The sequence below is a fragment of the Diplotaxodon limnothrissa genome, linkage group LG4, assembly GCF_057381915.1.
Source record: "Diplotaxodon limnothrissa isolate DT_005_m linkage group LG4, D_limnothrissa_male_GT1.1, whole genome shotgun sequence".
NCBI classification, from domain to species: domain Eukaryota; kingdom Metazoa; phylum Chordata; class Actinopteri; order Cichliformes; family Cichlidae; genus Diplotaxodon; species Diplotaxodon limnothrissa.
The window spans coordinates 17,430,576-17,502,664 of NC_140599.1; the positions used below are offsets into that span (position 1 = coordinate 17,430,576).

General features: G+C 42.5%; 1 protein-coding gene across 2 annotated transcripts; it reads left to right on the forward strand.

Moving 5' to 3' along the window:
* The first annotated feature begins 10,933 nt into the window (after positions 1-10,933).
* On the forward strand, positions 10,934-54,744 carry LOC146633556 (Na(+)/H(+) exchange regulatory cofactor NHE-RF2). 2 transcript variants are annotated; one of them, XM_085351534.1, is made up of 6 exons: positions 10,934-11,636; positions 12,665-12,961; positions 44,767-44,988; positions 50,985-51,138; positions 52,617-52,741; positions 52,842-54,744. In XM_085351534.1, exons 1-6 carry the CDS (start codon positions 11,190-11,192, stop codon positions 53,004-53,006), a joined length of 1,410 nt encoding a protein of 469 aa, XP_085207660.1. In that variant the 5' UTR covers positions 10,934-11,189; the 3' UTR covers positions 53,007-54,744. The 2 variants fall into 2 exon arrangements, with proteins under 2 accessions (XP_085207660.1, XP_085207661.1); XM_085351535.1 differs by having other exon boundaries at positions 52,617-52,735.
* Positions 54,745-72,089: the final 17,345 nt, after the last annotated feature.

Below are 72,089 nucleotides of genomic sequence, written 5' to 3' on the forward strand. Positions count from 1 at the left end.
TTATGTTCCTTTTGCTCAGCAGCGGTTTTCGTCTTGGAAATCTGTCACACAGGCCATTTTTCCCCAGTGTCTTTCTTTTGTTAGCGTCATGAACTCTGACCTTAACTGAGGGAAGTGAGGCCTGCAGTTCTTTGGATGTTGTTCTGGGCTCTGTTGTGACCTCCTGGATGAGTCATCACTGCACTCTTGGGGTAATTTTGGTCGGCCTGCCACTCCTGGGAAGGTTCACCACTGTTCCATGTTTTTGTCATTTGTGGATAATGGTTCTCACTGTGGTTCACTGGAGTCCCACAGCTTAAGAAATGGCTTTATAACCTTTTCCATACTGAGAGAGCTCATTTAATTTGTTTCTTATTTGTTCCTCAATTTCCTTGAATCACTGCATGACATCTGGCTTTTGACGATCTTTTAGTCTTCTCCACTTTGTCAGGCAGGTCGTAGTTAAGTAATTTGTTATAGAGAACAGGTGTGGCAGTAATTAGACCTGGGTGTGGCTAGAGAAACTGAACTTACCAACAAAGATGTGATACACCACAGTTCATTTATTTATTTATTTTTTTTTATTTTTTATTTTTTTTTTGTGTCCCGTTTGGATCTTTAGCCATCAGAATTGTTGTCTTAAGGCCAAGAAAGATGCCAAGCGGATTTATTTTACCAAGTGGATCATCATGGCCTTGCCATATTGGTCCATTTGATTGACCTTTATTATAATTATGAATTTATTTTATTTTCAGTTGCTACAAACGGGACAGACATGACTGGGGGATAGGACAGGGAGAAAGAATGAAAGAAAGAGAGGGAGAGAAAGAAAACCAAAGGGGAGAAGAGACGGTGAGAAGGGGGAGAAGAAAGAAAGAAAAACAGACAAACAAACAAAACACCTGGGTCACCTGTATGGAGAAAAAAAACAGAAGAGAAAGCAAACAACAAAGAGCAACATAATAAAAAAAACGGCACCATCACAATAAACTAGCTAGCAGTAGCTATCAGTAGATACTAAGTAATAAACGATATTGTGCAGCACGCAAGATAGACAGCGCACAATGTGCTTTGAGGCAGCAGCCAAGAAAGCTGTAGTCCACGTCTGTGAATACCCGTGTGTACACCTGTGTGCATACCTGTGTGGATCAGCATGCTTGCATTCCAAAGGTTTCTCCATGTAACGATCTGCTAGGGAGTGTGGGGAGCCACAGCCCCGTCCTCCAGGGTATGAAGCAGGTATGGAGGAGATCAAAACTCCAGACATCCAGAGGCCCCCAGAACACAAGAGACCAAGGAAGACCAACAGAGGGGCAGCCGCGCCACTGTTCCAGTAAGAGCTGAGGAGAGTCCCAGATGAGGGCTCACTCAGCAGCCGCAGAGCAGAAGCCAGGGGGAGTTGCAGTGACGCGCCGGCAGCCAGCTGTGCCTGAGTGACCGAGCCCCAGGCCGAGAGGCCGGGGGCACCCCACCTCCGAAGTGGCCCGAGCGAGCCCCAGGCTCCAGGCCCCGATAAGCGGCCGCCAAGGAGTGAGCCGGTGTGTACCCGGACGCCCACCCCCACACACAAAGAACCACCAACACACCGACACCTGAGGGAGTCCGCCACTGGCAGGGGAAGTGGTGGTGGGTGGAGATAGGCCTCCAAACCTTGGAGGGCCTGAGATGTCCCCAGAGAGGTGGCGTCTGATACCCAACCTGACATATAGACACAGACATACAGGCACACACAGATACAAACATCCATTCCCACCCTCATGCTCTCATATGCACTTACTCCACACTCAACCAACGTGGAGACAGACATAAAGAGACGCTGTACACACGATCACACTCCCCAAGCGTACTCTACGAACCGGGTCTAGGTACCCTTGCCCCTGGAGGGGGGAACTGCACCCAGACCCAGGTGGTGTTACCCTTTTCCCTGTGGTGGGGAGAGGCAGACCGCCCCGACTCCGCAGCAGCAGGGAGGCCCCACACTCCAGACCGCAGTCGGACGACCAACTCCTCCTAGCCCCCCCGCTCCAGCAGGCCGCAGAGAACGGGGGTGAGAGAAGACTCCAAACCTCCCTCCACTCGCTCATTGTAGTGTTGATGCATGTGTGTTCTAAGGTGCATTTAAAACCCAGGAGGGCATGGAGCTACCTGCCAGAGAGCAGCAGGTAAGCGCATAGTCCCTCCTGCTAGCCCTCAATGTCTACGTGTATTCAAAATTGAATACACCACAGTTCATTTATATTATATATCAGATTTGTTATTGGCATTGATATACACCATTGTATATCAATTTGAAATCCTAGGTGACTTCCTGCTTGAGTTATTGCATTCAAAAGATTTTCAGAAAATTTGACCTCTGACCTTGAGTTAGAGGTCACTGAGATTCAAACACATGTGGGGTTTTAGCAGATATACCTATGATATGGATTTCAAAATCTTACGTCACCTTGTTCTCGGGTTTTCACATTCACAAACTTGGGTGTCCATGCTGCCCGCCCGTCCCCCCACCTGCCCATCCAGCGGATGAGTTGGGTCTTCGTAATGTTATTGCATGGACATGTATGACTGCCTTTGGAACTGGGTCATTAGTGTCATTTGTGTTTATTGATGATGTGACTGCAGACAGAAGTAGTAGGATGAACAGTCGTGTTTACTCGTCTATACTCTGTCACATTCTGCCAAAAGCTGCAAAACTGATCAGACAGGGCTTAACAATGCAAACGGTTAATGGCCCAAAATATACTGCAAAAGAGTTTCTCGGGGCTAATAAATCAGATATTCTTCAGCAGCCAAGTCAGTGACCTGATCTCAACCCAAAAACATTTCAGTAATTATAAATGCAAAAGTGAATGAGGTTGTTATAAAGCCCAACGAGGTACCTCAAGGAGAAAATCAGCATTTTAGTGATGGGCTCTAAATGGACTGGGTAGCTTCAGCCTATCCCAGCTTTCACAGATTGAGAGACGGGGTACACCCGTGGACAGGTTAACAGTTCATCACAGGGATAACATACTCAAATCAGCAGCCAGTCACCAATTAATCTAAAAGCCATGCCTTCAGACTTTTTTCCCCCACACATGCAAAGAGAGATCATGCAAATTTCATGATCTTGCAAACCACTGCACCACAGAACACCTTTGTTATCCATAGTCTGTTTTACATTTAAAATATGAACTCATTATGGCAATGATCTAAGGATTTTAAAGTAACACATCTAATAAAAAAAATTGCTTGACCACTTCATAACCTCCTCTAAGATATACATATGAGTGTCTAACTCTTTTCTGCTCCACAGCCTCCACACTTGACACTTCTTTAAGAAACTTTTTACCTCACTGCTTAGCCCTTATTCTGCTGTGTTTTTACTGACAACTTGCTTTGTGGTAACTTGTGAGGGTGAACACACACAAAAGGTTTTGCAGTCATGCAGCTTTTGTTCTAGCTCCTTCAATGTCATATGCTAAACAGTATTGTTATTAAACAGAAAACAGTGCACAGTACACTAGAAGTGTTTTTTGCTCTCTGCTGATTCTAAGAAAAATCAGCCACGAACGACTAAGCACAAGTAAATGTGATCTTTCATACACACATAACTTCAACTATACTCAGAAACAGACAAATCCCAGAGGTCCTTCCAAACTTTGACAGGAATTACAGGAATGGTTTGTTCCGCTATTATTTTGCACCGCTAAAAGACACTGCAATACAGCAGAAATCACATGGGGTTCTCACTAAGTGAACACACCTGCAGGTCCACTGGTCGGGTTTTTGTGGGGGTATTTCATTTCGCCCAGTCAGAACCGAGTGAGGTGCACCATTAATTTCCATTAACAGCACGATTCTGGGGAAGACTCTGGCCTTGCGAGAAAGCACATCCTTCCGTGTAAAGCAAAAAACCCAGGATAGTTTGTTAACCAGCATGACGCATGTCTACTTTCTTTTCATGACATTTAGTGCCTTTTTTACAATGTTGGGTTTTAACAATGCAAAGTATGTGCATAAAAAGCAGTCATGAAATAAAAGCTAAAGATTAACACCGTAACATCTGAACGCACATAGATTAAAAAGAAAAACTCAAAAAGCAGCTTTGTGGAACTCGCAGCTATTGCGGTCATTTAGCAAATTCTGAGAAGCACATGAGACCAGCAAACTGGAAATCCAGTGATAAAGTTGAGGAAACTGTTGCCCCTGAGGCTTAAGGATGATACCTGAGAGTGAAACAGCTCATGGGAACAACACTGAGATTTTCCCACATTTCAAGTTACAGCAGACATTTTTGTCAGGAAAGCGAGCAGACTGTGATACGAGGTTTGTCACTATAACAGTGTGAACAAACCACGGCACTCAGTATAACTTTTTCAATCTAACTTTTGATTCAAAATATGAATTATTAATATATATTTTTTAAAAAGCTGATAGGTAAGCTCGTCTCCCTGCAGCCCTCTTCACGTCACGCACTCAGCACTGTACCAGTGAACAAGCTGCAAGTTAATTATTGTGAAGGTCGTTAAAATTATTGATGGCTGGAGGGCAAAGCTGTAAAGGTACTGCAGGGGCCCTTCCGAGAACCTGTTTGCAATTAACTGACGCAGGACATATCACAGATCAAAATACATGCGCAATTATTGCTCCTAAATATGAACATTTAGCAAGTGCATAAAGTTTTTAACATGTTTGCAGAAGTTATGAACAGAGGTCCAAGTTGCAAGTGTTTTGTTGTTGAAAAGAACCATGCCTCGTGAGACAATATTAGCAACACCATTTTATTTGAGGCCAAAAACAGCCCAAAATACATAAGTAAATAAAAGATGCTGACTTCAAGCAGGTTTATTACATGTAAATTTTCCATGTTTTGTTGCATAAGTACAATGTAGAACATTAAATTTAATAGAATCTGGTTGAATGAAATGAACTTGATTGGTATAATTTCAGTTTATAGCAAGCATGCTTTCTGTAAGGATTAATAATAATATTAAATAAACATTTGATTTATATGAATATGTTTCATTTTACTCTAAATTATTGCTTCATGATTTTGAGTGTTTTTGGCAAACTACAGAAAATCTGCAGCTATGTTAACTCAGGTTTTACTTGGAAAATTTGAGATAAATGCTAACACGGAGCATATTACAAAGTTTTTCCCTGTGCGCTTTAGCAGTGCAACACATGACATTTATGTTGAGCGATGCTATTTAAATCAAAGCTTACTTCCTTTACTTACCTTAATGCTAACATGTTGATATTTAGCAAGTGTGTTAAATAACAAGTAAAGGTGTTTCAGTTGTGTTTTATCTAACGGTAATTTTTGTGCAATGGAGACAAAAGACAAAACACACAGCTGCTAACCACAAAATTCAACATGCCAATGGCTACCAGCTCGGTCGGCTGTCCAATTACTTTTCACTGTGTATAAAAATGTAATTCCTGAACAGTTAATGCAATAGTTTACTAAACCCTGCACTTTAGTCCCATCTTTGATTTAAGATCCCCTTGTTGGTCTGCAGAGGCAATTTTACAACAACTATGTCATCATGCAAACACTTTTGGATCTGGCTGAAACTTACAATATCTATCATACAAAGATATATAAAGGGAGTGCAAAATCTGAAGTATTTATATATATATATAAATACTGCGCGATCCCCAGTACCCCTAGGGGTCCTAGTAGACACACATATGGTATCCATTTCAAAATCCTACATCGCCTGCCTGGCGGGGTGACGTCATTAACCTGTCAGCCTTTTAACAGCTTAGGGGTAAAAATAATAATAATACAGCATGAAATATGATTTCAGACTTTGATGCATTTAAATGAATGCTTTAACAAAGGCATGCATTTTGGCTGAAAAACACCCAAAATCTCTCACACATCATTTGCAGCACTGTCTGTCAAGTCAGTCTTAACCACACCTAAAAGAAATCAGTGTATTGTTTTTGGAATTTGAATTGAAAGTCAGGAAACTTAACATTCTTTCCATGTGATTTGCACACATAGCGGAGAGAGGAGCACAGAGGGGATCAGCAAGAAGAAGAGGAGGAGGAGGAGTGAGCTGCCCTGTGTGGTTAATTAAAGCTGAGAGCTGTGCCCTTCTCCACCCCACAGTGTTTTCTTTTCCTCCCTCTGCCAGGAGGGGGAAGGTAGGATGTCTCTGTCCATTTCAATAATGTATGACAGATGGATCCGAGAAAATAAACTCAAGATGCATGGATGCAGATTATTGAGTGTGCCATAATACACTGAAACCCAGATGTGATTGCTGTCTATCCGCACCTCTCGCCGCCTCAATTTCAAGTTTAAAGTCATATATAAGAGGCCTCCTGAACAAAAGAGCAGTCGGTGGAGTGTCACAGATGACCCAGAGGACTGGGACCGAGATGATGATGACTTTAAGATTAGAAAATGGCATATGTCATACTTATTAATGCAGCATTTCCTGGAGCAGTGCCATTTTCTTCACACCGATTTATGTCTCAAAAAACCCCATTTGATATTTCAGAGACTCTCTGCAAAACCGACAGCGGAAGGAGCCTCGCAGCAGGAAGGGCTCCAGTGTGTCAGTAGCAATTAAACCAGGTCACACGGGTGTGACGGAGATCCAGGTCGCGCCTGTGTTTTCTAAGTTGTTTATATCAATTAGAAAAAGCATGATTTGAGGAGATGAGGGGGTAAAACTTGGGCACTAAATTAGGCACTTGAGACTACTTCGGTTGTGATTGCGTCATCGGAATAAAATACCTGAAGCTTGTCCTGCTGTGGACACTGTGTGTGTGTATGTGTTGCGTGCTTGTTGACTCATGGAGCCATTTAGGTGAGGCAGTGACAGCTGTGACACAGACTAAAAATGGACATTTTCCCCCAAGAATTCTCCCCCCGATGGCACCAGCTGTCTTCTTTAATATAAACAGGCAGCAGAAGACCTCGCTGGTGCTGGTAAAACACATCTTACAGTGTGTGTGTGGATGCTGACAATCCCCAGCTGTTTTTCTTTCTATGCGCAGACATTCACTAAAACCTTCTTTTCTCCTCCGGGAGGTGTCAGTCACTGAATCCAACCCACCCTCACCATCATCTCTCCACCTCACCTCCACCATCCGCCAGTATAAGAAGAAGAAGCGGTGATGTGATGATGACATGGAAACTGGAACAGAAAGAGAGCTAGAGAACGTGCAAAAGTTCATGTAGGAGGAGGGTGATTGTGTTGAGCGCTACATTACAATTTCATATCTCCCCTCTCGGTCCCTGTCAGCAGAAGAATGCAACATGAAACGCAGCTCTTGCAGCACAATCAGGGCCTGACAGGCAGAATAAATCTTCATCATTATGCAAGCTCATGAGCGCATGTGTTTTTTTGTTCTTTGCGGTGAAAGGTTTGAGTTTTAGCCCTTGGGGGGGGGCTATTTTTATGAAAATCAGCAACACGTTTTGGCCATTAACGCACAACTTTTTAATCACTCCAAATGATTAATCGCTATCAAAATTGTTCCCAGTCATTTTTTTCAGTCCGCTAATCCTTGGAGCTCCACTGCTGATGGTTCATCTAAGGACTATTTTATCCCCCAAAATAAAATTAAAAGTGAGAAATCAGCAGCAGGGTTTGTCACATTTTGAGAGAGATTTATATGTTCCTCGGGAAATGTTAACACCCATCTAAAAATAAAGTGAACCTCGGAGCAGGAACGATAACGACCCACTTTCTGCTGCTGTGTTGTCTCCGCTGAAAATTAAATTCCCTAAAGTGCCCCGCCGTGAAAAGGATGATCCTTCCATGGCTGATTGACAGGAAACTAGTGTATTAAATGGAACAGTCATCAAGATTAGACAGTCCATCAGCGGGTAGGCGTACAGCTAAAATAACAGTGAGCCAGCCTGGACCCCAGGCCTGACAAACAGTGATTTCCTCGAGTTCCCAGAGGAGCTGAGAGAGGAAATGATGCTCCGACTCAGTGGAATCATCGCTGTGAAGTGAAGGATGTGCAGATGAGCAACAGCAGTTGTGCCACGGCAATACAAAGAGTAATAAACTGAGATTGACCATCTGTTTTTCATTACTCAAGGCCGCGGGCTCAGACTGGATCCAGCTGGATGAGTATTAGTCCATTAAAGGTGAAAGTTAATCACCTGCGTACTTTCTGATGAGAAAAAAAGTAAATAAACGGGATAAACTCTTTAGTTCTGGAAATCAGTCTAACCTGCTGGTGTTCATGTCAGCATCAGGTTAGAAATCACACTAAAGAAACATTTCCTGCTGAAATAAATACTTGTTATAGGCTAAAATTATTTTTTTTAAAAGGTTCACAGTGAGTATTTTGTTTGCTCAGTATTTATCACAGACTGCTTTATTTATCCGTGTGATTCGTTTCAGTAACATACCGCCTTTTTTATATTTGTCTGCTTTTGTGTTTTTAAGCCTTTGAAAACATGCATTTATTTTTTAAAGGGTGACCGGAAGTGTAACTATGGTGTTGTTTCTACTTTGACAAGTGCTAAACGATTACTGAAATGTGAGTGTTTAGCGCCCTCGTTTTGTCATAGTATGAACTACAGCACCTGGTTAGTGGGAAGGTCGTTGGTATCAGTAACGGTTATGAGATTTTTATGTCACTGCATTCTGTTTTTATTTACATTTTCCCACCATCCCAACTATTTTGCAACTGGGGTTGTATATATACATTATTTATTAAAATCATTCATCCTAAAAATACAGATCTTCTTCTACTTCAGAATCAGAATACTTTATTGATCCAGGGGAAATTATTTAATACTTCTATCAGCTTTCAGTCTTTTTGTCATGCCACCATCTCTAAGGGGCTAGGCGCTGTCTCTGTGAAAGAGCCAAGAGCTTTAATTTCCACTTCCTCCATGCAAAGGTTGGCTACAATACGTGACACTGGGGAGCCCATGGTACAAGCTTTTGCCTGTAGAAGTGCTTGTTGTATTTAAAATATGTGGTGATAAGGCAGAGGTCTAACCATGTGCAAATCTGATGCTGTAGTTGTTTTCTGACTGCCTCAGTTGCATGTATACAAATGAAGAGTGAGACCACATCAAAGGACACGATGGTTTCATGTAGATCCAGGGTAAGTTTCTGGACCTCGTTCGTGAAGTCAGTGGAGTTTTTGATATGACAGGGTGTGTTCCCCACACACGTCGCCATTCAATTACAGTATTTACATTTACCAATCACTTTATTAGATACACTTTGTTAGTACTATGTTGTGCCAATTTTCCTTTTGTAGCTGCTTTAATTCTTCATTGCGTAGACTGACACAGTGCAGGAAACATTCTTTAGAGATTTTGATCCATATTCACATGATAGCACTGTAACATTGCTGCAGATGTGTCAGCTGCACATCCATGATGTGAACCTCCTGTTTCACCACATCCCGAGCTTGCTCTATTGGACTGAGACCCAACGACTCTGGTGGCCATGTGAGATCACCTGAGCTTCGTGACATAGCGTAATATTCTGCTGGAATCAGCCAACACAAGATGGGCACACTGTGGTAAAGGGATGGACATGGTTAGCGTCAATATTCAGGTTGGCTGTGGCATTTAAATGATGCTCAGTTAGTGCTAAGGGGCCCAATAGGGCCTACAAGGTAGGATGGATGGATGTTTTCATGTTGCTTATTCCAAATTCTGACACTACCCTCCAGAAATTGACACTCATTGGACCTGGCAAAATTTCATTGTCCAGTATTGTTGAGCTCATGCAAACTGTAGCCCAAGTTTTCTGTTCTTAACTGACAGGAGTGACAGTCAGTGTGGTCTTCTGCTTCTGTAGCCCATCTGTATCAAGGTACAAAGTGCTGTCTTCTGCATACCTTTGTTGTAACAAGTGCTATTTTATTTACTTAACTGTTTTACTTGCCTTCTTCAGAGAACTGCTGCTCACTGGATATTTTCTCTGTCTTTTTTTATTTTTTACTTAAATGACCTTTCTTCTTTTCTTGTATCCTTTTTGTTTTGCTTTTGTTCCAGCGTTCACTGGGTTGCTTTATTGTGAAGGTTTCAACAGGAAGTACAGTTGCGCCCTCCAACGCAACATAAATTCAATCAACGGCTGTAATTATGAATGTGTTAAGTTCATTTTTTTAGCAAAGATCTCAAACAGCAATACCATTGGCGTTTTTGATGGTCTGCATCAGGGGTGGCAAACATAAGGCCCGAGGTCAATTGTAGACTTTCAACTGTCTTTTTATAATTTTTATAGCGTTTCCTTCCAATAAAGATCTCCTCCGTGACTATTATACATCTCCACTGTTAAATTAATTAACAAATAAATAAATAGAAATTTATCTGTGTAATAACAAGGGCTGTTTTGTTTTACAGCTACAGGATAGTCTGGCCAATGAGTCACCAGTAATTTGTCTGTAAAGTCCAAAGAGTCGTGCTGACAGATGTATTTGATTTATAACATCAGAATCTCTTTAACATGTAGAAAAACTGAGGCATTCTGTTGAAATTCCACTTTCTTATGTTTTATATTAAGTTAATGAATGTGCAGTTAGAGTCGTTAGACAAGACTCTCAATGTACAATGAGTTTGACATCCCTGGTCTGCATTAATGAGGATACTTAATTAAGGATAGTACAAGGATACTGTATTTGAAACGGCCTACTTACTAAAAGCTTTGGGCTCATCAGTTAGATTTTAGTGGGTATTTTAGTAGCACAGTTATGACATTTATTTGAATAATAATATGTTATGAAACGGCTCCGAAACTTTAGATGAACTGTTGTCTGAACCCATTACAATTAGGCTACCAGTTGGATGTATTGAGAGTGAGAATCCAAATAGCTGGGTGTTTTCATTATTTTTAGGACACCGTTCAAAACCATTTCCTGCCACCCAGGGGCAATGTTGTATCATTTTTAGTCCTCCTTCCCTGCCCAAAACAGTGAGAGCAGGTAAGCGGTCTGGGAAGAGGTGGTGCTATTGCGCACGCGGCTCTAACCCAGAGCAAACTGTACTCAGCGTATGCTCTCCGAACTGTTGTTATGGAGAAATTTCCAGTGAGAGGAGAGGACCCGGCAGTCTATTCGACGTCTGCAGTAACAGTAATGGTGCGCTGTCGGGGGCTCTGAAGTCTGTGCGCGCCCGTCGGGTTTTTGTTGGAGTCTTTGAGCCGTGCGCTTCAGCTTGGATACAAGACACAGGATCTGCTGCTGTTGCTTCGTTACCTGAAGTTTTACACTTTGCTGCTTCTTGCATGCACTATTTTTTTCTTTTTCTTCTTGTTCTGAAGCGCATCTGTGGCTGTTCCACTTTGTGTTTTTGTACTGGGAGAGCGCGCGTGTCAGCCAGATATGTTTTCTCCAAGAAGTTTAGCAGCCCTGCAGTCGCTCTCCTAAACTCCAATATTTCCATTTATTGTTATTATTATTGTTGTTGCTGTTGTTGTTATATTTTACTTGAACACTTCAGAAGCTTTAAACTGACAAAGGGGGAAATGGCCAAAGTGGGGAAACCGCGGCTTTGTGTCATGACAAAAGGGGAGAACGGGTATGGATTTCACTTGCATGGCGAGAAAGGAAAGAGCGGCCAGTTCATCCGCAAAGTGGAGGCTGGCTCCCCCGCAGAAGCGTCAGGGCTGCGTGCCGGTGACAGGCTGGTCGCAGTGAACGGAGTAAACGTGGAGAAGGAGACGCACCATCAGGCAAGTAGATGTGTTTATTATTTAACTTGTGTCTTAGCTGGCTGAGCAGGGGCTACATCAACAGGTGACACTGGCTGATGCAGACATCCTGACACGGTGGCGCATAGCCTCCTCCTCCACTCGGCGTCACAGACCAGAGGTCTGCAGGTTATTGAATTACAAAACATTTTGTTTGGAAACAAGGGGCGCGCTGAGCAAGAACTTTACGCAGGCTGTATTCCTTCCCTTGCAGTTTTTTTTTCCTAGTGAAATTCAACAAATCAGCAAGTCTCTAGTCAGTGGCCTGAGCTTAAATATAAACCGGTCCCTGTAAATAAGATCTTAACAAACTGTGTGCTCCTCTATTTGCAAGGCCTGGCTGGTGGTCAGATAGAGTCAGCAGGCTCAGATAATTATTTTCACAAGCTTGCAGGCACACGGGGGAAGATCAGCACCAGCCTCCTCTCTGTGTGCTGTATATTAGGTTTGTTGCAGCTTGAAAGACGAAAACAAACCCTCTGACTATTGTGTTTGAAGTTCAGGGAACAAATCTGCCACCCAGGTGTTTCTAAGGAGCCTCATATTCCTGCTCATATGACAATGATCTATAACAACGACAATGATAATTGTCAGTTTTGAAAACATCGCTTCCCACTATATTCCCACTACAGATGTATGGGAATAAATGGTTAGAAAAACTGATGGATCAGTTGATACAGTTGCTTTGTCAAACAGTAAGAACCAAATAAATACAAAGTTATGTTAAGAAATTCAGTTAAAGGAACACACATACCCCAAAAACCTAGAGCCATCGCCTTTTTCAAAACGTTGCTTATACAGCATTTTTCCTAAAATAAAGATGCAAATCACAGGCCTGCATGTTAAAAGGTGTATACAGCCTAATATAATGGTCAGTAATTATATATTAAACAAGTCCTTGATGGATGGATTGGGACTAATCCTTCATAGGAGTAGCATTTAATTATCTGCTGCCAAACTGTAGAGAATTTAATGTATTCAAACCAAACGTTCGATGTTCCATTCCTCAGGTGGTACAGAGGATTAAGGCCATAGACAACAAGACCAGGTTGCTGGTGGTTGACTCTGAGACCTATGAAAGCCTACGCAGCCTGCGCCTCACAGCAACAGAGGATATGGCCGTCCTTAGAATTGGAAATCCTTCCTCCTCTTCCTCTCCACCTGTGTCTCCTTCTCCAGCACCATCGTCAACACCATCTTCCCCCTCCAAGAAGCGGGAGAACGGCTCTCTGTCTAAGCAGCCCGTCACAGTGAGCGACCAGGTGCAGAAGCCCACTAGGAGGTCACCGTCTAAGGCTGCAAAGAAGGTAAGGACGTGCTGGATCATCACAATGGTCACACTACACGCTTACTAAAGCACTAATATGTGTGTTTCCAGGCTTGTTAAGGAGATATCTGTCTAACAACAAAAGAATTTAAAACTTACAGAAAGAGTGTGTTTTCTTTTTTTCAGTGTGAACCAGCTCCCCAGTAAACCCACAAATAACTGTCAAGCTTCTCGAGCCAGTCATCATAGAAAATTCTTAGAGATTTGTCTGCTTGAACACACCCGAGAGTTAAAAATACGCACTTTGCATTAGAACAGATGGAAGGTAGTGACTGAGTCATCACTTTGAACAGACTCTCCTCAGCATGCTTTCACCCTAGACTTGTTTTCTTGTCGCTTTGCCAGTTTTTGATCAGATACGTAGATAACATTCAGGTTCCACAGTCTGCGTTGTTACGTGTGAATGCAATGAATGCGGGTGAAGCATTCCAGATGTTGTGTTAGAGGTCAAAGAGGATGTGAAAGGTCAGAGGTTAGGAATCTGGCACCAGGCAACGTAGTAACTCTGCAAAAAGAAAATCCACAGAAATCTTGAAAATAAAAAAGTTGCAATACATGAAAAATAATGACCTGCCTATATTTTGAAAGGTTGTAGATCGAGTGTTTTTACAGGACAGTTACAGGATCGCTGTCACAGTTGGTTGCCTAACCTGTAGTAAGCATTCGATACTTTTTATTTTCTCTTTTTTTTTGGATTCACTGCTTATTATTACTCCCCTTTGTCCTGAAAAACAGGAAGCGTTTCCGCCCGCTCTGTCTCTCCTGGAACGCTCTGAGATCTGATCGGATTTGGTTTCAAATGGTCTTTATTGGGGGGAGGCCGAGGCTCAACTTCTATTCTCTGCATTTACACAACATGTGTTTTCACTTAGGCTTGCCTTGCCAATATGTGAGCAGCACTCAGGCAGTCCTTCTACCAGAGCAGTGACAGGCCCAATCAGTTAAATCTTGGATGCGTGTGTTTGCGTGTGTGTGTCTTTTGTCCAGCTCTGGCTTTGACCTGTGGGGAGAAATCCTAGTACTCGGTTCAGGAATTGCTCAGCGGTCTCTCGTTTCTCTTTTCTGTCTTAATGAGTCTAATGAAAGAATTGAAGAAAAGCTCAGCAAGATGAGCCAAAAAAAGGCATCTGTGGTTCCGAATAAAAAACGAAGGAAACCTGTTGATGTATCAACAGTTCACTGAAACGACTTCATTTGCTCAGGCACCGTGACAGATAATCAGCTTCTTTCTATTTTTACTGGCGCAATGAAGAGTTCCTCTGTGGCCTGACTGATTCCTGTGAGCCTCCAAAGAATCGGACTTCTTCGGACATATGCAGACTATTGGCACAGCCTGCTGATGCAGCACGTCCCCTTGTTTGGTGTTTACAACAATGAAAGTGGAGGGGAAAAACACACAGACCACCGAAGAAACACAGAATAACCGAGACAAGAATAAACTATAAAAATACATAGTAAAATACTCCTCCCAATTCTTTGTTTTTGATTCTTGTAAAAGTTTCTTTTTGCTCATCAAAGCAGGAGAGCCAGACCGCTGAGCTAAGCAAATTTCCTCATAGGTTTCACTTTTTTAAGAGAAGGTAGGAGAGGGAACTAGAGACAGAGCAGATAGAAGGAACCACAGCCAGTGCTAACCTTGAGCTTTGCAAGAAGAAGTTTCAGGAAGTGCTCTCTCCTCTTTGCAGTGCAAAGGAGTCACACAATGAGGGAGAAAGATGGGTTGTGCATGTACCAGTATAGCAGTGAGGGTGGTTGTGCATGTACACAGTGTGTTTCCAGGGTCTAGCCTCCTGCTGGGGATGTTTTTTTTTAATTGGATACCTGACCCCCAAGCTGTTTTATGTTACTGGTGTTTTTAATTTGCACTTTCAGTTCACTTTGTGCAGATTATGTTTGTATATTCAGTGAAAATCACAAATTTCAAGCTATAGCCGGTTTTGCACACGTACATTGTTCATTTTCGAGCTATTACCTGGTGAAGCTGGGTACGTACCAGATTTCAGGAATAATACCATGCTAGCTTCCCAATGAAAATTCAGTGTAATGTCCAAATGAGCACATGTAAGAAAAGAGTGCCCTGGCTCCTGAACCCATGCGCTGCCCCTCACCAACAAACACACCTTCTAGTTTTCAGAACTCTGCCACAGACAGTTTCCTCCTGCTGTACGATGGGAGAAAGGGCAGATGAGGCGACGTCAGAGCTGCATTGTGACCTAAAATAGATAGACTTACCTCTGAATCCACGAAAAAAACACCTTTAAAATAACATATTAACATAAAAGGACTTGAGAAAGATCCTATGTTTTCTTCAATACGAAAATTATCCAAAAAGAACAGGAATTCACTTCATGCCTGTTCAATGGTGCCAGTTTTCCTAAACGTAGACAAGTATGGCTCAAAATGGGTTTCAAAGTTGGAACCTACTGCTAACTAACTCAGTGAGAGCACTGTACTTTTTATTTACAGCAACAAAAATCACAAAATTATTGTTAGGGGATGGGAGGGGAGGTGTAGGAGGTCCCAGTGTGTCAGCTGCAAAGGGAAAATCTGGGCCATGATCAGTTCAGTTTCAAACTATGTCCGTCAAATGCCAAACTTTTATTACAGCTTGTGTTTTTTTTAATATCCCCTTGTCTGCTGAACGAATAGAAGCTTCGACAGCCACAGATCATGCAGGTCTAATAGCCTAAAATCGCTACATGCGTAAGAAACATGACATAAACTTTTTTCTGCAACTGTAATTACTTTCACATTTCCCCAATAAATATCCCCATGAGAGGGATTTGTGTGTTTGTGCATGTGTTCCCCAGGTTACATGACACTGTCTGTATTTTCCCTCTGTTTTATGGCCGCTCATCCCCCAGGTTGCTTTTTTCCTTTGCATTCCTCTCATGTTTACTTCTCTCTTGATTTGTGGTACAGCAGAAGGAGTCGAGAGGGCGACGGCTGAGCGATGGATGGACTGGCTGTGTGTGTGCATGCATTCTAAATCAATATCCTCTATATATATATATATATATATATATATATATATATATATATATATATATATATATATATATATATATATTTATATATATTTTGCAGACACACACATGCGGTGAGGTGTGTTATGTGTGTGTCATTAACACTAAACCTTAAAGATGAAGCATTGGGTTTCACTTTCTCTCCAGAACCTGTTTTGAAACAAGCACACACACAGACATGCATGCTCACGTACACATTTACCTAGAACAGCCAGTGAAGGATATCACTTCCCAGTTCATTAGTTACACCTTGCTAGTACTGGGTTGGACTTTTGCCTTCAGTGCTGCCTTTAATTCTTCATGGCACAGATTCAACAAGGTGCTGGAAACCTTCCTCTGAGATTTTGGTCCATATTCAGATGAGAGCGTCACACAGTTGCTGCAGAGTTGTACATCGGCTGTACATCCATGACAGGAATCTCTAGCTCCATCATATCAAAGGTGCTCTATTGGACTGAGATCTGGTGACAGTGAAATCATTGTCGTGTTCAAGAAACCAGGTTTAGATGGTCTGAGCTTTGTAACATAGTGCATTTTGGAAGCAGCTAACAGAAGATGACTACACTGTGATCATAAAGAGTTGGTCATGTTATTCATCCCTAAATGCACTGAAATGTGGTTGACTGTTTAGATAATTACATTATTAAAAAGCAGCTAGATAAATGTATCTAATAAAGTGGCCAGGGACTGTATGGTTGCAGCAGCACCCTGCTACAAAGAAAAGTGACAGCAGACAAGACTTGAATGAGGAGCTGTGGTTGGAGGTGGGTTGCAAAAGAGCTTGCAGAGAAAGCAGCATGTATACATAGAGTAGAGCTAGCTGGTGTTTGTTGGCACTGAGATTAGGAATTAACCCGTGGTGTACTGGGATTGCATACTAAGTTGTTTGTTTGTTTTTTAAGTGTAATATAGAAAGTTTGGGGGGAGAGGACTGCTTGCATTACCTCATCTGTGGAAACTGCTGCATTTCAGAGTGGATATTGTTTCTGTTGTTCACCTTTCCCTGGCTGGAATTTTCCTCTTTTGTTCATGGTGAAGCCTCCGACACACATAAATATATTGCAGCCTTTTGTTGGTCTTTCCAGTCCCGCTGGACTCCGGGGTGGTTTGACACCAGGCTTGTTAGGAAACACAGAGAAAGTCATTGCTATGGTGACGGTCACAGTGACACCACTTAGCGTGCAGGAAACATACACACGGCTAAATTTGGCACAAAAAGTCTATATGTGGAAAACAAAGAAAAGGAGGAGAGAAGTTTTACAGCTTTCCCGGTACATGATGCAACATCTGAGCTGTAACTTTAATAGTTCTGTTTCCAGGTGATTTGATACTTAACAACATGTCCCATTCAGATACTGATCAGTATGAAACAGTGCAACAGCAGATGACTGATCCTGCTTCTAGCCCACTGAGAAGCTTGTTTTTAAATAAAAATGTAAAAGATTTGCAGACGTCTTGTAGAGATCACCTGTTCCCTGTGGAGATGCATCTGTCAAAACAGTTACAGAGAGGAGGGGCGTGGTATGTGAGGGTATTCTGCATCTGATCGTGAAACATTTGCATGATCAAGTTTGGCATATTAACGATTTGATGATGATGATGATGATGATGGTGCAAGGACAAACATGCACATGTGCATATTTGTTCAACAGGCAGTTGCATCGCCCTAAATTCTGACTTCCATCAAACCATTATGACCATTGTAAAGACTCTATATTATAGTGAGAAAACCACAACAACAACTTAGACTAAAAATCCTCTTAAACGAACTTAAACAGACCCATGTATCCAGGCTTGGGACCGGTCGCTAGAAATACACTAAACCGTTTTAGAAAATGCAGATTGTTGTAGTCGTTTGAGTGAAAACCATTTTGTGAGATAATTATGGACAGACATCACGATGTTTAAAAGTCAGGGCTTGAGGTCAGAGGGGTGAGGAGTGTAAAAGAAATCTGCCATCAGTGTTCTCTGTATGGATAAAACAGACGAAAACAGTAGAGGTGCTTTTAGCAGTAATGTACATCTCTGTGTATTTAACCTTAAACAGATCCGCAAAGGCAAGAAAAACATCTGCTTTTCCTCTGTCTCTCTGCAGATGTTGTAAACCGTCACGACAAGGCAGGCTTGTCTCTTTCCTTGTTTGACATGTTGTATTTTAAATGCCCCTTTTGCTTCTTGGTCTCTGCCTCCTAAAAATGATTATTTCTGGCCATTAGTTTAACAACAGAAAATGAGACCACGGCTCAGCTCTGACTCAGTGGGAGTCACATGTCCTGTTCTCTGGTTCAGCCTCTCATTTTGCCCGGGATAATAGGAAAAAGATGTTTCCTGTCAGCTCCAATGTAACAGCACAGAGCACAGGATTTGTCTGGGGGTCCTGCAGTCGCCACTTCAGCCCGTGTCATAACCTGCAGGATTGCCCTCCTCTAAGGTGTACTGTGAGGGGCAAACAGATGAGAAGTTGTTGCTCTGACAAGGCGAGCCATTTGGGGGTGTCTGTTACTGCAAAGGGCTGCACAGAGGCAGCAGTTTGTGTGAGGTACTCTGCAGAGTTTTCTTTTAGGGCGTTTTTTTTGTTTAATCTCCCTTAAACTGACGTCTTCTAAACAGATGTTTCATGCTTATGAAGAGTTTGAAACTAATTTACTTTTTACTGTAAGTTGGCGAGAGTGAGTGACTCTTACCAACATCTGGAGCTAGTGTACAAGACCCTCCACCCCCTGCTTTGAATACCAATGTTGTTACATCAAGGGTCCTGATTCTGTGTGTGTGAGAGAGAGAGTAAACTTAATTCCTGGAGTGGGATCACGTAGGATGTGGAAGGGTCACTAGTGGGGAACGATGGTATGTGTAGGCTATGTATTTTGGGGAATTGCAACACAGAAATTGAAGGTGGGTAATGCCAGAGAGACATGAACAACTGAGAGTACTGTGTTAAATGTGTGTGGGTGGGTATGTGAGAGTGAGCACAGCTGTGTGCTTCTTGTATTATCTCTCCCTATGCAGAGCTGATAATGTATTCAAATTGTTTCCCAGTTAAACCAGTGGATGTTGACCTGAACACTTCGCCAGATGGACAGTTTAAGCGATGTAGAGTTACCTAAAATGAATTAGATACAAAAATGTCTGGTTATGCATTTTATATAGTAGATGCTCTTTTCTGAATTTGTCACCTAGAAAACCTTAAAAGGTGTTTTGACACTGCTCTTTATTGTTAAGAACGCTTTGAATCAAAAGAAGATCGCAGTTATGTACATTTGGCAGTAAGACTGCTCTGGGCACTCCCTGCTTCTGCATACACAAAAGTAGAAAGCATATGCATGTGGTTCTCTGGTACAGAACAGCGCGGCCATAGCGGACAGCAGACTTGACACTGATTAACTTAAAGCAGGAAAAGCCTGGAAACGGCGACCTGGACTGGAGATGGGTTGCATAGTGGCTTGCAGCAACTGTAGAGAGGCTGAAGTAACTTAAATTTATATGGGGTTTTCCAGTTGGATACATAAATAATGTTCAGCTGAGGCTGACTAGAACTGAGATCAGCTGTATAAACTAATCCAGCAGGACATGCAGGTTGAATTTTACGGACTTTTCTCTTTTTTGGCATTTTATGTCTAAATCTGATGTTATTGGTGCAGTGCTGGTGTAGTGAAGTCCTACTATTTTGAGCACCATATTGCTAAACAAAGAGTAGTATTTCATAACATCTAGATTACTGAAATAGACTTTTTACTTGTCCATTTACTTGTTAGGTCCCCCTGTGACCTTTTAATACCATATGCACATACCAGTACCTTTAGATCCTTGGGCAGGGGGATTTTGTCTGGCTAAAAACTAAAGGGGGCAGAGCTTTTGGTCTCTGGCCTTCATGGCTCATAAAGTTAGTAATATATATCTTATGTGTTTTTTTTTTTCTTTTTTTCATTGGTTTCAGTTTATTTTAGAACAATATTGAAACCACTTCATGGCCTGATTTCAGCACTATATTAAGGTCACTGATGGTGAGCTCTTGATGCGGTATGTGGCTAACTGAACTTCAGATCCTGCAGCAAATCTCTGCTTGTTGTCCCTTTTCTACAAGCTTAAATCTGTCCAACATCTGTTTTTCCTATTCAGCAACTTCCTTGAAGTCTCCACTAAAACAAAATATTGTTTATATAAAGTATCTGCATTAACTGATTCCCATGTGTTTTTTAATATATTGTGCCTTTTCTCTGTGGAGCACTTTGTAGCTCTTTTTAATGACTTAACAAATTACCAAAGCCATACGTGGATGGATTATGAAAGAACTGAACTCTTGCTATCTAAAAATCATATCTGTGGCAATTAAGATGCTTGACCCAAATCCTCAGCTTTATTTATAGATTGTACTACTTTTGTGTAGCCCTTACTGGCCTGAATGTTAAAAACAGACCTGTGATCCGATGCCATCTTTGAATCATCGGGGACTAGCATCCAAAAGCTTTTCCTGAAACCATTAACTCTGATATTTAATTTGCGATTTTGAGTTCTCTCACAGATAAATCTTTTCTGTTTGGGTAATGAACACTCTGTTCTGCTTCTCTGTCTCAGTTTTCTTAATGTCATCTTTTAAATGTCAGTTGTTGGATGTTGGAATGTACAGTAGGTCGGCCGCAGCCAGGGTGAGGATCGAACAGTGCACTGCCCACGCAAAGTGCTGGCAAAAAATATGAGAGAAAGAGACAGAAACATTGTAACATACAGAGAACTCAAAAAGCAAGCAGCAAGAAATTATTCTGTTGAGTGAGAAGTCCTTGAAAGTAGTAAAGAGAGCTTTTTGTTTGATGCAGACTTGCTGTCACATCTCTGCTGCTTCCCTGAAACACTCCTCTTTATATCTGCTACACTCACAGCTGCAGGCCAGCATCTATTCCCATACATCGATCCTCACAGAGGTCACACACACACACTTTGAAAAACACATCTGACGTCCCACTGGCCTTGCTCTGTTTTACTCAGCTTACACATCTCAGACCTGTTTAATTGAAGCCATCTTTTGCTCTGTCTGTGGGAGTCAAGTAATGGGAGAGAGGTTTTGCTTCCTTATGGATCAACTGGGAATTCTAAGGATGCTTGAGTAGTGACAAACAAGAGGAGGAGGCTTGACCTCACCTGCATGTGAGGTGAGGTCAAGCCTATGTTAATATCAGAATATCACAGGAGAAATTGAGATTCATCAGACCAAGCAATGTTTTTTCCAATCGTCTATTGTCCCCTTTTGGTGAGCCCATGTGAACTGTATCCTCTGTTTCCTGTTCTTAGCTGACAGGAGTGGCATCCGGTGTGGTCTTCTGCTACTCTACCCCATCTGCTTCAATTTGTTGTGTGTTCTCTGTAAACCCTAGAGATGGTTGTGGAGAAAAATCCCAGTAGGTCAGCAGTTTCTGAAACACCCAGATTAGCCCGTGCCATACCAACAACCACGCCATGTTCAAAGTCTGTGTTGAGGCATCCAGCACGGATCATGCTTGTATCTCCATGATATGACTGTTGTAATACATGCACATATATAGGTCGGTAACTTGTAGAACTTCTTTCTATTTTTGGATGACTGATAATTATCCAAAACCTGGTCGAATGTCTTGTTTTGTTTAAAAATAAAATACACATAAAATGTTAAATTAAATCACGAATTCAATTTCAAAGAATTTTTGTTACTTTTTTGCTTGAAAATGACTTAAACTGATAAACGTTCTATTTTGTAATCAATAGATAAACTACTTGTTTAAGCTCTGCTCATTCAAACGGTTTCTTGGACACTGTGAAAAACACACGCAAAACCACAACCGTCACCTCTGAGAGTTGAGGGATATCTGCCACGCACTGATAACAGGGGTGTGGACGCACTCATCCAAACGTTACATCACTCACGGCCGTCCCATCACACAGCAAAAACACAAAATGGAGAGAATTTTTTACATGAATTTGAAGGTGGGAAAACAACCAGAGGGTAGAGAAAATAACTGCCCCAACCTTTAAAACATCGCTGCCTCTTTCTAACACATACATCATCACATTACCACCAAATGCGTCAACATTGGCCCATAATTTGAAATGGCATTTAAATGTATGTAGAAGCAAGCTTTTTGTTTTTCTGCCAGTTTCTTCATGCTGGATGTGATACTTGAGCAGAAAGCTGGCATAAGTTATCATGGCATGGAGGGTGAAATGCAAAGCAAACAGGAGATTAAGGAAGAATGAGGTGAAGAAAGATAGTGAGAGATAGCGAAACTCTGTAAGGGGGGCTTAAACCACCTGTTGTGCTTTCTGGCTTTGCATAGTTTCACTAACCTCATGCATGACTGTGAAAATGAAACAACGACAGATCACTGTTAGGATTCAGGACGCTGAAATCACTGAGGCAAAGAGTCTGCTCTCTGGAAAATCCTTTTGGACAGTCAGTGTGTTTGATGTTTTTCCTTCTGTAGTGAAATCGGGCAGTGAGAATCCCATCAGCTACATACAGCGGCTCTCATGGATGATTTGCTCCGAAGGTCACATTTGTTTCCAATGAAATCACAACATCAGGAAACACAGCCGGCCCATCACATACAGTGCTGTGCAAAAGTCTTGAGCCACCACTCAGTTTGTTATCATTTCCTCAGGAAATGGGAAAAAGGTGCAGTGATTTATTGAAACATGTGCAAACGTACTTGGAAATACAACATTTAGGGCAAAAATGGAGTCTGTACAATTCTAACAAGCTTGAAAGTCAATATATGGTGTGAATACCTTTATTCAGCACAGTCTTTGTGCATTTTAGATTTGGATTCATGGCTCCATCAGACCTGTTGCCACTAATTTTCAGTCCAGCTCTTGTGTAATTTGACATACTTCAGCTTTCTCTCCCTGTTTCCCTTCCTTAAAAATGGTTTCTTGAGAGCCAACCTTCCACTGAGACAGTTTCTGATGAGGCTTTAGTGAACAGCAGATGGATCAGCTGACGGCTGAGATTTTTTCCTATTTTTAAAGAACATGACTTCCAGATACTGTTCATCTGCTGTAGGTAGCTCTGTAAACATTCCACTTGTTCTTTTCCCCAGTTTCTTTAAGCACACACTGCATGCCGTGCGGAGATATGCAGCAAATAAAATGCTATTTTATGCCCGTCAAAAGAGAAATTTACATCAATTTGATCTGATTTAGATCAGCATTACAAAAGAATAATATGCAACAGTCTGATATAATATATAATATAATAATGTTATTATTTCAGTAGCTTTCTAAAACTCTGTAAGGTTGTCAGAGAACTGTATTTCTTGTCAAATGTTTTGGTAGTTTGCCTTTTTTCCAGCCTGCAATGACATTTCAGAGGGTTGTTTAATTGCCTCTGCATCAAAGCTATTTCTGTGCTTATTAAGAAGAGTCAAGCTGAGTGCCTTCATATCCATCATGCTCTCGTCTGGGCTTGGTGACAGCAAAGGCCCCCAGCTACAAAATTACTGCACAATATGTTAGCACTCACAGGAGTTTTGCACCTAATTACAGCTTCAGTCTGTGTACTGTTGCACCCAATGTGACCCAGTGTCCTATATTGAGATTCACAGCCAGCTAAACTCTCTCTTGCATCACTTCCTCCAAGGAACAGGCACGTGTTGTATTTGGACAGGATTTAATGCAAAAAAGTGTGAAACTGAAATGATACAGAATACAGAAATGTCACATAAACATTAGCTTGGGTTGAATTTAAGTGGACATATAAAACACATCAAAAGTTTCCAAATCACTTCAATAATGTCATATACCCTCTCTTAAAGGTAAACACAATTAAGAAACTTACTCATATTGCCACTCAAAGGGATTTAACGGAGTGGATGGCTTTGGATCGGAGGAAAACACACCATGTCTTGCTTCACTCATGAGCAAACACTTCCTATCACACTTCTTTTAGTGACTAATTGGCTCAACATAGCAAACTGTGCAAACCTGCGCCCCCTATAGGCCTGGAGAAATAACATACAAACAGTTCCAGTACACTCCCCGCCTGGCATTATTTTAAGATTGCCACTAGACCCTATTTACACATGAGACCAATCTCTCAGAAGAAGGATACAGTCCGAAATGGGTCTACAGAATGTCTTTGCAATCTTGTCGCGTGTCACCTTCACTTCCATCTTTCTGACAACTCCATCTCTGCTTGGAAGTGTCTTCACGATGACACCCAAAGGCCACTCATTTCTTTTTAGTTGCTTGTCCTTCAGAAGAACAACGTCTCCTTCCTTCAAGTTTGGTTTGCTGCGCTGCCATTTCTGACGACCTTGGAGCATGTGGAGGTACTCCCTCTGCCACCTGGCCCAGAATGTGTCGGCAAGGGCTTGAACTCTCTTCCACTGCCGTGTATATATGTCGGCCTTGGTGAATTCCCCAGGTGGAGTTGGAATCGGATCGAACTTCTGGGTGAGCAGAGCTGAGGGGGTCAGGATTAAGGGAGCGTCTGGATCCGAGGAAACGGGTACAAGTGGCCTTGCGTTGATAATAGCCGTGACTTCCGCCATTAACGTTGTCAGGACCTCGTGAGTTAGAGTAGGGTTTCCTGCTTGTAGGAGCATTGAGTCCAGGATGCGTCGTGAGATGCCTATCATACGCTCCCAGGCGCCACCCATGTGAGATGAGTGAGGAGCATTAAACACCCAGGAACACCTCTGCTTGCGTAGGTAGTCATCCACACTTGTATCACCAGGTTTTGGGGAATGCAACTTTAGGTCCTTGGAGGCACCAATGAAATTGGTTCCGCAATCTGACCTCAACTGTTTGGCAGGGCCTCTGATCGCAAAGAACCTGCGAAGAGCATTGATGAAACTGGAAGAGCTGAGAGTTTCAATCACTTCAATATGAACAGCCCGTGTAGACATGCAAGTGAACAAGACTGCCCATCTCTTACTGTTTGCATGACCACCTTTGGTGCGGCGTGTTGAAACCTCCCACGGTCCAAATACATCGAGGCCAACATAAGAGAATGGGGGGTCCGTCTGAAGGCGTTCGGCAGGTAAGTTAGACATGATTTGCTGCTCTGTTCTACCTCGAAGCTTTCTGCAGGTGACACATTTGTGGATTACACTGCTGATAGACCTCTTAGAACCAACTACCCATAAGCCACTTGCTCTCACAGCCCCCTCAGTGAAGTGTCTTCCTTGGTGCTGGGTGGCTTCATGGTGATGTCGAATGAGCAGTGTTGCAATGTGATGCTTCCCTGGTATCAGAAGAGGGTTAGCCTGATGACTCGGCAAGCCAGACTCTGCAAGTCGACCTCCTACTCGCAATAAGTTTTTGCCATCGACGATGGGATGAAGTTTGTGAAGAGCACTGTTGCGAGGTAAGTCTCGTTTCGCCATGATGCATTTTATTTCTTCTGCATAGGCTTCACGCTGGACACACCTGATGATTGTGTGCTCTGCTTCATATAACGCTTCATCTGTGAGACTAGCCTTACAAAGATGCCAGCCGCTACAGGCACCACCATCTTTAGACTTGAAACTGTGGGAGATGTGGCGAAGGTAGGCCACCGCTTGGACAAGGGAAGTCCATTTTGAGAATCTTTCAAATCGTGATGAACCCAAGGCACCTGGAGCAGTTGTGGTCACAAGCACATTGACGTTACGTCGAATTTCAATGTCCGACTCTGGATCGACGAGTTCAAATGGACCCTTTTCTGGGGAGAGAGTCTCGTGATTGAGAAGAAATGCTGGGCCGTACAACCATGAAGTACCAGAGAGTTTGTCTGCTGGTACAGACCGAGAGCCATGATCGGCAGGATTGTGCTCTGATGGGACGTATCTCCATTGATCTGGTAGGGAAGACTGCTTGATTCTCTGTACACGATTGTTCACATATACATGGAATCTTCTGTTTTGATTGTTAATGTATCCTAACACCACTTTACTGTCAGTGTAGAATGTTGTCTTGTCAATCTTTACGTTTAGTTCTACTGTGAGAAGCTCTGACATCTCCACAGCAAACACTGTAGCGCACAGCTCTAATCGAGGAATGGTCGGTTCTGGTACAGGAGCTAGTTTGGCCTTACCCATAACGAATCCGACCTCACTGTGCCTATCTTCATGTGTGACCTTCAGGTAAGCTACCGCAGCGATGGCTTTCACTGAAGCGTCTGAGAAAACACAAAGTTCGATGAATGTGGCTTGTGAGATGGAGAACGTGACGTAGGGGCGGGGAATGTGCAGGTTTGTGAGACTTCGTAGCGAGTCATGCCACCTTCTCCAGCCGTCGTACATGTCTTGGGGTAAGGAACTGTCCCACTCAAGGTTGCCGCTGGAGAGCTCTCTGAGAAGAAGTCTGCCTTTGATGGTTACAGGTGCAAGCAAACCAAGAGGGTCAAACAAGCTGTTCACTGTTGAGAGTACGCCCCGGCGAGTGAAGGGTTTTTGCTCTTGTGGAACGTGGAATGTGAACGTGTCTGTTGTGGGGTTCCAACTTACCCCCAAGCTGCGCTGGACTGGAAGCTCATCTGTTGTTAAATCGAGATCTTTGATATCTTTGGCCCTATCCTCAGGGGGGAATGCACTCACCACTTCCACTTTATTGGAAGCAATCTTGTGGAGACGTAGATTTGAGAGGGCAAGCATTTTCTGAGTTCTCTGTAGGACATCAACAGCCTCAGCTGCAGTTGGGAAAGACTTTAATGCGTCATCGACATAGAAGTTGTGCTCTACGAAGTCTCGGGCATCAGTTCCATACTCGCTTTCTGCTTCCCTTGCTGCCAGTCTCAGCCCGTAAATTGCCACTGCAGGGGAAGGACTGTTACCAAAGACATGCACCCTCATTCTGTAGTCTACTACGTCTTTGCCAAGGTCGTTGTCTTTGTACCAAAGAAAGCGAAGGTAGTCTCTGTGGTCTTCTTGGACCACAAAGCAGTAGAACATTTGTTCAATGTCAGCTGTGACTGCGACTGGTTCTTTCCTGAAGCGAAGCAGCACACCCAAAAGTGTGTTGTTCAGGTCCGGGCCAGAAAGCAGCACCTCATTGAGGCACACTCCATCAAACTGTGCACTCGAATCAAACAAAACGCGTATCTTCCCTGGCTTTTGGGGATGGTACACACCAAAAATGGGGAGATACCAGTTCTCTTTGTCTCTATTGGGAGGTGGTGCGAGCTCTGCATGTTGGTTATCTAGCATTTTCTGCATGAATTCCACAAAATGTGTTTTCATTTCTGGTTTCTTGTCGAGCGTACGTCGTAACGACATCAGCCGTTGGTAGGCGTAGGACCGGTTATCCGGGAGTTTGCGTCTGGGGGTTCGGAACGGGAGTGGTGCAACCCAGCTGTTTGTATTGTCCTTGAAGAAGCCTGCCATCTTTTTCAAAAAGATTACATCTTCAGCTGAATGAGCAAGGTGGTTGTCGTTGCTGGTGTGACAAAACACAGAGTCTCCCAAATTCTCAGCCGTGGGCTTTTAGTATTTAGTATTTAGTATTTATTTATTTATTGTCATTGTCAAGAACAATGAAATTGCGTTTGGGGCTTCCATACAACCCAAAAAAAAGAAGAAAATAATAAATACCCCTTAAAACCCAAGTGTACATATTTAACCCAGTGTGACTCCAATGCAATAAGACAATCCTTAGCAATAATGTTCGTAGAAATTCAGACAAAGACCTGAGAAACATGACAAAATACAACAATGCAACCCATTCAATATTATTGTACTGTGAGATATGATATCAGATATGATAGTTATCTATTTAAGAGAGAGCAGATGGCGGTTGACTGGAGATGGCTTTGGTTTGGCTCAGACTGAAGTCCTCCTTTACACTAAGGTGACTGTCGCAGGGAGTGAGATAGCTTGGGCGCCCATTGTCCAATACATAGGTTTTCAGAACATTCACTTTACTTGGCTTGTGGGCATTACCAAGACACACATCGCCAATGATAACCCAGCCCAGGTCAAGCTTCTGTGCAAATGGGTCATTATCTCTGCCATTGATTTGCTCCCTCACTTTGTGAACTCTCAGAAGGTTGCGTCCTATCAGCAACAGAATGTCTGCACTTGGGTCGAGAGGTGGTATTTGAGCAGCTATTGCTTTCAGGTGCGGGTGGTGTAAAGCAGCTTCTGCATTTGGCACCTCTTCCCTGTTGTTGGGGATGGCATTGCACTCAATGAGCGCGGGGAGAGGGAAACTCATTTTTCCATCTAATGACTCAACCATGTAGCCACATGCTCTTCTACCAGTCGTGTGTGTTACACCACTACAAGTTTTCAGCATGTATGGTTCAGGTGTGGTTTGTATGTTAAATATGTCAAAAAACTCTGTCTTTGCAAGTGACTGGTTACTTTGATCGTCAATTATTGCATACATCCTTCTGGCGTTGTCTCGCTGACCCTTGGGATAGACTTGCACTAAGCAAACCTTAGAACAGGATCTCCCTGTGATTTTATTTCCACATACCTCTGTGCATGTGGCAGTAACATCCGGGTCTTGTGGATTTGCTTGCTCCCCGCCGTGCACTTCAGGAGATGAAGGAGGTCTGAGCATTTGCAGTGTTGGGGCAGGATGAAGAGCTGCCAGGTGTTTCTCACTATTGCACTCTTCACACTTAATCATGACTGTACAGTCTTTGGCTTGGTGGCCGGTGGAAGCAAGGCAGCGGTAACAAATGCTATTGTCTCTGAGGAACCTCTTCCTCTGCTCAAGCAGCATAGCTCTAAAGCCCCTGCATCTTTTGAGTGGGTGGGGTTTGTGATGTATGGGGCACTGTCTTTCAATGTCTTCGTCTGCTTTTTTTACCTTTGATCCCTCTGATGATATGTCCATCTTGTGCACTGTAACCGATGACCTTTGGTTGTGGTTACTTAACGGTTTTTCTTTTCTGTAGCTGGACATGTGGTTGGCATAGGAAAGAGTCGTGTTGAAAGGTGTGGTAAAGCTTGGATCATTCCTTGCTTTTGCTTGACGTTTCACAAATTCGACAAAGAATGAGAATGGTGGGAAGCTAACATTGTGGTCTTCTTTAAACTTTGACCCTACCATTGTCCACTTCTCTTGAAGATGGAAGGGCAGCTTCTCCACAATTGGATGTACTCCCCTAGCTGTGTCGAGGTAACTTAAACCAGGCAAATAACCATCTAGCTTTTCAGCTTAGAGTTCACACAGCAGATCTGATAGGTCGCGAAGCTTGTGTGGTTCTTTACTGGAGAGCTTTGGAAAGTCTCGTATTCGGGCAAACAGGGAGTTTTCTATTGCTTCTGGTGAGCCGTAACATTCCTCTAGTCTCAACCATATCATGTTCAGACCGGCAGGTGGATGCTTTATGTTGACTGCTTTTAATCTCTTGGCGTGTTCAGAAGACTCTGGGCCTAACCACTTAATGAGTAGGTTGATTTCTTCAGTGGCTGTTAGACCAAGGTCCCTAACGGTGCTCTGGAATGTGGCTTTCCAACTAAGGTAATTTTCTGGCTTGTCGTCAAATTTAGACAGCCCTCCAGTTATTAGCTGACTCTTGGCTAAGAATCTGGCGAGGTCGCTTGCTATGGTGTCTGCATTATCATTTGAGCTTAATCCGTGCTGCAGTTGTAATGCATCGTGGAGAGTCTGTGGACTTACATCTCTTTGTAGTCGTCTCTCTGCCCCATCTTGTGGCATGAATGAGTACTGCACTGGCTCTTGTTTGGGACAAAGAGGTGTGTACATTACTGGTTGTTTGGATTGTTCATTCTGATATTTACTGTCATCATGGTGAGATGTAATGTCTGGAACCAGGTCAGTGTGGCTGTGTTTATTTATGTATTCACTCACTTTTTGCTCTGGGGTTACTTGTAGGGGTGACAATGGCCACTCTTCCCCTGATTCAGCTTTGTCAAATTGAGCTGCTGCTGACTCCATTACCTCTGCTTTAGCCAAGGCTGCATCTGCTTCCTTTTGGAGGTTGATTACATCCAGAGTTGCTTCTAGACGGGCCTTTTCTACTTTAATGTTCATCTCCTTCTCAGCGTAAGCTAATCTGGCTTTTGCTGCTTGAGCTTCTGCTTGTGCCCGCGCTGCTGCCATACTGGCTCGGGTTGATGCTGACGACCTGCTTGAACATGCTGCAGATGATCTAACAGTCAGTTTTCCTGAAGACTTTGAGGACCTTCTTGAGCGAGTGGACCTTGCTTCCTCGTCGTTTTGACCTTCAGCCTCTGATTTCTCCATGTTAGAGTAGAACTGTCACTCGACGTCCCTCGCAGAGCGCTATGATTTCACTGTACTGTTGCACCCAATGTGACCCAGTGTCCTATATTGAGATTCACAGCCAGCTAAACTCTCTCTTGCATCACTTCCTCCAAGGAACAGGCACGTGTTGTATTTGGACAGGATTTAATGCAAAAAAGTGTGAAACTGAAATGATACAGAATACAGAAATGTCACATAAACATTAGCTTGGGTTGAATTTAAGTGGACATATAAAACACATCAAAAGTTTCCAAATCACTTCAATAATGTCATATACCCTCTCTTAAAGGTAAACACAATTAAGAAACTTACTCATATTGCCACTCAAAGGGATTTAACGGAGTGGATGGCTTTGGATCGGAGGAAAACACACCATGTCTTGCTTCACTCATGAGCAAACACTTCCTATCACACTTCTTTTAGTGACTAATTGGCTCAACATAGCAAACTGTGCAAACCTGCGCCCCCTATAGGCCTGGAGAAATAACATACAAACAGTTCCAGTACAGTCTGACAGTTGAACTGCAGGCATCTTCAGCAGGTGTTAAATGACAACAGATATCAGCATCCATGCTTGCTTAATCACCTATTTAAGTCAGCATGACAAAAAAAATCACAGGAAGCTCATATGTAAGTGTTTTTTTCTGCATTGCGGTGTAATTCCAGGCTAATAAATGCTTTTCTATTCATCTGTTGTACTCATAGCTTGAATTCTAGGGAGTGAATACATTTTTATGGAAAAAGTAATAAATCACTGCAGTACATATTTAAAGATCGTTAAATGAAAGCACTACTGTAACCTCTCAAGCCCTACAGATACTTAGAAGGAGCTGTTACCAGTGGAAACCAGACACAATCACAGAGTCTCAGTCAGATGGAAGTCATGTGTGGGTGCATGCGAGTTCATGAATTTCAAATGGTCATTTAGAGCCTGAATTCATTTGTGCTAATGACTTACATTTGACATGAAATTCTGACTGTGCAGCCATGTGACAGCAGGCATGTGGAGTCATCAGCTGTGGCTTTTTAAAATTATAACTCGTGATTTTGTTTAGCATGTATGCTGTTGTTGTCCCTGAAATGAAGTTCTGTTTTTTAAATAGTTGTTGCTTTCTTGCTGAGGAGCTCGAGACCACTCTCATGCTAGTAAATGTGGAACCAGCAGCCAGCCAGCATAGCTTAGCATTGTTAGAACAGCAATAGCTTTAGCATCGCTCTGGGTTCTCGGCTAGCTTAGAGTTAGCATGTTATCTAAATTAGCATGCTGTCTGTGCAGGTGAATGCAAAGAGCTGAAGTTGTTTTAGCGGCATAATGCAGTTGTTTATGTTCTGGATGCAGTTTCCACTTTAGCATCACGCTGTCATCCTTTTGTGCAATAAAAATAAAAGTTATGTCCATATCCACTCTGCAGACCGGCCACTATCGTCCTCCTGCAACACGGGAGCTGAAATCAACTGAATATGTAGTGCAAGTGCAAGCAGAACTAATAGGTGAAATCAATAGTAAAACAGACTGACAATTTCAAGGAACTGGACTGCTGGGAACCAGTTCTCTACTGGAACTTCAAGGTTCTTGGGTCCCATCTCTACTTGCCTACCATCACCACTAATTAGCATGTTAACTTTTCTTTGTCTTTCTTGGCCAGCAGACAAACAACGAGGGGAAACTATTAATTTCTCAAAGCCAAGAAATAACGCAGAGCATAACCTCCAGAGAAATAGCAAACAAAGTTTTTTCCTGATTATTGGACACGGTGACAATAAATAATATAAAGTGTGTCCTTTTCCTAGCTTTAATTTGGTGGTATGCAGACTTACTGGCTTTCCTCATATCTGCTGTTCTGATAAGAGAGTGTTATTAATCTTCCCACTGTATTCTCAGGATGGTTTAAACAATTAGTGTTAAAAAATATGAACCTTTAACAGTTAGTATTCATCTCCCCAAAATTCCTCCAAAGAGTCCAAGCAGTCACCGATGATAAAGCCTGTGGAAAACTTCATCTATGACTGATGCAGTTTTTCCAGGTTACAATTTTCCAGTCTAATCACGCTGCTCGGGAGTCAGGAGTTATGTTCTCAGGAAACACTTAAAGAGCAGGTGCTGCACGTATTACTCACCTACACACACACACACACACACACACACACACACACACACATGCAGTGAAGCTGAGCAAAGGATTTTGTAAACAGATCTAAGCAGCTCTGTCCTGGTAAAGCAGCACTGGACACACAAACCAAACACTTCCGCTGCTGTTACACAATAACAACACCAAAATCAGCAGGAAAACCCATCAGCTATTTAAATCTCTGGCCAGTCTTCACTCTTTCTCTTTTCTCTCTGTCTCTAGCGCTGCCTTTCTCCCTGCCCTCGATGTCCTGTGCATCATCTCTTTGACCAGTGCTCTCTTCTGTTGCTTATTTTTCTAACCCACTTTCCTCCAGTTTCATTTTTACAAGCCACAAACCCTGCCTCTGCTTCCCTTCAGTTGGCCTTCAATTCTCTTTTCTCTCATTCCCCTCCTCACTCCTGTCTTTCTCACCCACTGTAAACTGGCCTGAGTTGCTCTTTCCCTCTCTGCTTGAGCAACACTTGAAGCAGCTGCACGTAGGGCACACACACACATATATATACACACACACACAATTTGAAGGCAGAGTCGTTGTGGTCTGCAAGTCGGAGACACAGCAATTTTCTTAATTTGGTAAAGTCCCATTAAACTATCCTCAGATGGGTTTCTGAAGATTTCAAGTCTTTCCTTTACACTCTCAGATGTGAAGCCGTGTTTTCACATTATATATATATATATATATATATATATATATATATATATATATATATATTTATTAGGGGTGCAACGATATTTGTATCGATATTGAACCGTTCGATACAGTGCTTTCGGTTCGGTACGCATATGTATCGAACAATACGACATTTGTAATTTATTTTATCAATTTTCCTTCTGACGATGCTGTCTGTGTTGAGCGCTCAGTGAATCTGTGTTCGACTACTCTGTCTAGGCTGCACTGTCGAGCGCAGATCCACTGAGCGCTCAACACAGACAGCATAGTCAGAAGGAAGAGCGCAGGGCAAGCTAGCGAGACAGAAGTTAAGCTCTCCTTGCAACATGGACCTCCCCCACCCTCATTCAGATCTGGCGTTTGGAATTATTTTGGTTTTCATGTGACGTATGACCCTGAAGGTAAGCGAGTCATGGACTAAAGTAAAACAGTATGTTGGATGTGCCACGCAATGCTCAATTACATGGGTGTGAACTAGTGTGTTAGCGCAGTTAGCTCGTTAACGTGTTGGCCGTCTAGCCCCATGCACGGAGCGATCGGCGGTAGCTCATTAACGGAGATTTGCCGTGTTGTGGCGTTAAGGTCATTTCAACGAGATTAACCTGAAAGCACTAGTGGGAACACAACGAATATGACTGCACATTTACGCCGACATCATCCTAGTGCAAAGACAAGTGGAATCAGAGAAAAAAAAGCAAGCATGCTACTAACTTTAGCCGAGTCATTTAGACAGCTGTTAGCACATGATTCTCCTTATGCTGCTGAGAATATAGCCCAGAAGAAGCGGATAGTATAGCTTTTATTTTGGAAAGAGCCATTTCTCTGTAATAAACTCTCTTTTCCAAAGATGAGTGATTCCTCAATCAGATACAGGGCTTGCAATATCGCTAGCCCGACGTCCCGGAGCTAGCGATTTTTTTCAGTCGGGCTACCAAAATCTATCTCTTCCCTGCCCGTCGGGCTATTGTAGGAAAAATATATGTCAATGCTTTTGCATTCTTTCAGAAATGTAGCTGGGTAATTATGTCATTGGCATCGGTGAGCCACTGTCAATATGTGACATATTGAAGTCGCGTTTGAATTTGCGCTTGTTTTTTTGCTTTCACTTTGCAATCGTGCGAACTGTGTATAGAGAGCGACAGCACTGATCTGTGAGTGATGATAATTTGTGCACCAATTCCTCTGACATCGTCTTATTAATCGTTAGCTTACTATGCAAACATGACAAGTGAAATCTCCCGCAGCAAGCTTAAACATGTGAGAGGTTGATCGCGCAGAGAATCGCTGAGCTTATGTGAGTGAGCGTGTAAAAGCATTTCAGTTCTGCTGAGCCAAATAAGACAGGTCGGGGTGAAGAAGTGACAGCCAAAGAAAAGCTTACCACAAAACGGAGAAGTTATGACAAATGAGACTATAAGGCAAAAAGAAAGTGCAGCTTTATGGTTTCATGGACAAAAGAATTTCTGTGGCTGCAATATGACGAGCTAAATAACCAGGGCTGCACATAAGTGGTCCGCAGGTGCGCATTCGCTGTCAAAATAAAAAACACGCACAAGGGTTAGGGTTAAATTTAAAAACTGTACTTTTGAGTTAAAATATATATTTATAATTTTAATAAATGACAAATTAAAAATGCATGAACATTTTTTTGTATCGAAAAAATATCGAACCGTGACACCAAAGTATCGAACCGAACCGAACCGTGAATTTTGTGTATCGTTGCACCCCTTATATATATATATATATATATATATATATATATATATATATATATATATATATATATATATATATATATATATATATATATATATATATATATATATATATATATATTCAGGCATAGGCCTGAACCCCCTCAGTGAGATCATTAACAAGGGTGGCTACGGATACCGACTACGGAACGGAGCAGTTGTCAGCCACCTCCTGTACATGGATGACATCAAGCTGTATGCCAAGAGTGAACGAGACATCGATTCACTGATCCACACTACCAGGCTATACAGCAATGACATTGGAATGTCGTTCGGACTGGAGAAGTGTAGTCGGATGGTAACAAAGAGAGGGAAGGGCGATCGTGGCTCAAGAGTTGGGAGTTCGCCTTGTAATCGGAAGGTTGCCGGTTCGAGCCCCGGCTTGGACAGTCTCGGTCGTTGTGTCCTTGGGCAAGACACTTCACCCGTTGCCTACTGGTGGTGGTCAGAGGGCCCGGTGGCGCCAGTGTCCGGCAGCCTCGCCTCTGTCAGTGCGCCCCAGGGTGGCTGTGGCTACAATGTAGCTTGCCATCACCAGTGTGTGAATGTGTGGATGACTGGATATGTAAAGCGCTTTGGGGTCCTTAGGGACTAGTAAAGCGCTATATAAATACAGGCCATTTACAGGCCATTTACTATGCCGGCCACTTGGTTATGGCGTTCCATGTATGCCTTGCCTGCTAGCATCTTGCACCCTGCTGTTATGTGCTGGATTGTCTCTGGGGCATCTTTACACAGCCTGCACCTGGGGTCTTGCCTGGTGTGATAGACCCCAGCCTCTATGGATCTTGTGCTCAGAGCTTGTTCTTGTGCTGCCATGATTAGTGCCTCTGTGCTGTCTTTCAGTCCAGCTTTGTCCAGCCACTGGTAGGATTTCTGGATATCAGCCACCTCCTCTATCTGCCGGTGGTACATACCGTGCAGGGGCCTGTCCTTCCATGACAGGCACACACACATATATATATATATATATATATATATATATATATATATATATATATATATATATATATATATATTCGATTCTATACCTGTGTGTCCACAATAGTTAGTCTTGTATCTAGTCCTGTGAGGTTACTTAACATGTTACTGAGGCGCCCTGATTGAAGGAATTGCCTCCACTAGTTCCTCTGCCGTCTCTATGTCCCTGTTTGTCAACCATGGCATCAGTCCCATGTGTTTGCATGTAATGTCGTGGAACATTATTTTAAGTTAGATTTGGGTCAACTCTGGCTTCAGTGTCCACTGGAGGGGATTTCACTCAGCGATGATGTCATTTATTTATTAACCCATGTAACTAAGTGTGTAAATCATGATTCGGTTTAATGAAGAAGACCTCAGCAACACATGTATTGTCAACAAGACTGTAACACGTGGTATAAAACAGGCAGGTTTTGGTGTCGGCCACAAAGGTCAGAGTGAAAGCCAAGCCTGAGCTAAATGGCTGTCCACTAACCTCTTTCCCGCTAACGCAATTCATTAAAGAAAACTTTATCTGCCCCAGCAGGGCCTCTTTTTCTCACCGCAGGCATATTATGCCATGTCACGGTACAACAATGCAATTAATTACTTCTGCAGTTAAACAGAACAGGGTTATCAGGAACTCTGGGGCTTTTCCTACTTGTCAATTAAATATGTCTGCAGGCCTATTAAAACAAGGACAGGATCAAGATGAACAATAAATAGTTAAATGCTCAGTGGCACACAAAGATCATTGTGGCTATTATCGAGTAAAGTGAACAAAGGCAGGCATTTCTTTCCACGGCTCCAACGGGTGTCAAATTCATTGCATGATTGATGTCTCCAAAACACCCCTGATAAAAATCTTTCCATGCTAAAAAAAAAAAAAAAAAGTGAGGATCCTCCCCAGATGACGAAGGACAAGCATGCATGGAAACAAGAGCAGCAGCTCCTTCCTTGTGCTGTGCACATTGCTGCTTATACTAGAGTATTTTTTGATGTAATCTCATAGATACTTATGTATGAAAACATGCAAACTTTTTCTTTTTTTTAAGTGGTCAGCTGCTACATGATTACAGCAGAGGTGCTTTCTTGTGTTTTGAACACTTATGGTATTTTCTGCATTGCATGCCCAGCTGGAAAACAGACTGTCGACTCCAGTGAAAATGTTTCCAAGCTGAGGAGTAACAACAACAAACTGGGATACAGTTTTTTAGGTCATGAAAGAACTCTGGTCGGGTTATGGAAAGTCATAAAATAAATTACACCAAGGCCACGGAAAAGAAAAAATAAGCTGCACATTTAGTTTAGTTCCAGATTGTATTTTTTGTCGGAATGTCAATTTTTTCCATAAACTTGTTCTAAAGTTAAGTTTTATTTGAACCATTACTGACATTTGATAGATGCACAAGTGCAGTCATTAAAAAATTTAACGTTTTCACGGGATTCTGTGCAGTTCTGTAAAACCTTGTAGAACCACTTTCAGCAGCCGTAACTTGAAGTCATTGTTTTGTGTATTACTTTTATCATTCTCTCACATCATTGTGGAGGAATTTTGGCCCACTCTTTAATTCAGTGTTGCTTCAGTTCACTGAGGTTTGCAGGTATTGTTTATTCACAGTTCTCTTTAGATCCTGCAACCGAATATCAGTCAGGTTGAGGTCTGATCTTTGACTAGGCCATGCAACACCTTGATTCTTTTCTTTTTCAGCCATTCTGCTGTAGATCTGCTGCTGTACTTGGGATCATTGTCCTGGTGCATGTCCAAAGATTGGCCCAGTTTTAGTTGGCTGATTTCACTCTACAGTGCTTTGGCACACAGAGGAGTTCATGGTTTAATCAGTGACTCAAAGGTTCCCAGGTTGTCTGGCTGCAAAACAAGCCCAAATCATCACACCTCCACCACCAGGTTGACAGTTGGCATTAGGTGTTTGTGCTGATATGCTGTGTTTGGTTTTCACCAAACATGGCGGTGTGCATTACAGCCAAACATCTCCACTTTGGTATGCTCTGTCTAAACGACATTGTTTCAGAGTTGTGGTTTGTTCAGATGCAGCTTTGCAAAGCTAAGCCATGCTGCCATGTTTTTTTTAAGCAAGAAGAAGCATTTGCCTGCCAGCCTTCCCAAACAAGTTGTACTTGTTCAGTCTTTTTCTATCTTTTTGAACTGTCATAAACTTTAACATGTAGCATACTAGTCGAGGTCAGTAGAGTCTTAGGCTACGTTCACACTGCAGGCGAAAGCGCATCAAATCCGACTTTTTTGACCCTATGTGACCCATATCCGATCATGGTATGACAGTGTGAACGGCACAAATCCGATATTTTCAAATCCGATCTGGGTCACTTTCGTATGTGGTACCGATACATATCTGATGTTGTAGAAAGCGACTGCTGTTTGAATGTTCATGTTGCATTAAATCAGTCTTTTACGTCACTGACACAAGACAGACGCCAGAGAAGACATCGCGAATGCTTCCTGGCCATCCCGTGAAACTGTTGGGAAGACAACGTTGGAGAAATTTGAACATTTTATTTGTACTGTAAAATCTGCAGATTCTGACAGAAATCTGCAACTATCCTTTGAAGCACCGCTCCTCTCTAAAAGAAGCAATAAGGATCATAATTAGGCCATATGTAAATAACTTTATAACTTAAAGCAAAATTGGGAAACGTAAATTCCGGAACAAGCCTTAGATACAGCTTCTTTTTTTGCAGTTTCCTTCAGCATTGCACAGTTTCACCTTGGGGTGAATTTGTTGGGATGTCCACGCCTAAGAAGATTGTGCCATCATATTAACACACCCCTGAATCTTCCAGACCTGCAAACTGCAAAGCCTGTGCTTTAAAAGAGGTGCTCGCATTTGCTGATGATCAGTTAATCAAGTTCATTTGATTAGCAGCATCTGGCAGTGCAGTTAGTTTCTAACAGGTTTGCACAGATTCATGTGGAAATTTTCTTTTCCAAATGCAATTGTAATGTCTTTGGTCAGTAGACACCCTATTTATCAACAATAGTGGGTGTGCTTGTTTTACAAACATGATAAGCTGAATATCGTTATTATTTAATTTCATGACACTTGTCATATTTTAGAGCTTCCCACATCTGTTTTAGAAATACAAATTCAGCATGAAAGACTGCATTCTTTTGTCTCACGGTTCAAAGGGCTGACTGACTCATAAAGAGGCTATTAAGTTTACAATAATCTCTACGGAAGCCACTTGATGCACACACACAGGGGATCTAAAGTTTCTTTGTAGGAAATCTAGGGCAGGTATAGCAGTGCACACACGTAGGCATGACCCAAACACACACCCTGGCTGTGAAAGGGTTAACAACCGGTCATGATCCATCCATCGCAGCAGGCCGCTGCTCAATTATTCAACAAGCTGCGATCTAGTTTCATCACCTGCCAATGCCACTTTCAGTAGTCACTGCAAGGAGGAAAATATGGAGAAGCATCTGTGCACATAAACCAGTTAAACATGTAAACTGGTGTGTCTTCTTTCTTAGTCTGCCAAACTTCAAACTGCTCCCATTAAAGTGCACACTGTTTTGGAGATCAGTGATAACGTTTTGCGATATAACCTGTGTTGTGAAGACCAATATAAGTGATAATGGTTTAACCTTAAAATCGTAGCATTGTTCAGGCTGGCCATAAAGTCAAGCTCATGCACAATCCAGACAGATTAGTTGCTTTCATTGCAAGCGCACATGAGCTGATAGTTCATCTGATATCCTTCCGTGCATCCCTCTGGCAAATCGCATATCTTGCGTGATATTTAAGCTGCTTTAAGCTGCACAGTTACTTGTGAACCTGCAAGCTGTTTTGCAACCCACCTCCACCCCAGCTTCACCTTTCCGGCTGTATCAGTGACAGTGTCTGTTATCACTGATGCATCCTCTGTTCTGTGTTGGGTCTTGCAGCTGTTCTCACCATCTACAGCTTTCCACATATACATATGAAATGGTGAGAAGACCCCAGAACACAGCTTAGTGCTGCCTTTTTTTGGCTAATTTTGTCTTGACTTCAGTCATTTTCTGGGGAGAAAAAAAATATCTACTTTCAGGTAGAGAAATAGAGCTTTATTTGTGAAGACTGCTAACATAGGGGCCTCAATCTAACCCAAGGTTTTAAAAAAACAAATCCTCCTTATGTAAAAATTACAATTAACTGCAAGGAGCTGAGGCCAGGCAGGCAGCAAGAATCCAGGAAGTTACAGTTACTCAGCGTTTCTCTCTGATTTCTCAGACCTTCCACTGATTTAGTGCTCTGACGTTGGACTCGTCTCTGCACTTGTCCTGCTAGACCTCAGTGCTGTGTTCAGTACTGTCGACCGCAATAGTTTATTACAGAGATTCATGTCATAAGAATTAAAGCAACTGCACTGCAATGGTTTGAATCATGTCTATCTAACGAGCTCTAATTTGTTCATGTAAATGAGGAGTCCTTACACACACAGGTTAATTATGGAATTCCACAAGGTTCTGTGCTAGGACCAGTTCACTCTACATTATTATGCTTCCCCCAGGCAGTATCATCAGTATCAGGCAATGCATACATTTTTATTGCTATGCAAATGATACACAACTATGTCTGTCAAGGAAGCCAGAAGACACACACCAAATAGTTAAACTGCAGGCGTCTCAAAGACACAAAGTGGCAGTTTTCTAGCCTGAGGAAACATGGGCTGGAAGTCATGGGAGAGCCATGAATCAAACTCAGCCCTGCCAAGTCATGGACAACCATCGTATGTTACATAACTTGCACATGCATTAAGTATAACCTGCAATAAAATGACCAGATTTTAGGTTAAAGTGTTTTTAATTAGACTTGACAAGTGTTTTTGTATATGCAGTTTATATGTCACTATCCATTTTGAGCTACTAAGACGGCTCCCAAGTGACACAATTTGTCTCGAAGGACAAACTGAGCTACCGATGGCTAATGAATCTGTTCACCAGTAAATAAATCTATTGTACAAAATATGGAACTAACTGGGCAAAAGCTGCTAATGGAAAAAATATGCATAAGAAAATAAAGTGAACCAGCTCTGGCATGTCATCTCATACATTAAACAAAAGAAAGTTCAGCCCTCAAACTTTTAGTGCAATCAAAATAATCCCAATTACAGAGTTAAAGAAATGACTTGGGTATTCACCCACACATGCATCTACTGAGACCAGCAAAATGTCATTGTGGCTGGAAACTAATGCAATCCTTTGGAGGGCACTCGTCCCTTTGACAGCAAATCGTCTCAGGAAGTCACAGTCAGGATGCTCGGGTCAGTATGCGTTTGCATGTCATGTTTAATGTACAGCAGTAAGAGTGGAATATTCCATATTCCTTATAGAAAAGCAGCCTGGTCATTTTCCATGAACTTGTAGTTACATGGTCTCTCTGCTTTTTTCCAGCATTTCCTATCGCTTCTCCTCCTCTGTTTTGAAAAACAAAATGTCCAATGCTGATAACTTTCCTGATGACAAGCTAGTTTGCTGACAAAAATAAGAACATTACATCTCATTTTTCTCTCTCTCATCAAAATATTTTCTCCAAAAACCATCAAGTTTTCAGCACCCACAGTTCAAACAAACACAGTGGCTACATTTCATTTGTTTGCCTGCGATTTTGGCAAGGTTGTGTGGTAACTTAAAGCCCTCCGAGCCTTTTGGCTGTCACCCTTCGAATCTTTCAAATCAGCGCCTCCGTCCTTTACAATTTCCTCTTGCCCAAATTAATCTTCCTCGATGTGGAGCGGAGTACACACACATACACGTGAGTGAGGCGTGCAGCTAACCTGTGCTCTTAGTTTTATGCAGAAGAAACCCACAGAGCCAAAATAAAGTGTCCTGAATGCACACTATGCTTTCAGTGGGGTGCAGACAGGCACTGGGAGGCGGTTGGAGGTTAGATTGGCAGGCGCTTACGTCTCCCCCGACCTAATAACTCCCAGCTGTGCTCCTCTCAGTGTTTATGTTAGAGGAGTTCCACTGCAGACCTCGCCATCGTGTCTTACTGGAAACTTCTGTCATCATGATTTCTCTTAGCACTCTGTGTTTATGTGTTAGCTCTGCATATTCTTAAGTTGCCTGTCTCTCTTTTTTCTTGAACTTTATTTCCCAGCCCTCTCACTGCATCTAATGTTCTATCCCTCCCACACATGCACGCTCACTCATTCACTTCTCTCTCAGCCTTCCTCCTCTCCTCCGTTCTGTCATTTTCTTGTTAATTCCCTTTGCCTACATCCCAGGATAGTAATGCATTCGATATTGCAAATATTTTTTCTCTCCCTTGGACAGTCCGCCCCAGCTGCCCAACCCAGGCACTTCCTCTCCAGCCAGGAAACAGAGGACTGTGAATTATTCCATTGTTTGTCAGTTCTTACTCCCTTCTCTTCTTTCTCTCCCTCCATCTAATGGCAAGCTGCCCAGATCACTGCTGCCCTAAAGAATTCTGCGCCTGAACTGAAATTATATGTTGCCATCTTTGTTATTTTTGAGGTCTTTCTTGGTGAGAACTGCTGTGGAGATTCATGTTCTCGGGAGCCGTTTGCGTTAATGTCCAGGAAGTTGAATGGAAATGAGTGACGAGTTAGAAAATAGGGAAAAAAAAGAAAAGAAGAAGCTGTCATCAACCATCATCTCCTGTTAACACACCATACTACCTTTGTCTCTTTTCTCTCTCACCCTGCCCACATGCTCCATATGTATTTATAGCCGGCGCAAGCTGGACCGTGATCTTAGTTTTTGCATATGCAGCGAAAGCAAAAGGCTTCTCAAGTTGCGTAATGTGGCTGGAGCTACATCATGTGAACACAGCGTGTGTACATTATGTGGACTCCAGCTCAGCCTGTCTGTTATCTCAACGCTAATATCAGCAGGGGTTATGGAGCTGGCCATCCCTCTCGCAGCACATTTCTCTCCTGGGTGTGTAGGAGGGTAAATCAGCATGATCACACTGTAGAACTCAAGGCACAATTATACAGGTTCTATAAATGTCTTCACCCAGGCTATTAGTCAGAGATATGCTGCAAATGGACATTTTCAGTCCAGATTGAAATCTTATAATAAAATCAGACATCCTATTAAATGAGTGAATGGTGGTACATGAAAAGGAGGTTATTGTTATCCAACAAAAAAATCAGCCGGAACTATTCAAAACGTAACGCGGTGAGTATGATTAAATTACCACTGAATTTAAGCATCACTTTTTATGTATAAAATATTCACACAGTGGAGAGGGAAGTTGGTGGAGCGTGTTTAGTTACCGGCTTCTGAAAATCATCACATGGTCTGCAGAAAGGAGCGTGTTACTTTGATGGATTACATCTTTTTTTACATTTACATATGAACCACTGTACATATATCCCTACATAAATACCACTGCTGTGATGTAACTTCTCTGCAGACCAAACATCAGCTGCGATTGATCTCATCTCTCTCTCTGATGCTCACATGTTTTATTGTTCACACTTTTTATTGTTTTCTGACATCATGAACTGATAGCTGTTGGCAATTTATATTTTTTCACTTTTATTTCTATTCCTATGGTATATACACTCACCAGCCATTTTTTCAGGTACACCTGTTCAACTGTGTGTTAACACAAATGCATAATAATTAGCCAATCACATGGCAGCAATTCAGTGGCCTGCTAAAGTTAAGAATGGGGAAGAAAGGTAATTTGCAGTAAGTAACTTGCTGATAACTGGGATTTTACCACACAAAACAGACCATTTACAGACAATGGTTGCATCAGGGAGCCCTGGGAAAAAATGCCGTGTTGATGTCAGAGGTCAGAGGATTATGGCCAGACTGCTTCAAGGCAACAGAAACAACCACGCTTTGCAGAAGAGCATCTTTGAATGAATAGCAGGTCAAATCTGTAAAACTAAGTACAGCAGCAGAAGTCCACACCAGAAGCTAAGAACAGGAAAGTTCACACAGACTCACCAAAACTGGACAATAGAGGATTGAAAAAATGTTACCTGGTCTGATAAGTTTCAATTTCCTTTGTGACACTCTGACAGTAGGGCCAGTTTGGCCTGAATAACATGAAAACATGGATTTATTCTCACGCTGGTGATGGTGGTGTAATAGCGTTGTGGATATTTTCTTGGCCCACTTTGGGACCCCTTAGTACCAACTGTCCATTTGTTAAACACCACAGCCTATATGAGCATTATAGCTGACCGTGTCCATCCATTTATGACCACAGTGTACACATCTTTTGACGGCTGCTTCCAGCAGGATAACACTCCATGTAACAAAGCTCGAATCACCTCAAATTGGTTCGATAGTTGCTTCACAGAAAGAAAGCCATAGCTGATGTTGTATTTCCTGCATGAAGAAAGCTGCGTTACGATACAGCAGACCGTTGCTGGTTGTAACCACTGTCTGATCCTTTAGCTGTGTCATTGAAGTTTGAAAGTTAACAAACTAGTTTGCCAGCTTATTACCAACTGCTGCCTCCGTGACTGTAGCTGTGATTATGACTCTAACTGTAGCTATGGATGTGGTTTGGCTGTTAGGAATATGGCTGTGAGTCATTAGCTTAAAATGTGTGTGTGTGGCTGACTATGTCAAGTGAATTGTGCTGGTTGAGTACAGTATTAAGTTCCTACAGTTGTTGCTAACACATCTGTAATAGAAGGGCCACAAAGAATGGCGTACAGTTACAAATATTCAGAATCAGAATCAGAAAGGGGTTTATTGCCAAATGTTGAGCAGGTTTACAACATTAGGAAATTGCTGCGGTGCTTCAGTGCAAACATAGTGTCATAAATAGCACTTAAATAGACATGAAAAAATAAAAGTAGGGATAAGAATTCATGCACACTATTTGATTGTACCAGCACTACTGCAATAGCCATGTCCTCAGGCAACACAACTTGTCAAAGCATGGCCTTTTAAAATGAGTGATGTGTCAAGTGTCAAGTCACCAGTTCTTTTTCTAGTCTCTGTTGAGGGTTTCCCTTAACTGACAGTGTAGATTAATTGTATTGTGTGTTATGCAAAGCAGGCGAACAAACATCTTTTTCCCATTCACTTGCAGGAGGCCCAGGCTGAAGCTCAAACCCAGCCCGAGTCCCAGTCGAGGCCCCAGGTCAACCCATCCGAGCTCGCTCCACGTCTCTGCCACCTGGTGCGGTCAGAGATGGGCTACGGCTTCAACCTTCACAGTGATCGGTCGCGGCCCGGACAGTACATCCGCTCCCTGGACCCCGGGTCACCTGCAGACCGTGCCGGGCTCCAGCCTCAAGACAGACTCATAGAGGTGTGGAGTCTTTGTATCTGTAATATTACTCAGAAATGTAAAGTGCAACATATTACTTGTAACTGTTCTTGAAAGCAATGCAGTAATGTTACTTAATTACTCACTATATGAAGTAATCTGTTACATTACTCTATAAATGACCTGAAATGCAATGTTGTATAGTTAGTAGTTACCAGTTCCACAGACCACGCAAGTAACTATTCTAAACAAGATGCACACACAGTCTTTCTTTCAGTTTTGAATGCATGACCATAAAAACCAGAAACACAAAGCAAATCTTTTCTTTGTGTTGGTGGTTTTGCCGCCCCTCCCTTTAGACTTCAAAGCGATCGTCATGGTGATTCTACTGTAGATGTACAGGTAGAAATGGAGGCTGCAGCTCCGACTGACGCCCGTTGAAGTTCAGGGCCTGGTTTGCTGGTTTGGAGTTGCCATACGTTCAGCTTTAACATCACTCTGGGTTCTATCTGTGTTAGTAGCATCATCCAGTTTGTCTGTCCTGGACTCACTTTGCATTTCAACATCTTGTCCTTTCGTGCAATAAAAATAAAGTTAATCTTCATTCCTCAAAAGCTGTAGACCTCTCCACCATTTACCTCCTCCAAGCCCAACATGCAGATGACTGAAGAACCAAGTAACACAAGAAAAACACATAAGTATTATTGTAATGTAATTACTTAATTTACTACAACAACGTGTTACTGAAAAGTGTAATGTGATTACAGTAATTTGTGACTTGGGAACGCACTACACACGGCACTGAATATTATATACAATTCAGTGCAATCCAGAAAAATCACATTGTCCAGTAAATTTTTCCTCTTTAAAGGTAGGAAAGTCCAGTTTTTACAGGTGTATGTGTTTGTGATGTAAAATTAAGTTATTCAGACATGAACAGTATGATGACAACATCCCTGACCATGTGAGATTTTGAAATTGGTTAACTGGATATAGCCTAAGTTGAAGGTTGTGCACAGTCCCCAAACAGATACTTTTAGGACATTGATAGACTTGCATGCTGAATGAGTGAAGTTAGTAAAGTTTAGCAGGTCAAAGAAGTGTCCTTAAGCAATCTAAGGTGCAAAATTTCCAGAACAACATATTAAGTAATTATTGTGTGAGAGGTTTTTTGGCGTGGGCACAGCAGACCAGAAAAACAAGTGAGGATATTTTAAAGCACGTAGACGCGCACTGATGAGTTGATTACTGGTGATGCATACTGCATTCCCGTCACGGAAGATTATAAGAACCCCAAAAGGCCTCTTTCGTAAGAAAATCATACCAAAACACTTCGCATGACTTTCTTCGTAGCTGTTCCCTCATCACTAGAAGCTGATGGGTGACTTTACATTATGTTTGCATTTGAAAAAATCCATTTGATTTAGAGTATTTGTACACAAGACATTCGCCACCTTATTGGAAACATTCAAAATTCAGCAATAAACCATTTTAAATGGTATAAAATGGAGATTTTTCATTAGTTGTTATTTTTAAACAAAGGCTTCAGGATTTGAGAGCAGTCTCACACATGTGATCAAATACAGATGTGACCCTGGCTGTAATTAAAACGGCGGGCGTTACACGTTTGTGTTTCTAAGGATAACAGGACCTGCAGCCTGAACTCGAGCTTTACTGTGTCAAACTGGTGAGGCAGAACAGGGTGGTCTCAGGGGAGAGGAGGATCTGCTATAAATCACTTTGAGCTGAGACACGAAACAATACGGAGCGTATACGTGCTCCCTCAATAACATGTAGAAAGAGACTGAGTGAGGTGGATAGCAAAGAAAGAATGCAGCAGAAAATGAAGATGCATGTGCAAAAAAGAAAAACAACATAATTATTTCAGATTTCCACCGGAGTGAGGAAACTGGTTAGAAAGTTCACGGATGTTTGGTGAACTTTCCCCTAGATTAACCAAAATCCACGCTACTGAAACATCATCATCATTATAAGTCGTTCTTCATCGGAGTGTACACACTCACACAGCATTCACCCTCGATTCTCATGACCTTTGACCTCTCCGGCTCTATATCAGGGTTGAGACTAGAGTGCAGCACATTACATCAAACAGGACTCCAACAGGCTCTGATAGAAAAGTTAAACGAAGCTAAAATCTAGCGAAACATACTGATGCTTTTGTAGCTCCTGGTTTCAGTTGATAGCTCGCAGATATACTTCCTCCTAAGTAAATAAGGTGGTGTATTACGATGGGTAGAAGAGTTAGATGAAGAGAGCCCCATCAGCCAGTTAGCAGTTATGACACATATTTAATTTGAATGTACTGGCAATCCTAAGCATAAAAATCACAATATGCCATTAGAGCAGATTCGGTGGTGCAGTTTTTTAGCACTGTCGCCTCATAGTAAGAAAGTTCTTGGTCAGCTGGGACCTTTGTTTATGGAGTTTGTATGTTCTTCCAGTGCCTGCGTGGGTTTCCTCCAAATGCTCTGACTTCCTCCCACAACCCAAAGACATCCATGTTGGGTTCATTAGTGATTCTAAATTGGGTGTAGGCGTCAGCGTGAATGGGGGGGTCTGCTATTCTGCGTTAACCTTACCACAGACTGACAACCCATGTCTCTCTCAATCGAGCCCTTCCACAACCTTAGTTGGAGTTTAAGGAAATGCATGGATATTCCGGAATGCTTAAAGTGAGTTTTGCCCTTTTTCTCCAGTCTTTATGCAAACCTAAACGAGCAGAGCAGAGTTGCTGTTCACCAAAGTTAGCAAGAGGCGAGTTTGTGCTGGCAACGTGCTTATCATTAGAAAATAAAGTGCGCTGATGCTTCACTGGAAAATTAGATGGCTGGAGAGAGAGTGTGGGAACATCCTGTAGCAGGTCAACGAAGGCACTGACTGTCCTCCACCTCCCTTCTCCATGGAGACAGAAACCGAGGGACACTCACAGACATGAACATTCATATACAGATGAAGTTGAATGGTACTCAACCTTACTAATTTAAAGCGCTTGAGTGAAATTATGAATACGTATGCATATGCAGAGTAAAGAGCAGGGTAATTGGTATAGAAATAACACGCCCAGTATTGTGTGCTTATTTAGAGCAGAGAAAAAGTTATTTTTAATTTCCTGTCAAATTCAGTGTATGAGTTGTTTGTGGATCAGCAAATCTGAGTCTTTGTGAAGTTAGTTGGCTGCTGTGTGAGTTAGTGTGGGAGAGCACCCTGATAATTACAGCCGTCTCTGACCATGCGTCAAGATGCGCTTGTGTTATCTGTCAGCAGCTTGTTAGAGACCATGACAGATCTCTCTTTCTCCATCTCCCGGCGTCTTTTTCTCTCACTACGCCCCATTACACAGGACGCGTGTTAAGACTATGATGAGAGCTCAGCTTTCTGCCCATGTCTGGCAGAAGCCCTGACACCAGTGAACGCCTCATCAGTCTCTGTGCCAACTGCCTCACTCAGTTTTTTGCTGCATATAGATCGGTGCAGCCTCATGGACCTCATGGTTTGCCTATAGTTACTCATTTAAAATGGAAACGCAGCTATGTGTGCCTTCTTGACTCCCACACCATGTGCAAGTTTGATGTGAAGATCACTGGTGGAATCTTACGCTCTAATTCCTAGTAGACGATTTCTATTGGTGTAACATCACTACAAACTTGTGTCCATGGAACCTGTTAAATTCCCTGATGAAGGCATTGGAGTTTTCTATGTTGAAAATAAAAGTAAAGGTATTTTAAATGTGATTCAAGTTACTGTAAGGAACGCTTACACTACTATCCTAACAGAGCACTTTGCACTTTGCTCCTAGTCAGATCCTTCAGCTTTCAGGCCCTTTCCTGTAGAAGCAGCTCCCAGTTTGTTTTCAGAAGGCAGACCAGTAAGGCTTAAAAACTTCCTTTTAGATCAAACTTAGTTTCAGTTATGTTCCACTAAGGCTTAGACTTCACTCTTCGTATGTTTCTTCTCTTTCCCCTTATCCTCCCTCTCTGAGTCTGGAACTGCTGGAGGTTTCTTCCTGTTCAAAGGGAGTTTTTTCTTTCCACTGTCACCAAGTGCTTCTTCAAAGGAGGTCGTCTGATTGTGGAGGTTTTCTTTTCGTTCTAATATTGTAGATGTAAAACACCTTGAGGCAAGTGTTTTTCTATGGTTTGCAGCTATATAAACAAAACTGAGTTGAACGGAACAATTGAAATGATTGTTTAGCTGGTAAACTTTAAAAATTGTTGTTCTATGTAAATTACATTAACATCTGTTACAAGCATGACTTAATCTGAGGCAAAATACTTGCAAACATTCATCTAAATCACATTTCATGCTTTGTTTGTTTGTCCGGCATCCCCTCCTGGGACTCTGCGTGGACAGAAGTGTTAAAAGTCACTCACAGTATCACATGCGTCATATTCTCAGATGTGTGGATGCATTTAAAATTGTTTGTTTCGATCAGTCCAAGGTTAGACCCACATGTGCAAATAGCATGAAAAACGTGAACTGCAGGTGGCAGGACCTCAGAAACGCACAGTCAGAGTATCAAGAGGTCCCACAAGGGTTTGTCCCATGAGAAATAAGCTTCTGCACGTTTCTACAGCCTGTATTAATGAGCTCAGTGGGCAAAGAACAGAGTGTATTGTCTTGTGTGGGATGGACTTTTAATGAAGTCTGTGAAACATGACACAACACCTGTTGTTTGGCCAAATACAAAGATGTTTGTTCTCTCGGATTCAAACTGTCTGTCTGTCCCTCTGGCTGACATAAGTCCTGCATTTGTGATTTTTTGATGTAGAGAGGTTCACATTTTTCCATCTGTTGATCCTGCTCTCTCTACATTTCATTTCCATCTACTCTCTTTGCCCTTCCCTTCATTTTCTGTTTCCTGGTCTGTCATATTGTACCTTTTTGTCTACAGTTTTATTTTTTAAAGCTCAAATTTTCCATCCTCCTCTATCATAAGCAGTGAAATTTTACACAAATTTCCCTTCAGTACACTGACACCTGAAACTTGCACTATAGCCAGAGCCAAGGAGAGCCATCAATAATTGATTGTGTACCGACACTAACTCGGCATGCCGCGACTGCTGCCTTTTGAGAAGCCACGGTCTACTCAAAGTTTTCAAAACACAGCATCTAGATAAGATGAGGCAACAACAGACTGTTGTGTTATGCAAGTGAAGTGTAGAAAGCAAGGGCGACGTCACACAAGAGTAGATGTGGATGTGTGCTTTCCACACTGTTACGTCACGCTGCATCCATGGCCACACGTACGTACAGATGTAAAGAAAAAAGCTTTGCTTAATCGCTGTTGCAGAAATTCAAGAGGTAGTAGAATTGTTGCATTTTTCAGGCCCCCTGAAAAATAAACTCTGTGCAATTAGTTTGTGGCTGCATGGCTCCCCCTGCTGTTTGAATGAGGTAGCACAGACTTCTATACTGTACTGTCCCTTAAAAACTGACATTTCAGCAGAAGTCAAAATACCCTAAATGTCATTCCTTTAGGCTAAAATTTTATGACTATTCCTAAAGTGACCCAAAATGACCCTGGGTCAAATCAAGGAAAGTCATGTTTTGAGGGAGTCTTGAATCATCAAACTATACATGCCATGTCTGTGTGTATTTTTTTTTATGGGACAGTGATGACAAAGTTGAATAAGGACCTCAACACTGTAATGAGGGCTGTCCGTGTTCCCATCCCATTTGCCCAGATTGCCCAAAAGACACTTCATGGGAGTGTAGATAACTTCATGTTGCTGGTTATAGTTACAGTTACTCGTGTAGCTGGGACTGTGACTGAGCATTAGCTGTTTACAAAACAGGTCTTCATAATAGCATGAATAGTAACTTACTCAAGGGTCAGAAGGTTAGCAGGTGTTCAGTCCAAAATAGAGAGTACTATTCACTGTATAGCTAACTATTAAGAAATTCAGTTTAAAGCTGTCATAAGCCTGGATGGAAAAGTTAAAAAGAATAACATGTAAAAGCATGATTCTTTTAAACAAAAGCAACCTTTCTTTTGTGTGTGTGTGTGTGTTTTCCAGGTTAATGGCGTTAACATCGAGGGCATGCGGCATGCAGAGGTGGTGGCCTTCATCAAGAAAGGGGGAGATGAAACCTGGCTGTTGGTGGTGGATCCAGAAACAGACGAGCACTTCAAGAGGAGGGGATTGATCCCCACAGTCAGCCATGTAAAAGGTGGGATTGTGCTACATCAGGCTATTTGATGGGCTTGAATTTCCAAGAAGCCCTGTTGAGGAAGCACATGGCAGATATTTTATTGCATTATTTTGGTGAACATTTTTTCAAAAAAGATGTTTATAGTTTTTATAAACTAGATAGAGCTTTCTTCTTTGTTAGAAGACAGTCACAAAGATAGCCTGTTTAAACAAAAAAGCTTTAACTACTTATTAAAAGACTCTACGGAGTCAACTTGTAGTAATAGATTGTTCCACGGTTTTGGTGCCACAGGCTGAAAGGCTTTGTCATCCCCTCTCATCTATTTAGTCATGTACAGGGAAAACTAACAAATTCAGAGCCTGTGAATGAAGACATCAAGCAGCAGTGCAATTTGTAGGTAGATGACATAAATAATCTGGAGCCTGGCCATTTAGTGCTCTGTTTGTAAATATAAGAATTTTAAAATCTCTTGGGAGCCAATGTAAAGAGGATAAAATGGGAGTAATGTGAGCTTACTAGAACCTTTTAACAGGATGGCCACAGTATTTTATATCGCTTGGAGAGGTGAAAGAGATGATTTGTCCAAGAATGTAAACATGGCATTACAGTAATCTAAACACAATGGCACAGATGGATGAATATTTTTCTCCCGTTCACCTGAGGAGACCATATGTTGCAATTTAGAAATGTTCTTTAAATGAAAAAGGCAATAAAGATAAAGATTTTTCATCCAAGTTAAAGCCCAGGGAAGAATTGTTGAGCCTGGCATATTTTATGATCTTGGTCTTGGTCTTGGTGATATTTAAAACAAAGCAATTGGTAGAGAGCTAATGACTAATCTGTGTTAAACAGTGGACTAGGGGAACCTCACCTGTCCAGCTGGTGAGGTTTTAAAGGGATATAAAGCTGAATGTCATCGATGTAAAAACATTTGATAAGAAAAATCAATAAAAGATTGAAGGATGCCAGCTAAAGTATTTAGGATTTAGAAAGAAAAATACTAATTACCCCATGACTAAACCTTGTGGAGTCCCACAGTTTAGAGAGGCAATGTTAGAGGTGCACTTGCCAACCCTAACAGAGAAAGACCTATCAGATAAGTAAGAGGAAACCCAATCTAACGCAGAGCCAGCGATACCAGCTAAAACCTTAAGCCTATAAAGTAAAATGTTACAGTTAATGGTATTAAAAACTGCACTGAAGTAAAATCCATAAGACGCCATAAAAAGATCATTATACACCTTTAAAAGAGTGGTGGCAGTGGAGCGCTGCTTTTTACAGCCAGACTAATTTGGCTTTAATTTGTTCAGGTCATCTGCTTAGCACTGACTAAAAAGTCTAGCATACACAAACAAATAATTTGGGGTATCTTCCTATGTAAAGTTATTTTTTTTTGAACAATTATTATCAAATAATGACAAAAGTAAAGACAAGCACTATGTCAAATAAGCCGTGGGCTTGGAAAACACTTCCTTCATATGTGAATGTTTTCGCAGACTATGACGGTCCATCCATATCCAATGGCTCCCCCAGTCCTCAGATCAATGGCAGCTCTACCACTCAGTCCATCCGGTCCACGCATTCTGACCTCAGCAGCCAGGGCAACAGCACGCAGGTGGATGTGAGCATTCGTGCACAGTGACATGTTTGGGCTTTGTACCTCCACATAAAAGCCTCTACCCTAATCCTTTGTTTGCATCTGTCTGTCTCATCATTTCTAGCTGGCAGATGATGAAGGTGGCCAGCTGTCTGACCCCTTTGCCGAGATGGGCCTGAGTCTCAGTGCTACGGCGGCAGAAGAAAAGAGGAAGGTCCGTGGTAAAGAAAAGAGGAAGGCCCCGCAGATGGACTGGACGAAGAAGCATGAGCTCTTCAGCAATTTCTGAGACATTCTGCTCTAAGGACACGACAAAGGACAGAGATTTATGCAGATCCCTGAATGGGAGACTTATCCTCTTGATATACAGATTCTCTTCTTCTTAGACAAAGAACCAAGATAACCCTTCAAACAGAAGATATTTTCATCCTGGGATTTAATGTGACAGAACTGTTCGAAGGATTTTACTTCTTAAGTGACTTAATAGTTCCTTTTCGTTCAAGTCCAGCATAAAGGAAGTGCTATATGACTTTGTGACTGCAAAAAATATGCTCAGAAGGGAACTTTGTCCTTACATGTACTGCTGTCCTTGGGGAAAGTGCAGTCAAATATTCACAAATTTGCCTTTGTCTTTACTTGATTATCCCATTCTCCCTACTCCTAGAGACTCTTTTTGACAGCTATTTTTATATTTAAAAAGTATAAGCGACTATGATTAAACAGTATCCCATTATCGTGGACTGCGTTTGAGAGACTTTTGAGGACACTGTGACATGAATGATTGTGGATAATGTGGGGATTTTGTCCCACAGAAGTCATAAGAAGCCCAAAGTTTGACAGAAGATCACTGTGAAAGAGTTGAGACCCTCCACCTTCAGCCCATTGATCCCATGTTTGATTGTAACCACTGATAAAGAAAATGATAGTTGAGCATAGTGTATCCTACGTGTATTCGTACCTTTACTTTGAGTCGATTACTTTGATTTACGAATCCCCTACTTGTTATTTAACCATTAGTCGTAATAAGTGTATCACCACTAACCTCTATTTACAAAGTGCTCCAGTGCACACTTGCATAACAAAGGGAGGCACCACTATTATTAATTGTGTTATTGAAGGAAATAATAGGCATGAAAAGTGAGGGAGTTTCTCAGGGGAAATAGTGTGAGGGATGAGTTTTGTTGTTGTTATTGAAGGCTCGATGTGTACAGCAGGGGGCGAACTTACACCATGAATAGATACCCCCTTTTGACACTAAACGGAATAGATGTTTATCCAGACTTCATTCATCATCTTAAAATGTCCCAGAAACATTAAATAATTCAAATGAAGTGGAGAAAATAAACTTTAGATAATTTGAAGATGTATTTGTATTAGACAGCATTATTCAGATTTAATGTGAAGTGGCCTACACTTTATGAGCTAGTTATGTTTTGTTGGACTTTGATTCAAAGGTAAGTTGTTAAATATGAAGGTATGAAGCTCAGCATCATTTTATAAGTAGCTTTGGAAGGGAAATGTAATTGCTGGCCACGTGCTAATAATCAGTCAGTATTAACTATAGTATTGTCTTGTAAATGTGAAGTTTATCAAGTTGATTTGTGCTCAAGGAAGGTCAATATTTTGTGACAGTGCTGGGAGAAACCCCTGAGCCACCTTTCATTTTTTTCTACATTTTGCTAGGAAAATAGGAAATGTATGCAGTGATTTAACAAAACATGCAAATATACTTGTAAATACAGTATGTAAGGCAAAAATTCTGATGAGATTGTAAGTCAGTATTTTGTATGACCACCTTTATTTTTCAACATAGCCTGAATTCTTTTAATCCGGTCTTTAAGTCTGACGTCACTGGGCTCAAACTTCGCTGCAGGTCCCAAAGTCAAATGATCACTATGGCATCACTGAGAGTTGAAAAACTGTCTAAAGTCTTTCATCTGTAATAAAATGATCAGCGTTCTGCTCTACCAGGTGTAACATTGAGTTTATCATCCAAGCATCCATGAAAACGGAATTTATGAAATTTAACGGAGTAGAAATTAGCAGGAAGTTAGCTCGCTAGCTTCCATCTAAATACAATATAACATGTCCTGAATGCGGGACTTTGGAAACAAATTCAAACGTACGGCTCTGTTATCACTTCCAACATAAATGAAGACAGAAAACTAAACAGCAGTGACGTTTGTAGGGTTACTGAAGTTTGGCTAGCTGGTATATAATGATGTGCTACGTGACCGCTAGCGACACAGCTATGTGAGCACACACTAACGTTTGTCCACTCGATAAAAGTTAACGTGAGTGTTCTCGGTGGTCAGGAACAAATGTAATCACATGGCAGGATGCTGTAAACGGACCAAACTTCAGCCAGGAGAACAACTGAGATAATCCATCCACAATACAAAGTTAGTCATTCATATACTGCTGCATGGGCTGGGCTGTAGTTACATCGTAAGGTTTTAAAAACTGAGCTTAGATAAATAATTAGCGGTAATAAAAGCCGAGGGATCCCAACAGTGATCACTGACTGTTTTAGGAGCTTTTTGAGATTAAATAGAAGAAAATACAAAACATTAAACATGTTAACAACACAAAAGCCATATTAAACGCAGACTACTTTAGGCCCGGAAGTAGGATTCGTCACGTCATCACTTAACGACTGGATAGCTTTCTTGTCATTTCTTTCTTCTTTTCTTTTTTTTCTCGATAGGTTGAAAGTAACAAAGTGTCTAAAGATATCATTTTAAACTGGTTCTTTGCTAAGTTGTCTGTCATGTCTACATACAAGATTGGTTTATCCCTTGAGTTAGATGCCTTTTTTAAGCTTGAATGAGTCATAGGTCAGTTTTAAGTGCTTAACAAAAAAAAGAAGGTACAAAGACTGGACTGAAAATGATTGAAAAAGCAGCCAATTTCAAAAGAAGAGAGAAAAATTACAAGAAAATTGGGTCTATGAAAACAAAATGTGAAAAAATGAAGGGTGGCTCAAGTCTGTTGCGCAACTCTGTACATTTTCCTTTTTTTTTTTCTTTTTTTTTTGGCCTGTCCCGTTTGGCTCTTTTGCCATCAGAATTGTTGTCTAAAGGCAAAGAAAGATGCCCAACGGATTTACTTTACCAAACTGACCATCCCAGCCTTGCCGTAATGGTCCATTTGATTCACCTTTTATTGTTTATTTTATTTTCACTTACTGAATACGGGACAGACTTGACTGGGGGAAAGAAGGGGAGAAAGAAAGAGGGAAAGAGAAACAGCTGAGAAGAGGGACGGGGGAGAAGGGCAAAAGACAAAAACCAACAGAACGGGCAGAGAAAAAAAAAATGCATATATCAATCACCTGGATCACCTGCTGAGAAAGAAAAAAGAAAGCAAGCAGAAGAGAACAAGAGTAATAGAATAAACAACATCACAATGATATATGGGAATATGACAGTAAATACTAAATGTTAAACATTATTGTGCAGCACATAAGATCAACAGAACACAGTGTGCTTTGAGGTAGGAGCCAAAAAGGGTGTAGTTTGTGGGTGTGATCACCCGTGTGTACACCTGTGAGCATGGACGCGCTTGTTTTTTGTTTTTTTAAAAGGTTCCTTCATGTAATAATCTGCTAGAGGGTGTGGGGGGGCCACAGCCCCGTCCTCCAGGGCGTGAAGCAGGTGTGGAGGAGATCAAAACTCCAGACATCCAGAGGCCCCCAGAACACAAGAGACCAAGGAAGACCAACAGAGGGGCAGCCGCGCCACTGTCCCAGAAAGAGCTGAGGAGAGTCCCAGATGAGGGCTCACTCAGCAGCCGCGGAGCAGAAGCCAGGGGGAGTTGCAGTGACGCGCCCGTGAGCTCCGCCGGCAGCCAGCTGCGCCTGAGTGACCGAGCCCCAGGCCGAGAGGCCGGGGGCACCTCACCTCCGAAGTGGCCCGAGCGAGCCCCAGGCTCCAGGCCCCGATAAGCAGCCGCCAAGGAGTGAGCCGGTGTGTACCTGGACGCCCATCCCCGGACACAAAGAACCACCAACGCACCGATGTCTGAGGGGGTCCGCCACTGGCAGGGGAAGTGGTGGTAGGGGGAGATAGGCCTCCAAACCTTGGAGGGCCTGAGATGTCCCCAGAGAGGTGGCGCCTGACACCCAACCTGACATATAGACACAGACATACAGGCACACACAGATACAAACATCCATTCCCACCCTCATGCTCTCATATGCACTTACTCCACACTCAACCAACGTGGAGACAGACATAAAGAGACGTTGTACACATGATCACACTCCCCAAGCGTACTCTACAAACCGGGTCTAGGTGCCCCCGCCCCTGGAGGGGGGAACTGCACCCAGACCCAGGTGGTGTTTCCCTTTTCCCTGCGGTGGGGGGAGGCAGACCGCCTCTGTACATTTTCCTGCTTCCGGCCAGATATAAAGCAACTGTGTCCGGAAGGAACAAATTCACCTAGAAAGCCCACTAATTAACTTGTGTGGTCTATTTTAATGATATGTTTTCTTTTTAATGAGCTTTTGAGACAAACTGGACAAAAGATGAGAGCCAAAACGCTTTTGTTTTTATCTCTTTAACTGCACATCACTAGGCTAGCTGTTAATGTATTTGTGCTAAGCTAAGTTAGCCAGCTACTCCCTATAGCTTTCTATTTTACTTACAAACAACAGAATGGCATCTATCCTCTCACAATACAAAAACTAAAAGTATGCGTATTTACCATAACATTGAACTATTTAATGTTCAGCTTTTCAATATAAGAGGATCCATGCAAGTACACTCGTAGAGATTGCATATGAAGCTAAATATCTGTATGTATGTATTCTGTAAGTGACAGCCCTGCTTGACCACTGCAAGAAGACAGTAGTTGGAGTCATGGTATCTCTCACCTACAGCTTGAGCAGTTTGTGTGGTGTATTGTAGGTTGTAGGGAGTGTCAGAGAAGCACACATTGAGGTCAGAGATGCTCTGGAGGATCTAGTGGAAGAGACTGTGGGAGCCATGGAGCTTACCGAGGATTATTACACATACAGGGACAGCTGTCATACACATGCTCACACACGTTGGGTGCACAATGTGTGTGGAGAGGAGTTATACATGCCATAATCCAACCAATATTGATATAATGTATGACAGCAAGTGGATTTCTGTTCTCATTCACGACCACAGTCTTTCCACACAGTGTCGTGATTCATCTTCAGTGTCTGTCTGTGTGCGCTGTAGGGCTCGCTCTGTATGTTCTGACAATCAGCAAAGCAGTCTCTTGTTATTGCGGCTCATGTTTGTACAGTAAAAGAATACGGTATATGTGGCAGGTTGCATTTTTTTTTCAATAAAGTGTGACAATGGTGTTTCCATCACTCTCTCTAAGATGGATTTGAGCTTTGTTTTGACCTACGTTGTATCACTGAAACATTTCTTCTCTCTATTGGTGTTTTTTTTTATAGTCACAGTATCTCTCATTTGCTCCTCATTCCTCTCTTTCCCCCTGAACCCACTCGACCCTCTGTGGCCCAGGATTATGTGGGCATACAGTTTCAGTTTCAGCGTGTTGTCAGAATTCTCCTCCACCCAGCTGCTTTGAGCTCTTTGGGCTGACAAAGGTGAAACCGAGGTCAAAAGTGCGCTTGCGTGCACATGTGAGCGTGCATGGCGAATTTGAGGCTTTTGTGTGCACCGCTATCGTCTGCCTTGAAGAGAACGACCTTTGGCTGTAATTTTTTTCGCTCTTTCTTCACTCATTCCCCACAAAGTCTTCTTCTATGACTATTTCGCCACGTAAGCAAAGCACAGGTTCATGATAAGCTACTTTTTGTATTAGTGAGAAATAGCCTTTTTTAGGGTATTGCAACAGTTCAGAACCTGGAGGTCTGGACCCCCAAAATAAATCTGGAGGGACACGAGAATATTAATTGTATATGAAATAACAAAACTAATATAAATCACATTTGGCTTTTCTCTAATCTTGGCTTTATATGTAAAAAGTTTGGTAATACATGCAACACTCAAACTTCAACATAAACAGTCACAGCCACTGCATTAGGTACACCTTGGTAGTACGGAGTTGGATCCCCTTTTGCCTTCAGAAGTCTCTTAATTCTTCTTAGCATAGATTCAACAAGATGCTGGAAACATTTCTCAGAGATTTTGGTTCATAATAACATGGTAGCGTCACAAAGTAGCAGCAGATTTCCCAGCTACTAATCTACTAATGTAGATCCGACCATTCCACCACATCCCAGCGATGCTCAATTGAGATCTGGTGACTGTGGAGACCATTTGAGTGCAGTGAACTCATTATCGTGTTCATGAAACCAGTTAGAGACTTGAGCTTTATAACACGGAGCATTAGCTCACAGGAAGGAGCCACCAGAGGATGGTAAACTGTGGTCCTAAAGGGATGGACATGGCAGCATGGCATTTAAAAGATGATCGATTGGTACTGAGACACTCAAAGTTTAGTAAGAAAATATCCCCCACACAATTATATCACCAGCAGCAGACTGAACCACTTTACAAGGCAGGATGGATTCATGCTTTGATGCTGTTTATGCCAAATTCTATAATCAAAGCAGAATTAGAGGCTCATCTGACCATCCAACATTTTTACAGACTTTCCAGACTTTCCTGTTCTTGGCCAACAAAAACAGCCCCTAGTTTGATCTTCTGCTGCTTTAGCCCATCTGTTGTGTGTTCAAAGATGCTCTTCTGCGTACATCAGTTGTGATGAGTGGCTATTTGAGTTACTGTTGCTTTCCTATCAGCTTGATATGAACAATGACATAAGCAAGGCATTTTCATCCAGGGAACTGGATATTTTCTCTTTTTTATTTAGACCATTTAAACCCTAGAGATGCTTGTGTTGGGGAATCCCAGTAGATCGGCAGTTTCTGATCTACTTAGAAAGCCTGTCTGGCACCAATATTCAAAGTTACTTAAATCACCTATCTTCTTAATTCTGAAGCTCAATTTTAACCTCAGCAGTTCCTCCTGACTATGTATACACATATAAATGCATTGAGTTGCTGCCATATAATTAGATATTTACATTAACAAGCAGTTGAACAGTAATAAAGCGTCCAGTCACTGTATATTATTGTGGGTGTATGTAAATTCCCTTTATAATGAAAAAGAAAAAATAAATAAAGGGTAGTCCACTAGGGGGCACAACCAGGATTTAGGAATCCAGGAAGTAGGCCAAACCTTACTTGCTTCAGTCTGCTAGTACATCCAGTGCCCTACCTGATCTTTGTGAAAAGGCAGTGCTACACGTGGGCACATTATCAAACTCCCTGGAGGTTATGGCAAGGCCGAGCAGTGACGCCAGCACATCAAAGGACAGGCGCCGTTCAAAGCACTCTGCAATTTCAGAACAGTAAAAAAAAAGAAAGGAAAAAGAAGCAGGAGAACAAAAGCAGAGAATAGAGCCACAGGTGGGCACTTTCTGTTTAGCCGATGCAAGCATTTTTACCTACTACTGATGATAGATGATTGCCTGTCTTGCACCCTAGTTTTCTGTTCTCCTGCACTGTAATACCTCAGTGTAAACAGTTATTTTCACCTATTTGCAGCCTGTTCTTTTCCAGCCTTAGTTTATATTCTGTTCAGTGTGTGTGTGTGTGTGTGTGTGTGTGTGTGTGTGTGTGTGTGTGTGTGTGTGTGTGTCCTTTGATCCTGTTTGCATGCACCTTAGTGCCACCATCATCCCACCCAACTATGCCAACCATTTCACAGTGCCAGGGCTGCCCGGGATGCCTGCAAGGAGAGAGAGAAACCAGAGACTGACAGGGAGGTGCACAGAGAGAGAGAGAGATGGAAGGGAGGGGTGGAGGGTGCGTTCCCATGGCAACTGTGTTTTTGTTAGCGCTCGTGAGTCAGACAAGCAGTGAGTCACAGTCAGGAGGAAACACACACACACACACAGTCACATTCATACGCTCCCACTCACTCAGAGAGAAGCCAAATAAGGACAGCTACATGCACAGAGAAGGAGACTGAGAAGGCAAAAAAAAAGAAAAGAAAAGAAAAAAGAGAGGGGAACGAGACGAATAAATTGCTCAAATCCAGAAATAATCAAGAGACAGAAAATAAAAAAATTGATAAAAAGCTACAAGCGGGTCCAGGTAAATGAAGAAAATACGAGGAGAACGAGGATAGAAGAGTGCACAAAAGTGGAGAGAAGCAAAAAAATAAATAACTAAAAGCCAAAGGGCATGAGCTGCAGGCACATAACCTCTCCCCAGAGCACCCTTCACATGGGCGGAGGCAGCGGAAACACACATACAGACACACCCAGTTTGTGCACACCTTGGCTTAACTTGCTAAACCACCCATTTATTGTCTCACGGCTACACACCGAGGAAGGCCACCTGGTTATGCACAACAAACTTTGCATAATCTGCAGGTCAATGTACACTTTTATTATTTTTTCCTAACAAACTGAAAAAAGCGACACGTTTAGCAAAGCTTTTGACTTCAGATCTCGTCGTGTAATGAAAATGAGTGATTAAACCCGTGTTTCATCATCTTCTGTCCTCTGCGACCAGTCGACGTTCCCACGGCCTGTTGCGATTTTTTATAGCCGTATGGTCCTTTGGGTGGTAAACGTGACTAAAAATTATTTACACAAAGAAGGTGTTTGTGTAGGCAGTAGCAGAGCGTGGCTCACCCCCGTATAAAATGTGTGTTTTGACTACTATTGACCCCTGCTGAGTAACAGAAAGTAGACCGCACACAAACGCACACAGATCTCTTTTTTTTTTTCTTCTTTCTGCACTGATGTGTGCGCGTGTTTATAAGCTGTCATAAACGTTCACACACTGGAAGACCTAGTTGCTTCACAAAGCTGACTACCATCTTCCACTCACGGGCTTTTTTTGTCCTCTCAGTTCAGTTCCCCGACTTTTAATGGTGTGATATACTACTGGAGCTTTTGTGTAAATAGTGAATGAATGACTGCATTTAGTAGTATTTAAAAGGAACATGTGTGATCATTTAAACTCTTTAAAACAAACCGGGTGAAGGGAGGGAAAAAAATGCAACTTTTCCCTTCTTTCTCTCTGCTCTAGTCTTTGACTGAAGTTCAGCTCGAAGCACTCTATCAGAGCTCGTGTTGATAACCTGTCATGTCAGCTTTATAACAGCAGAGATAAGGCACTAGATATTTCAACTGTCCTCCAACTGCCATGGGTTTGTTCATTTTTTCACAATGTACACAATATTGTCAAAAGTATTCACTCATCTGCCTTCACACGCATATGAGCTTGAGTGACATCCCATTCTTAATTCATAGGGCTTAATATGATTTCAGCCCTCTGGAGCTATAACAGCTTCAACTCTTCTGGGAAAGCTTTCAACAATTTAAGGAGTGTGTTTATGGGAATTTTTCACCATTCTTTCAGAAGCATATTTGTGAGTTCAGACACTGATGCTGGCTCATCGACTCGGCTCTACTTCAACCCAATGGTGTTCTTTTGGGTTGAGGTCAGGACTCCGTGCAGGCCAGTCAAGTTCTTCTACACCAGACTCACACCAATACACAAAGCTTTGTGTATTGGTGCGCAGTCATGTTGGAAGAAGAAGGGGCCATCCCCAAACTGTTCCCACAAAGTTGTGAGCATGAAATTGTCCAAAATGTCTTGGTATGCTGGAGCATTAAAGGTTCTTTTCACTGGAACTAAGGGGCTGAGCCCAACTCCTGAAAAATATCTCCACACCATAATCCTCCCTCAACGAAGCTTTACACTTTGCACAATGCACTCAGACAGCCACGGAAGTGACTGGAACACCTGACTTCAATGATTTTAATGTGGGGGAATATTTTGGGAAATATAGTGTGAGTACAAGAAGGTCAAAAAACAGCAAAGCCTAAACTATATTCTCACGTATGTTTAAAATTAATTTCCTGTGCTTCTATTGCAGGTGAGCAGCAGGTGGAGAACGTAAAATGTAAGTGCTGTACTTGTAGAAAGGGTGGGGGTCAGAGGTCACTGCTGAGTGGGCAGGGTATCTGGGAGCTAACGAGGGAGGGTAAAATGTGTTGTGGAGCTGTGAAAGGGCGCAGGAGAATGTGCACGCCTGTTAACGCACAAGTGATTAATGAGACGGAGGAAGCCAGTCGGCCCGTGTGTGTCACTCCAGATGATGTCAACGGTTGAGCAGAGGAACAGAAACAACCCCGTTGCTACAGACAGGCTTCCTCTCTCCTGCGCTGAAAAATTATGCGTTACACATACAGTACGCCACATTTCATCAGTTCCTCATACAGAGAAGGAACAGCACATCCATGAGGAAGGTTCACAGGTTTACTTTATTCTCTATAATTATTCCTGCCTTGAAGCAGTTTCGGCTTCCTCCTTTTTGCAGCCACAGTGGGCTTTCGTTATTTCTGTCTTGATTTTCTCAATCAAGTCTCTGTGGCGGCTTGTCCTGTTAACGGTTGATTAAAGTTCTGGTAGTCACACTCAAAGTAAGAGTCGCAGAAATTCCCCTGTGAGTTTTTGGGGCCCTGGTTTCTCTTCTGAGGCTGCTCAAAGGTCACCTCTTGGTTTCACAGGTTATCAGTCTATGTTTTTGTCAGCTAATATTGACACGATCGAGCTGACTTAATCAAACAAGAAATCATGAAATCATATAAAATGACTCATAGGATGTTATAACCCGATTATAGCATTTCGTTCTCACTCTGCTGACTTATTTGTGGTTCCTTAGTATTTTAAAGTAGTATGGGAGGAAGAGCCTTCAGTTTTCAGGGCCTTGTTCTGTGGAACCAGCGCCTAGTTTGGAGCCAGAAACCCTCTCTGCTTTTAAGATTGGGCTTAAAACTTTCCTTTTTGAATAAGCATATAGTTACAGCTGGATCGTGTGACACTGAATCCTCCCTTAGTTACGGTGCAATAGTCCTGGCTGCTGGGGGCTTCCCATGATTCAGTGTTTCTTCACTACTCACCTCTTTTAACTCTGTCTGTTTATGGACCACTCTGCATTTAATCATTAGTTATTATTAATCTCTGGCTCTCTTCCACAGCATGTCTTATGCCTTATCTCCCTCCCACTGTTCCCAAGTGCTTGCTCATAGGGTGGGTTTTTTTAAGTTTGGGTTTTTCTCTGTATTATTGTAGGGCCTTTAAAACGCCTTCAGGTGATCTGTTGGGATTTGGTGCAATATAAATTAAGCTGAATTGAATCGTTTTAGGACACGTCTAATACAGCAGTTTCAGTTTGTTTGGGATTTTTATTAATTTCTTCCTCTTTCTATGCTTTATGGTGTTTTAATCATAAATGAAACCAAAGCTATGATTGTGGCTGTGGCCAGCACTAATATTGTTTTCCATCTTCATGGCCCCACCGACAAATAGGTCATTCAACCATATCTGCATTTAATCTTTCCTTCTCCCTTCAACTTGTTTTGCTCTGTCGCTCACTCCCATGCTATGAGCTCACTTCAATAAAATTCACCTCTGTTTCTTCTTCTCTGTTTATGTGTCCTGAGAATTCAACTGTCGACTGAGTTTTGACACCAGAAGCTGAACCCAGAGGGGTTGGCTGGGTGCATGGATGGATGGATGTCTATCAGAAAGGGGGCCACACAGAAAAGTATGGGGAAGTAGAAAGAACAGGAGAAAGGGGCAAAAAGAAATCACAGCACACAAGAAAGTTAGGTAAGTTAATGAACTGGTGTTGAGTAAAGAGACGACAATGAGCAAGAGGGACAGCAGCAGTCGAAGGAGGGGGGGAGGGAGAGGGCCAAAAGAAAGGCAAGCACAGAAGGCAGGGGGTTGTAAAGGTGGTCTTGGCAGCGTATTTTTAGCACACTGAGTGGAAGAGGGCGGTATCTTCTCAAGGGGTTTTTCCAGAGGAGTATATTTAGAGGCAGGGTGTGTAAAAAGACAGAGGGAGAACAGGAGGGATGTGCACTGTACACTAAGGCCTGCCTGATGTAAGAGTCTGCAATAAGACCACACACATTCCCTTTGTACTCTCTGTGCCACTGCCCTTCTCATATCTGCCTCTTCACCGTATACGAAACACTTTACAGTACGCAAGCAGGCCACCGCCTCTGTAAGTCGCTTTCAGGCGTTCACTTATGTTTTTCACTCTTGAACCCGCACGTCCTGGAGTCCTCTCACAAGCTCCAAAACACACAGTAAACACACGCATTCTTGACCCAGTTTTTTAAAGCACGGGAGTAAGTTTCTCGACCTGCCTGCCTGTAGTCGGGCAGGTCGAGATATTTAAAACAGCCCAACAGCTTTTCAGCACATCAACTAACACCAAGGCATACCAGACACCGCAAATCAGACAGCAATTTTCCAAATACTGAGGTAGCTAATGTGGTATAAAGTTGAAGGGAGAGCGGGAGACAGCTGAAAAAGCAATGCTAATAATAATGAGAGAAATGAGAGAGACGGGAGAGAAAGAGAAGTGTGGTCTCTGTGTATAGCTCTGCTAAGGATAATAGCATGCATGCTGGCTGAGGCAGACAGAGGGAGAGAGAGGAGAGCGAGCGCAGAGCCGCAGTGACGCCATTGTGGTTCCACAGCACTTCCTGTCTACCGCCACAGTGTTTGTGTGTCCTGTCTCCAGGGCAACTACCAATACATAAATACCAGAGAGGTAGTAGGGAGAGAGAGAGACAGAGAAAGAGAGAGCATAGGAAAGAGAAAATCAGGACAGACCAGTCAAAGTCAAGTGGATACATTCGGAGCCTCTTAACTGACTGTTTTGAGCTCAGCTTAGATGTGCTGGTGTGTTCATGGACTTTATGACCGAGTACTGGACCAGTTTCCAGCGAATTGGTCCAGCATGGATGAGGTGTAGAAAAGCTATGACCTCAAATGTCCCAGGACTGGGTCAGGGTTGGATGGGGGAAAAAAAAAAAGAGGCCAGGAATGGGAGGAAAATGCATAATGGCGCTAATTCAGGGTGGAGATGATGATGATGATGATGATGAGAGCAAAAAAAAGAGTTGACAGGTTGATTAAGGAGGCCACCTATCAGCTGACAGGTTGCTGGTTCTCTAGCAACTACGCCAATACTGCTGCAGATCCAAGCAATATATCTATTTATACGCATTTCACAGTGTACCAGACTGTTTTATTGACGTGAAAGGAAAAATGTTAAAAACAGTCTTTGAAGTGCATGCTCCCTTAACCTCTGCAAGGGGAAAGCGCTCCGCTGTGTACTCCTCTTCGACTCCAAAAATCACATACTCCTTGTTTAACTCAGATACAGATGTTTGTGCACTTACATGCAGTACCGCAGATGTAAAAATCCAGCATGGAGCTGCAAAACAACTATCATTTTTATTACCTGCATAAGCCAGAAGTAGCCAATCAACAGCCAGCTGTGTTGTTGTTGTGCTGACACATGCACACAGTAAAGGTAATAATTGCTTTAACTGTAAAGTGGGAGGCACATCTACTCATTATTGTAGTGAAAGGTACAGGTGGGTGGACCTACAGACACCAGTTTTCCACACTCAGCTTTGTGAAAGTTATTCATACACCGCGGGGTTCATGCTAGCCGTATTTGCAATGGGAATATAGCAACATAGCAAATGTAAGCATCAAGACAAGTGATTTGGTACAGCTTTGGAAGGTAAAGAAACCTTTTTTTTTCAATGAGTAGGTTTAGTCTTACTTCACAGTACCCGCTTCTCCTTCTCCTTCTTCTGCTTGTTAACTTAATTGCTAATGGTAGCACACTACCATGCTCCCAAGTGATAATTTGCAGATGTTTGGCACGTCTAATATTTGTGTTTATGCCGTTTGAGAGCATGTTAGCAGGCTAAAATCTGAGCTCCATGAGAGAGAGAGAGAGCTTGCCGTCATTGCTCTTCTAGCAAGCCCTACTACTAGCAATGTTGGCACTGTTTTAAAGAAAGCTGCTGTGGAAAACTGTGCCAGCAGCTAGCTCGCATTACCAGTCAGCTTTATCGCCACAACTTTTCTTCAAGCTGGGCAGAGTTAGAGAAGAAGAAGAGGTAGACTGAGGATTGAAGGACATACAGGAGAAAGGACAAAGCTATGATTACTAATCACGTAACAGAAAACACTTGAGGCAATTAGGTTTTACAGATGCGCTCATTTTTATTGGAGTAAAATTTTCTTGAAAATCTTAATGCAACATTGCAGTGTTATTTGTTCTGCAGTAACAAAAACAAGGGTAGAGCGACTGATTTAAAAGGCCTGGGGGGCTTTGGCACCAATAAGGCAGGCTGAATGACATCAGATTGCAATGTTTGTTGCAACAAGCAATATCTGGAAGAGGCTAATCACTATGGTAAAGTATATCAATATGATCTTCTTATAATCTCTGTTCAGAGGGCAGAAAGTCGTTTGCCTTATACTTGATGACAGCATTGTTTAGGCAGATTTAAAAAGGACTCAACAAAAGTATTATTTCATGTAGTGAAGGGAGGATGGATTGTTTCAAATCCTTGGGCTGGCTCTTGACATGCAAAGGCAATAAAGTCAAGGTCGTGATGCCCTTGGGGAAAGCATTTGCAGGGCCCAGTTTCCAAGAACAGAAGAATAGTTTTAAAACTTAAACAAATCTGTGAATGCGTATCTCTTTCTGCAGAACCTGCTGCCGTTCACAGGAATGTGCCCTTAGCCAATGTGTCTGGTTAAATAAGGGTAACGCTGATACCTCTCAGATCAGCTGGCACGGCAAGCGGCTTTTTCTCCCAAGTCTCCTGAATATCTGTCTCTCTCCAAAACCATTTTCCGCTGCCTGTTGCATAATTGGATCTAACTCACCATGACAACCAAATGGATGTTGATTTTTTTTCTTTTTCCCAGACCCCGCGGCCCAGATTAGAGTCGCTTCCTGTCGTCTGACTCACCGGTGAAGATGATCGCTCAGCTGAACGTCCGCTGTGACCCATCAACACAAGTACACACTGTTCATCCGCAATTAAAAAAAAGTGATTTTTATAGAGGCTTACTGAATGCGCCAAAAAATATGAAAAACACACAAGCCGTCCAAGAACACACACAGAAATACATGTTTTGAGTCCCATGTTACATGTTACATGTCCCATGTTGAGTCCCCTGAGCTGGGACACCAAAGCAAACCAAAGTGTGGAGAATATTTTTCAATGAACTACTATTCAGTGACTACTATAACTAAAAATGACACAGCTCAACCATGACTCCACAGAAGTGCCCACAACCCTCACAGGATTTCTGCAGGCCACAGTGAAGTTAGGTTTTTTTTTTTTGCAACATGTAATCTCCAACTGTACAAAAAACAGAAATGGGAATTCACACCACCTCGGCCACAGTTATCTTTCGAAAATGGACTGATATATGTTGAAATATAGACATATGCAAACATGTACAAATGTTGGATTCCATTTCCCAGAACCATAAAGTACAGAGTATGGCCTTGGAGTGGAGAAGACGCATCGTTTTCCAAATACCACAATCCTCACCGTCAGCAGGAAAAGCTCGAGAACGTTACGCACCAGAGTGTTCTCATTAATGTGTGCAAAAGCTTTGAGAGAGCATCGGTTTCATATCTTTCCTCTGTTCTGTTCATATTTTAGACAGACTGAAAGAAGTGCTACCAGCCTGAACTTAAGAGTGGCACATCTCTGTTTCAATTCTGTGTTATCTCAGTCATTACAGTATTTGGTTTGCGTGTGGCAGCGCTCATTGCCGTGCCTGTGAAGCAAAGCAAAAGAGGAGTGTGCACGGCACGCATAGTGGTTTAGACCACAAAATAAAGATGAAACTCATCGCTTAAAAGAGCACGTTAACAATATTCATCTCTCAGTTCACCACCTCAGAGAGGTAGTTTTTTTGGGTTTTTTTGCTTGCTTGACGCAAGCAGGTCATCATTTTATAAGAAGAGTAGGAAAGGAGAAGAAAAAGATAGAGCTCCATCATCATCATCAACACAAGTTTACACATACCCGTATGTAATCTTTGATAGCTATCAATCAAAAGTTAAGGCCCTCATTAAAACCTTTTGGCTCTTGTGCAAAGCTGTAAATCCCCTTACGAAGACAACATAGAAACTGAGGTCCGCAAACAAAACATTATCCCATCCGAAGATAAACGATGTGTCGCAGGCGGTCACGTGTCTTACTGGCACAGTCATTTCGCTAAGCTTGAGTGTATGCGTTGCCTAGAGACGCGTATGTGTGTGTGGAATGTGTGACGTCTGATCTCGCACAGGGGCGTGGCTCTCTGTACAGGACTTTGCTACTCTCACGCACACACACCCAAAGGCTTCAGGGGAAGTTGTAAAGCTTCTAATAGCCCCTCTCAGAAGCTCATGTTACTGCCCCAGTGTTGCCTGGAGGGTTGGTTGGGTGGGGTGGGGGTCCTACGCTTGACAGGTGGAGATGAAAATCAAACGCTTCCAAAGACCCGAAAGTTACAAAGACAATGATTTTAAACAGATTGTAAGCCAGCATGAGTGATTTAAGTCGTTTTTCAATGCTTTATTGATTATCTGACGTGGCGTAATTGATCCAAAGATCTCTCTCAGTTTGATCTTTATGTACCAAATGGAGCGTGTAGGGGAGGGAAAAATATCAGCCATGTTTTGCCATTTGCTAAGATTGCTGTGATCCTCCATAAAATCTGTTTAGTGCCTCAGGGTTAATAGTTTTATGACCTCAACAGACACTTTTTCAGCTTTGACGTCTCTGATCTGAAATCCACAACATGCACGGCTTTGATCTGACTTTTAAACACTCAGTTTAAAGACTTTTTAACAAGTGTGTCTAACCTCATTAATGTCACGTTTAACTTTCTTTTATTTCTTTATATTTAATTTCTTTTTTTCGGTTAATATGGTTAATATCTGCTTATATGGGGATGAGTATAGACATGCACTCTTTTTTCCTAAATTGACATAAATGGGCAAAAGTAGCAAACTCGTCTCAGTGTACATTTAGCTTCTTCCTGTCTGCTACTGACACAAACAGCCCTTGCTCATTTATTAGCAGCTGTGCAGCCAATTATCTCCCTGCCCCCTTTCCTGTGTTCTACCAGCAGCTTCGGCCATGCACAGGGGAGGAGAGGTAGGGAGGCAAAGGGGGGAGGAGAGGAGAGAGAGAGAGAGAAGGGGAGTGTTCCTCTCCTCTGACATCGTCATAAAGGAATCCCCTCTGCTAGGCTGAGCCCGCCTACTTGCTTACTCTCACCCCGTCTGGCTCCCAGACACACTCGCGTTCACACACACTCCTGTCTGCACGGCCAAAGCAGGAACGGACTGACAAGGAAAAAAGGACAAAGAGTGGGAGACGCGGAGACATTGCGAGAGAGACGGGAGATGGGATGGGGACTGTGAAGGTCAACTTTTAGAGTGTGACATTGAAGAGCGTGAAGAACAAGAGGGAGAGGAAAAGGAGTAAAAACTGTTGTCTCAGGTAGGTACAGCAGTGGGTTTGCCTCTTCTCAGGACATGATTATTACTTTTATGACTTTATGATCCATGAACACTGTGTACCTTCCTCTGACTTTTTTTTTTTTTTTTTTAAACCTCTGGTCTTCCACAGAGGGGCAATTCAGCAGTTCCTGCAACCTGTTGATCAGGACGGGACGTTCACACAGAGTCGGAGTAAAAGTCTGCCTGCTGTTCAAATGTACTGTGTTGTTGGCACTGGAATATTGCCCCGTTATGAGGTCTGCCACTGTGGACCGGCTCCATTACAAAGGTCAGATGAATACAGTGCCATTGAATGGGATGGTTTCATTCCTCGCTGCCTAACTCGCTTGTTAATTTAAAGGTTATGTACCACCCCCCCGTTTGAGTGATTTCAGGCATAATTGTTTCGCCTCCACCTGTTTCCATACAGCTTTCTGCTTATACAGTATGTTTGTCATCTGTCTGCCCATGTGTGTCATCTGCCTGTCGTCATGTCTGTCAGTCTGTGTGCCTCTCCTTGGGGTGTTGCTGGCAGCACGGAGCGCTAAGTGAGGTCATAAAAAGCCTGAGAGGCGTAATGGCAGTGTTGAAGCAAGGCCGGAGCCGCTCAAACATTCCTCTCATTGTTCAGGGGCCCCGTAAGTCTGCGAGCTCCCAAACCTCCATGAAAGGAAGGGAATCCAGTGGCTACTGTAGCTAACCCACTTTGAGCTGCATTTCAGGGCTGGCTCTCTGTCTTCCTGTTTGCCGTCCTGTCTGGTGTGTGTGTGTGTGTGTGTCGGGGGTGTTGGTATAGACCAAACTGAGTAGCGGAAGGCAAAAATGGAACTGAAGGAGGTAAAAGTGAGGTTGACCTAAAGAAGAAGGATAAGATAAAGTGGTATTAATTTAGCCCCGACAGTGGCGTCTATCACTTTGCTCCGTGTGCGTCTGGCTGTGACTTCAGATAACCTCCATGCCAAATGACATGGGAAAGAGAAGGCACGGGTCAAATGTGTTGTTATTTTGCCTTCTGCTTTGAGAAGGTGGAAAAATGGGGTGATGGATGGATGGTGAGAAAGGATGGGAGGAGCAGAAGAATGTGGGGATCTAACCCTCAAGCCTTGGCTTTGGTGGGGTGGTTTGAGTGGGTGGGTGTGCCCGGCAGCAATCTGTAGGAATGGGCCCAGGCTCAGGAAACCGTGGCGTAGTGGAATAAAAGTGTGTGTGTGTGTGTGTGTGTGCAGCTTCAGCATCCACTTGTGCATGTGTGGTTCAGTGGCAGCAGGGCAGCTGTACTCTAAGTACAGGGCTGGTGGTGGTGGTAAGGGTGTTTGGCAATGAATCAGGCTGAGGATAGGATTACACGCACTGGGCTACAGGGAGTGGACCACGGGCTTGGGCTGGGCTCTTCACTGCTGAGGCTAGCTTTACAGCCCAAAGAGACTTTGAGCTTTTCCCTTTAAAAAAAAAAGGAGTTGGAAATACTTCTTTTTTACTTCTCAGACTAATGTCCCACATGTGGCGCGTTCCATTGATTCCAGGCCAGCCAATGAACGGTCGCCTTTAATTTGGGAAAACTGCAACATAGAAGGCCCATAGTAGAGGCCTGGGCTCTTGTTTGAATGTCACTAAATGTCACAGCCTCAGCAATGATTACACCCTCGCACGTAACATGAAACAAATACAATCACATGCGCACACATACCCAGACAGACCCTGTCTGGTAGAAAGCAAGTTAAGGTGTGGTGCTGCGTTGTGTTTTAGTTGGCGGGCTTTGCCGTTTCGACTGCAGTTTTGTTGATCCTGTGGTTGATTTTCTGGCGGATTAAAAATTCAGCCTTGAATCTGGATAATTTTTTTTCTTTTGATGTGTCAGCTGCTCGCTCCTCATCATTTAACCGTTTTTAGGCTTTTCCACCTTTTCTTCCCAGGAGTGAGTTTAATAGGCGCAACAGAGAAGATAGCAATTATGGAAAGCAGACGTGGCAAATTTACACCGTAAGAAGGGAATTAAC

Excerpts from the sequence above, each read along its gene's own strand:
- LOC146633556 (XM_085351534.1), top strand. The coding sequence starts at position 11,190 with ATGCACTATTTTTTTCTTTTTCTTCTTGTTCTGAAGCGCATCTGTGGC. Across the intron at positions 11,637-12,664 it reads AGAAGGAGACGCACCATCAG|GTGGTACAGAGGATTAAGGC; the intron begins GCAAGTAGATGT and ends TCCATTCCTCAG. Across the intron at positions 51,139-52,616 it reads CACAGTCAGCCATGTAAAAG|ACTATGACGGTCCATCCATA; the intron begins GTGGGATTGTGC and ends ATGTTTTCGCAG.